The sequence below is a fragment of the Zea mays genome, chromosome 4, assembly GCF_902167145.1.
Source record: "Zea mays cultivar B73 chromosome 4, Zm-B73-REFERENCE-NAM-5.0, whole genome shotgun sequence".
NCBI classification, from domain to species: Eukaryota; Viridiplantae; Streptophyta; class Magnoliopsida; order Poales; family Poaceae; genus Zea; species Zea mays.
In genome coordinates this window covers 239570369-239641800 of record NC_050099.1, presented here as the reverse complement: position 1 = coordinate 239641800, position 71432 = coordinate 239570369, and the positions used below count along the sequence as shown (strand labels likewise).

At 49.1% G+C, this 71432-nt stretch overlaps 2 protein-coding genes and 1 long non-coding RNA gene across 7 annotated transcripts; all 3 read right to left on the bottom strand.

The window, feature by feature from the left end:
• Window positions 1-18346: 18346 nt before the first annotated feature.
• Window positions 18347-21929, bottom strand: LOC100303943 (uncharacterized). 4 transcript variants are annotated; one of them, XM_035966986.1, is made up of 4 exons: window positions 21085-21270; window positions 20860-20921; window positions 18754-18924; window positions 18347-18647 (listed from the first exon to the last, which is right to left on the bottom strand). In XM_035966986.1, exons 3-4 carry the CDS (start codon window positions 18886-18888, stop codon window positions 18597-18599), a joined length of 186 nt encoding a protein of 61 aa, XP_035822879.1. In that variant the 5' UTR covers window positions 18889-18924; window positions 20860-20921; window positions 21085-21270; the 3' UTR covers window positions 18347-18596. The 4 variants fall into 4 exon arrangements, with proteins under 4 accessions (XP_035822879.1, XP_035822878.1, NP_001318123.1 ...); XM_035966985.1 differs by having other exon boundaries at window positions 19733-21929; NM_001331194.1 differs by lacking the exon at window positions 20860-20921 and having other exon boundaries at window positions 21085-21207.
• A 5967-nt stretch (window positions 21930-27896) lies between these two features.
• Window positions 27897-28896, bottom strand: LOC100383030 (uncharacterized). 2 transcript variants are annotated; one of them, NR_157331.1, is made up of 2 exons: window positions 28819-28892; window positions 27897-28076 (listed from the first exon to the last, which is right to left on the bottom strand). It is a non-coding gene; the product is annotated as an uncharacterized lncRNA (long non-coding RNA). The 2 variants fall into 2 exon arrangements; NR_157330.1 differs by lacking the exon at window positions 27897-28076 and adding an exon at window positions 28341-28744 and having other exon boundaries at window positions 28819-28896.
• Window positions 28897-31139: 2243 nt separating this feature from the next.
• Window positions 31140-32932, bottom strand: LOC103654811 (syntaxin-124). Its single transcript, XM_008681636.2, has 2 exons — window positions 31957-32932; window positions 31140-31870 (listed from the first exon to the last, which is right to left on the bottom strand). Exons 1-2 carry the CDS (start codon window positions 32401-32403, stop codon window positions 31376-31378), a joined length of 942 nt encoding a protein of 313 aa, XP_008679858.1. The 5' UTR covers window positions 32404-32932; the 3' UTR covers window positions 31140-31375.
• Between the last annotated feature and the right edge of the window lie 38500 nt (window positions 32933-71432).

Sequence of the window (71432 nt, the reverse complement as noted above, 5' to 3'; positions counted from 1 at the left end):
TGGCGCTTTGGAGCCGTTGGTGCACCGGACACTGTCCGGTGCACACCGGACAGTCCGGTGCTCCCCTCCCGACCGTTGGCTCGGCCACGTGTACCACGCGGATCGCGCGACCGACCGTTGGCCCGACCGACCGTTGGCTCACCGGACAGTCCAGTGCACACCGGACAGTCCGGTGAATTTTAACCGTACGCCGTTAATCACTTCCCGAGAGCAGCAAGTTCGTCTGAGCGAGCCTGGCGCACCGGACACTGTCCGGTGCACCCAGACAGAGCTGACTTTGGCTGAACAAAGCTATCTTTTAATTCCTACTTGATTTTTCCTGTTTCCAGCACTTAGACATAATACATTAGTCTCTAAAACAATGTACTAAGTCTGAGAAACATACCTTTATACTTGGTTTGTACTTTGTCCACCATTTAACACTTAGGCACCTGTGTTGGACACTAAATCACCAAAAATACTTAGAAATGGCCCAAGGGCACATTTCCCTTTCAGTACCATTCATCCTCGAAGCCAGGGGGTTGCTCCACGTACACCTCCTCCTTGATTGGCCCGTTGAGGAAAGCGCTCTTTACATCCATTTGGAACAACCTGAAAGAATGGTGAGTAGCATAGGCTAACAATATGCGAATTGACTCTAGCCTAGCCATAGGAGCAAAAGTCTCCTCAAAGTCCAAACCTGCGACTTGGGCATAACCTTTTGCCACAAGTCTAGCCTTGTTCCTTGTCACCACCCCGTGCTCGTCTTGTTTGTTGCGGAACACCCACTTGGTTCCCACAACGTTTTGCTTGGGACGAGGCACCAGTGTCCAAACTTCATTTCTCTTTAAGTTGTTGAGCTCTTCCTGCATGGCCAACACCCAGTCCGGATCTAGCAAGGCCTCTTCTACCCTGAAAGGCTCAATATAAGAGACAAAAAGAGTAATGCTCACAAAAATTAACTAATCTAGAGCGAGTAGTTACTCCCTTGCTGATATCACCCAAAATTTGGTCGACGGGATGATTTCTTTGAATCGTCGCTCGAACTTAAGTTGGAGGTGCCGGTTGTGCTTCTTCCTCCATTACATGATCATCTTGTGCTCCCCCTTAATCACACGCCTCCTCTTGATGAACCTGTTCATCGTCTTGAGTTGGGGGATGCACCATTGTTGAGGAAGAGGGTTGATCTTGCTCCTTTTGTTCCTGTGGCCGCACATCTCCAATCGCCATGGTACGTATTGCGGCCGTTGGAACGTCTTCTTCATCTACATCATCAAAATCAACAACTTGCTCTCTTGGAGAGCCATTAGTCTCATCAAATACAACGTCGCTAGAGACTTCAACCAAACCCGATGATTTGTTGAAGACCCTATACGCCTTTGTATTTGAGTCATAACCTAACAAAAACCCTTCTACAGCTTTGGGAGCAAACTTAGAATGTCTACCTTTCTTTGTGAGAATATAACATTTGCTCCCAAATACACGAAAGTATGAAACATTGGGTTTGTTACCGGTTAGAAGCTCATACGAAGTCTTCTTGAGGAGGCGATGAAGGTACACCCGGTTTATGGCGTGGCAAGCCGTGTTCACAGCTTCCGACCAAAACCGCTCAGGCGTCTTGAATTCTCCAAGCATTGTCCTTGCCATGTCTATGAGCGTCCTGTTCTTCCTCTCTACCACACCATTTTGTTGTGGTGTGTAGGGAGCGGAGAAATCGTGCTTGATTCCTTCCTCCTCAAGGTACTCCTCCACTTGAAGGTTCTTGAACTCGGACCCGTTGTCGCTCCTTATCTTCTTCACCTTGAGCTCAAACTCATTTTGAGCTCTCCTTAGGAAGCGCTTGAGGGTCCCTTGGGTTTCAAATTTATCCTGCAAAAAGAATACCCAAGTGAAGCGGGAAAAATCATCAACTATAACAAGACCATACTTACTTCCTCCTAAGCTTAGGTAGGCGATGGGTCCGAAGAGGTCCATATGAAGTAACTCCAAAGGTCTTGATGTAGTCATCACATTTTCGATATGATGAGAGCTTCCCACCTGTTTACCTGCTTGACAAGCTGTACAAGGTCTATCTTTTTCGAAAGTAACATTTGTTAGACCTATCACGTGTTCTCCCTTTAGAAGCTTGTGAAGGTTCTTCATTCCTACATGTGCTAAACGGCGATGCCACAGCCAGCCCATGCTAGTCTTAGCAATTAAGCATGCATCTAGACTGGCCTCCTCTTTTGCAAAATCAACTAAATAAAGTTTGCCATCTAGTACACCCTTAAAAGCTAATGAACCATCACTTCTTCTAAAGACAGACACATCTACATTTGTGAATAAACAACTATATCCCATATTACAAAGTTGACTAACAGACAACGAGTTATATCCAAGCGACTCAACTAAAAACACATTGGAAATGGAGTGCTCGGATGAAATAGCAATCTTTCCTAACCCTTTCACCTTGCCTTGATTCCCGTCACCGAATATGATTGAGTCTTGGGAGTCTTTGTTCTTGACGTAGGAAGAGAACATCTTCTTCTCCCCCGTCATGTGGTTTGTGCATCCACTGTCGATAATCCTGCTTGATCCCCCGGATGCATAAACCTGCAAGGCAAATTTAGGCTTGGGTCTTAGGTACCAAACTCTTGTTGGGTCCTACAAGGTTAGTGACAATTGTCTTAGGGACCCAAATGCAAGTTTTATCTCCCTTGCATCTTGCCCCTAACTTCCTAGCAATCACCTTCTTATCCTTTCTACAAATAGTGAAGGAAGCATTGCAAGTATGAAAAATTGTAGAAGATTCATAGTTTACTTTCCTAGGAACAATGAACAACATTTCTTCTAGGCATAGCATTTTTCCTAGCCAAATTTCTATCATGCATAATAGAAGAACTAGAAGCAATCATGGCATGAGAATCAAAAGCATCATAGCTTCTATAAACATTTCTTCTAGGCATAGCATTTTTCCTAGCCAAATTTCTATCATGCATAATAGAAGAACTAGAAGCAATCATGGCATGAGAATCAAAAGCATCATAACTTCTATAAACATTCCTAGAATGTCTCCTATCATGATACATGAAAGCATGGTTCTTTTGAGCACTACTAGCCATAGGGGCCTTTCCTTTCTCCTTGGCGGAGATGGAAGCCTTATGGCTTGTTAAGTTCTTGACTTTCCTCTTGAAGCCAAGACCATCCTTAATTGAGGGGTGTCTACCAATCGTGTAGGCATCCCTTGCAAATTTTAGTTTGTCAAATTCACTCTTGCTAGTCTTAAGTTGGGCATTAAGACTAGCCACTTCATCATTCAAATTAGAAATTGAAACTAGATGTTCACTACAAGCATCAACATTAAAATCTTTACACCTATTGCAAATTACAACATGTTCTACACAAGATGTTGATTTATTAGCTATTTCTAACTTAGCATTCAAATCATCATTTATGCTCTTTAAGCTAGAAATAGAGTCATGGCATGTAGATAATTCACAAGGAAGCATTTCATTCCTTTTAATTTCTAAAGCAAGGGATTTTTGTGCCTCTACAAACTTATCATGTTCTTCATACAAAAGATCCTCTTGCTTTTCTAATAACCTATTCTTATCATTCAATGCATCAATTAATTCATTAATCTTATCAACCTTAGTTCTATCTAGGCCCTTGAATAAACATGAATAGTCTATTTCATCATCGCTAGATTCTTCATCACTTGAGGAAGCGTAAGTACTAGTATTATGAGTGCTTACCTTCTTTTCCCTTGCCATGAGGCAGGTGTGATGCTCGTTGGGGAAGAGGGCCGACTTGTTGAAGGCGGTGGCGGCGAGTCCTTCGTTGTCGGAGTCGGACGACGAACAATCCGAGTCACATTCCTTTCCAAGGTGTGCCTCGCCCTTAGCCTTCTTGTAAGCCTTCTTCTTTTCCCTCTTGTTCCCTTGTTCCTGGTCACTATCATTATCGGGACAATTAGCGATAAAATGACCAATCTTACCACATTTGAAGCATGAGTGCTTCCCCTTCGTCTTGGTCTTGTTGGGATGCTCCTTGCGACCCCTTAGCGCCGTCTTGAAACGCTTAATGATGAGGGCCATCTCTTCCTCATTGAGTCCCGCTGCCTCAACTTGTGCCACCTTGCTAGGTAGCACTTCCTTGCTCCTCGTTGCTTTGAGAGCAACGGTTTGAGGCTCGTGGATTGGGCCGTTCAACGCATCGTCAACATATCTTGCCTCCTTGATCATCATCCGCCCGCTTACAAACTTTCCAAGTATATCCTCGGGCGTCATCTTGGTGTACCTAGGATTCTCACGAATATTGTTCACAAGATGTGGATCAAGGACAGTAAAAGACCTTAGCATTAGGCGGACGACGTCGTGGTCCGTCCATCGCGTGCTTCCATAGCTCCTTATTTTGTTGACGAGGGTCTTGAGCCGGTTGTACGTTTGGGTTGGCTCCTCGCCCCTGATCATTGCGAATCTCCCAAGTTCGCCCTCCACCAACTCCATCTTGGTGAGCATGGTGATGTCGTTCCCCTCATGTGAGATTTTGAGGGTGTCCCAAATCTGCTTGGCATTATCCAAGCCGCTCACCTTATGGTATTCATCCCTGCACAATGAAGCTAGAAGAATAGTAGTAGCTTGTGCATTTTTGTGAATTTACTCATTAATGAACATGGGACTATTCGTACTATCAAAGTGCATTCCATTTTCTACTATTTCCCATATACTTGGATGGAGAGAGAACAAGTGGCTACGCATTTTGTGACTCCAAAATCCGTAGTCCTCTCCATCAAAGTGGGGGGGTTTACCGAGGGGAATGGAAAGCAAATGAGCATTGGAACTTCGCGGAATACGAGAATAATCAAAGGAAAAGTTTGAATTAATTGTCTTCTTTTTCTCGTAGTCGTTGTCGTCGTCCTTTTGGGAAGAGGAAGATTCGTCGCTGTCGTAGTAGACTATCTCCCTGATGCGCCTTGTTTTCTTCTTCCTCCCGTCTTTTCTTTTGTGGCCCGAGCCTGAGTCAGTAGGCTTGTCGTCCTTTGGATCATTGACAAAGGACTCCTTCTCCTTATCATTAACCACCATCCCCTTGCCCTTAGGATCCATCTCTTCGGGCGATTAGTCCCTTTCTTGAAGAGAACGACTCTGATACCAATTGAGAGCACCTAGAGGGGGGGTGAATAGGTGATCCTGTAAAAACTTAAAATTTAATGCCACAAAACTTGATTAGGAGTTAGCACATTAAAGCCAAGTGGCTAGAGAGGAGTTCTTGCACGATAACCACAAGAAGATCAACACAGATAGACACAATGGTTTATCCCGTGGTTCGGCCAAGTACAAAACTTGCCTACTCCATGTTGTGGCGTCCCAATGGACGAGGGTTGCAATCAACCCTTCTCAAGCGGTCCAAAGACCCACTTGAATACCACAGTGTTTTGCTTTGTTTACTATATCCCGCTCGCGAGGAATCTCCACAACTTGGAGCCTCTCGCCCTTACAATTTGAAGTTCACAAAGAAGCACAGAGTAAGGGAGGGATGAGCAACGCACACAAGACACAAAATCAGAGCGACAATACGCACACAAGTCACAACACGAGCTCTCAACACAACTCAAAGAGTTCTCTACTCAAATGGAGCTCTAGTTGCTATCGCAAAGAATCGAATGCGCGGAATTGAAGTCTTGGTGCTTAGGAATGCTTAGAGAATGCTTGGTGTCCTCCTCTATGCGCCCAAGGCAGCTAGGAGCCGTTGAGAGCATTCCAGGAAGACAATTCTTGCCTTCTGTCGCCTGGCGCACCGGACAGTCCGGTGCACCACCGGACACTGTCCGGTGCTGATTTCTTTCCTTCTTTGGCGAAGCCGACCGTTGGAGATTCAGAGCCGTTGGCGCACCGGACACTGTCCGGTGCACACCGGACAGTCCGGTGCCCCCTTCTGACCGTTGGCTCTGCCACGCGTCGCGCGCGGATTACGCGGCCGACCGTTGGCCGGGCCGACAGTTGGCTCACTGGACAGTCCGGTGCACACTGGACAGTCCGGTGAATTTTAGCCGTACGCCGCCGACGAAGTCCCGAGAGCGGCCTTTTTACCAGAGCCAGCCTAGCGCACCGGACACTGTCCGGTGCACCACCGGACAGTCCGGTGCACCAAGATCGAGCAGCCTTTTGGCTGTACACAGCCAACTTCTCCATAATTGTTTCTCCTGTTTCTAGCACTTAGACACAATGCATTAGTCTTCAAAACAATGTACTAAGTCTAGAAACATACCTTTAATCTTGATTTGCACTTCTTGAGTCCTTGGCACAATTTAACACTTAGGCACTTGTGTTGGACACTTAATCACCAAAATACTTAGAAATGGCCCAAGGGCACATTTCCCTTTCAGAAGTTCAAAAGACGTTCCTAAGGGGATGCAGAACTTACAGCGAAAAGTCAGCGCTGATACACCGAAAAATAAGCGGTGAAGCCGAAAAATAAACGATAAAGAGACTTCAGTCATTCCCAAGGGAATGAAGGCTATGGTTGTGGCTTCGTATGTGTGTGTTTGGAGATTCATTTGCACGACACATCACATCATACATTTGCATTCATAAACATTCATTTAGACATACATAGGATCATTATCATCATAACAATACAGACACAGGCGGATGCTTCGGCTCTAAAAATAAGGCTTCGGCAAAAAGAGAAAAAGTAGCACTTTCATGCTTCGTTGTGTACGAAAAGAAGGGAAGGTGTTTTTCGCCTTCGGCTCAAAAAATGCCAGCTTCGTTCACATCAAAGCACTTCATACATTGGTGGAAAGGTAAAAAATATATTACAAGGTATGGACAAAATTTACAGAGTAAAACCTAATTCTTAAATTACAATATTCTTTACAAAGGTTATTACAAGAGTTCTTGAGTTTTTTTCACAGCTATCCATTCAAGCTTCATCATTATCTATTAAGCTTCGGCTTTGTGCCCTTCAGCTTCGTCATCTTGCTCCTCAGCTTCGTCATCCTATACATATTCAGGTATTGTAAGGAAAATTCAAGTTTAAAGGAAAAGGTAGGCACAAGGTATGATTTTGTTACCGGCTTAAGATGACTTCGAGCTTCGTCACCAGCTATGCTTCGTCCACCCTTCGTCCATACTAGTTTTATAAATCTGTTTCCTATGCTTCGGGCAAGACTGGGAATATCAACCAGATCTGCTGGTGATAAACTAAAGTTGGGCCTATTGACAATCTTTCCATGTGTGCAACTTGATTTCAGGAAGGCGACAGCTGTGCCCCGAGAAGCTACCAGGGCACAGAAATCAACATGTCCGGCTATAATTTTATCAAGATCATCAACTTCACCCTCGATATGTTCGAAAGCCCCTGGCAGGTCTTCAGTCGAAGGACTAAATTTTTCACAGCTGGCTCCAACCAAATTGAAGATCTGCTTCAGCCGTTGTATACATCGGTTACTGAACTCCAGACATTTGTTTTGAAGCTTTGTCAATGATTTTTGCAGATTCGAACTTTTCTCGACCTCAGTCTTAAATTTGGCATTTAACTTCTGCTTCTCCTGTTCGAAGCTTTCTGACTTTGAGAGAAGCTCCGTATTTAACTTTGCAATTTTAGCTTCAGCTTCTGCCAATAAACCTTCTGTTGTCTGAAGCTCGAAATCCTTCTTTTCAAGAGCAGCTGCTTGATCTTTTAATTTGCTTTCTAAACCCTCAATTATAACTTCATGTTTTTTATCTTCAAGATCTTGTTGCATTCTCAAAGCTTTACTCAACAGCATACTCTGTGCACAAGCAACCTTCGTTAGAAAACACCTTCGTTGTTCAAAACAATAAAAAGTCAAAGAAAAGTTTTTACCTTGAAATTAGAATAGAATAAACTACCGACAAAGATGCTGTCGTCGGTAGCGGCTTATGTCAGTCTCAAGCTTCGGGAAACCAATACTCTTTGATAGAGTACTGATAACCTTCGCTCCGGTTGGTCTCGAACGTAGCCCAATTTTTCGTCGTCAACACCGCCGAAGAGTAGTGCCCCTGGTTGGTACCCGCAGGATATGGCGTATTCTCTCAACTCTTCTTTCTCAGCCCCCGACAATTCTTGCCCAATTAAGTTTTGAAAGTTAAAGTTTTCTTCTTCCGAAGCTTCTTCAGCTATTTCCTTCTCCTTCTCAGGTATTGTAGCCATGGTTTCTTCAGCGGCTGCAGCAGCTTCTTCTGTGGCCATATCCAGAAGTATCTTGTCAATGTTAGAAAGTGTGCTTTCTAAATGTTCATCTTCGGCTATGGCAGCTTCGGTAGCTGCAGCTTCAGTAGGTGCAGCTTCGACGGCTGTTGCACTCTCAACAGCTGGTGCCTTCGAAGCCGAAGCTATTGGTGGTGTCCCTTCAATAACTTCTGTCACTGTAACAAATCTTTGTTTTTTCGGCCCAGCTGCCTTCTTCGTTATCGAGGGCTCCTTTTCCTTCTGAAAAAGCTTCGTCAGATGCGGCCCCAGTGGACTTAGCTTGATAGGCAAAGATTCAGTCATTACCTTTAAGATTTCCTCCACGTCGGTGGCAGAAGGTGTTGCAGCAGTTTCTTCTTCTATATCAGTTGCCTTCTACTTCGGAGCTGCATCCTTTCTTTTCTTCGAAGCATCTGTCTTCGGCTCAGGCCTCAGCTTTCTCTTTTTCAGTTTTTCTTTATCATCTTTCACCAATTTAGCAGCTTCTTTATTCAGGACGCTAGCAACTCTCTTTCTCTTCTATCCTTCGGCACCTCGGTCCAGTCGCTCATAGTCAGGATACTCAAAGTTCAGAGCATCCATCACTCGGTTAACCTTCGCTTCGGACGAGTGCCGAAGGCTACAGTCATTAGTTGATCTTCTTTTTTAGAATAATTGCCAAAAATTTTGTTGCACATAACTTCAATTGTGTCTAACCATTCTTGGCAAGGTACTTTGAAATGTTTCTTGAATTTATAATAATAGGGCAACCGAACAAGTTCACCCATTTTCTTTTCTCCCTCGAGCTTCGGCATGTCCCACTCTTTCAAAGTTGGGAACACTCTAAAAGCCAAGAATTCTTGCACTAGATCCCTAGTGCCAATATGCTCCGCAATAACTCGAAATTCGCCCAGTGCAATTTGGCTTGGGCTCTTCGGTGTCATGTTGCACTGGGGCCTGGTTTCTCCGAAGATTAATTCTAGTGGACTTTGGACCAGCTTCTCCTTTTCTTCATCAACTTTGACGTAAAACCATTCAATCTTCCAGCCAGCTGGCCACTTGGTACGATAGCTGATAACTGGAAACTTCGTAATTTTGCGATAAGCAAAATTATAGCAGCCGAAGTTTTCATGCAGCCCATCTTCTCTAGCTTTTGTTTGATAATGAAGCTCAAGAACTCGGCAGAAGCCTTCGACAAATGGTTCTACCCCTGGCTTCGGAGGGCCCAGATGTAGACACTAAGCCTAACGATGGCGTTAGGAGTTAGTTGATGAAGATAAATCCCAAACTTCTTCAAAACATCACCAATCATCCCATTCAAAGGAAATCTTAATCCTGCTTTAAAGAAGCTTTTGAAGACTACCACCTCATCCTTTTTCTGACTTCGGAGTAATTTCCTCTCTGCCAAAACGAACCAGCTCCTTTTTTGCTTCACTGAAATAGCCTAACTTCATCAGCTTAGACATATCACCTTTGGTAATGGTGGATTTCCCAAACTCCAGGTGGCTGGGTTTAGATGGCACGACACTGTAATCATCTTCAGATTCAATTTCCTTAGCATCAACCTGCTCAGCTTTAGCGGCAGGTGCATCCTTCGATACTACCAGCCCTGACCGTTTCATCACTTCAGAGATTGGAGCGGTTTCGACACCTTCAACTTCCTCTCCATCGCGAGTAACCCTAGCTGTTGAGCGTACCCTAGCCATCTGTTGATTGAATTTCTTGTTTTTTGACGAAGTTAATTTTTTTTTAACTTTGTCGAAGCTCTTTCTTGTTACGAATCTTCAGCAAAATGAATAGCTTTGGTTGAGGATTCAGTAAGCAAGCTTCGGCTATGGTCAAATTTTTGGCAGCAAAACAGTGCAATAGCAATGAATGCTGTGGTAACTTCACACCTACCCATCTGTTTATATAGTGCCGTAGGTGGGAAGGTAAATCGTCAAGTCTTCCGCACCGGACGAACAGTCTCTCGCACCCACTGAATGGTGGGCCACAGAGCCCGAGAAGGTGAATCGCTAGGACGAGTGTAACCGATGCATGGGGGGCCACCTCGCGCTTGGATTATTTTAATCGTTTCTCGGCAACGAGATCAGGGAAGGTGTTTTTCGGATCTTCAGCATCCCGAAGCCTAGGAGACTTTTTCACGGATCAAGCTCGTTACGAAAAACGATCTAGCACCGCGAATGGGCTACTGTTGGGGGTATGCTTCGTTGCCCAAGATTCTGTAAGAAGAAACACCTTCGGCAGATCCTCTCAAAAGCAGTGTCGAAGCTGTAACCCATGAAGCTTCGGCATAGCGGCATATCTCAAGACGAAGGAGTGAACCGACTTAAAGATGAAATGACCAATCAACCCGTGGAAGCTTGTATTATGATTGTAGGCATTTGTAAAGGGCATGAATGTAATTTCTCACAGGATGCGTCCTGTGCCTATAAATAGATGAACAGTACCCCCGTACTGTTCACGCAATCTTGTAATCACTTGCACGCGACACTTGGATTATTGCCTTCTGTCAAGACGAAGGTATAAATGTGATTAAATGTTATGTTTTAATATTTAAGTTTGTATAATGAAATACATGAATAAGTTTATGTGTTTTAATATATTATTCCTTCATGTTTTATATTTTATATTTCGTCTTTTACTATTACACAACTCTAATCACGAAGGTATGACCTTCGTGATTTTTGCTCATGACCTTCGTCCGAAGTTCATTATATCCTTGGGGAGATAATGCTTCAACGGACGAAGGGCATTAACATTTAACATTTTATGTTGCCTTGTTCTTAATTCGAAGCATTTGAGAACAAGTCCCCAACAGTAACATTTATGCTTTTAAGTGCAAGTATCTTAAATTATCATTTTTATGTGGTCACATAAAAAAGTACTCCAAATGTTTTTAAATTATGTCACCATTCTTTGAAGAAATTCCTCTCATATGGTAGATTGCATATTCATCATTTCTATACTATGGCAAGCTACATGCTTTAATTTGTTGTAAGTATCTCATGGCATGCTTTACACTAACCATCCTATTATTGCCATGTTCTAGATATGAAGAGATATTCCAAGTTCTTAAAAGAATAAGGTGTCATGTAAGGAATCCAAATCCTTAGGACACTTATAAAGGGAATCTCTCTTTTTATCTAGAATCGTGAGACTAATATTTTTTTCTAAATAACCTAAGTAGTCTCACATGTAGAGAATAAGCTTCTCTATGGAGATGCGTAATTTGACATAAAAAGAAAAGTCAATCCAATGATCTATGTTGTTTTACCTCTTGCTTAAATTGGATATGATTCTTCTTCATCCATCGCTCTCCATGTTATGAATTAGATTTGTTCCCACAATCTTAAGGAATTAACTACGCTTGTCTTATAAGTTAAAACTGAGCATACATCATGGAATAATATAGTTCATATTATAAAGTTTCCGTGCTTTAGTAATCTACTTTCCATTCCTTGTCAAAAATGATTACAAAAAGGGAAACTAGTGCTTGTGTTACTAATGACATATCTCTTGAGCTTACTTATGAAAATCTACAAGAAAGTAAGTGCAAGCCACAAGCCTCAAGGGTTACTCTTCACCCAAAGGAAGAAAGGTAAAAGCAAAGGTATGGGAACTTATCTTCTTAATCAAATATAGTTCCCATCAATGGTTATTTACTCTAAATTATCATATTGATATGCTCTTAAGTTGTGATAATAAAATCAATATGAAGAAGTAAATTTCCTATGATTGATCAAAATGTTTTAAAGGTGCATATTCCTCTTTTATAATGATGTGCACTAATGTTAAGGATTTTACTTCATGTCTATGTGACTTGTGTATGATGAATTACTTACATTTCTTACCTAAAAGAAATCATCCTTCATCTTTTACTCCCTTGTGCTATTAACATCTCTCTTGAGTATTTCCAATAAGTTTGGAAGGAAAAAGAGACAACCTAAAAGGGAGGACACTCAAATGAAAGAGGAAGACATCAAGAACAACAAACACCTACGTGGACAATAAAGGTCTTCAAAACAATCAATGGTGTGGTTGTAAGCATTCTAAATCTTTTTCATTGTGAGAATACTAGGCATAAGTTCTTTATTGCAAATCTTATAAGCCTTGATCAAGATGAATAATGCTTCTCCCTATTTGTCTTTAAAAGTAAGTCCAATTCTTTCAAACATTGATGCATATCTTTAGGGGGAGCCTATTTCTATATCTTGATTATATTGAGACTAACACTTTATCTTAGTAATCTCATATAGTCTCAAGTGTGAGAATATGTTTCTCATGAAGTATGCTACTTCATTTCAACCCAACTTGGTAAAGTAATGTCACCTTTATCAAGGATTGTAACTTTCTCTGTTAAAGTAGCATATTTACTGGATTCTCCTAGTTTAAGCTTGTTTGATAATCTAATGCATATGTTGTTCTTTTAAACCGCATCTGTTATTTGTTTGATCATTGAATAACTTCAATTAACACTTATGTTTCTTAGTTCCTCATATAATTTCAATCGATATCTCTCTTGATATGCACTAAGTTAAAAGGAGAATTCATGATACATTTATGCAGTTTGTGATCTACTTGATATATAATAACAATGACTTAGAAAAGGATCACTAGTTGTAGAACCCTCTCTTGTGCAAAATATTTCCATACACTGTCTTGAATATAGGTCTTAAGTAACTAAGACTAAGGACACAGCACAATGAAGAGAGCATCTCTATGTGAAGGTACAAAAGGATAAAACTACTCCCTCTCATTTATACATGAACCTAAATCTTCCTTATCTATATATTCCTTTCATATCTTGTATAAAAGGAAGAGAAAGCATGTCTATGCATATCCCTGCTTCATACCTAGTTTAACCTCTCAAATTTCATTCCTGCATTTATGCATTTTTGTTAAAACTAGGTGAAGTGATTTTACTATCAAAGAGCTTAAAGCTTAACCTTGTAACGAGGATAAGCTACCTTTGTTTCAAAGGTGGAGGGTCCTTAAGTCTCCTTGAAATCCTTAAGGGTAATTGCTTAGAAATGTTCCCAACATGCTTTCATAAGTGCATTGTTTGTCGTGAGCATCACTCTTTTATTATGACACATTGCACTTCACAGTTTCTATGATACAAATATGTTCTCATTAACCTAATTATGTGCACTTGGCATTTAAGGCCAAAATTTGTATTCCTCTCAAGGCACATATTTAGGGGGAGCAATCTATATTATATAGAACTATTTATGCTTAATTGACATATCCTTTTAACCATGTCTCTTTCCTTTGGTACATTAGCATATTTCCTATCTCTCTTGTGCCAAGGCTAATACTAATATGTTTCCATGAGTATCTTGTGTATTAAGTCTTAGATTGAAAGGGAAATGGAGTATTCGGCAAAGACATCGCTTCCACTCTACACCATCAGTATTATCTATACTTTGTCGGTATTCCGGCATCTCTCAAAATTGGTATAATCTTCACTCATATTCATTTGTCCCACTAGGGGAGAAAGTAAAAAGGGCTCTAAAGACTCCATTTTTGGCGATTAATACCAAAGGGGGAGAGAGTATTAGCCCAAAGCAAAAGGACCGCACCACCATGCCAATTTCAAAAATTTTCGAAACAAGTTTAAGTTTTTGGATGTTCTTCAATTAGTATCTTTGAAATTAGTATTCCTTTAAGAAATTCTATCTCATTTGATATCTATAATTTAAGGAGGAGTTTTTCAAAAATTTGGTATCCAAAATATTTGATCTTCTTTCAAAAAGAAAAACCCTCTTGAACACTAAGAGGAGAATTTCTTCTAGGAGGAGTTTTGTTTAGTCAAAGGAAAACATTTGAAACAGGGGGAGAAAATTTCAAATCTTGAAAATGCTTCTCGAAATCTTATTCATATACCTTTTACTATTTGCAAAAAGACTTTGAAAAGAATTTCCAAAAGAATTTGCAAAAAACAAAACAAGTGGTGCAAGCGTGGTCCAAAATGTTAAATAAGAAGAAAGTGATTCATGCATATCCTATGAAAGTATAAATTGGTTTAATTCCAAGCAACCTTTGCACTTGCCTTATACAAACTAGTTCAATTATGCACTCATATATTTGCTTTGGTTTGTGTTGGCATCAATCACCAAAAAGGGAGAGATTGAAAGGGAAATAGGGTCAAACCTTTTCCTAAATAATTTTGTTGGTTGAATTGCCCAACATAAATAATTGGACTAACTAGTTTGCTCTAGATTATACATTCTACAGGTGCCAAAGGTTCAACACAAACCAATAAAAAGAATAAGTTAGGCTTCAAAAGAAAGGAGCAAAAAGGAAACGGAAGTGTGCCCTGGTTTGGCACACCGGACGGTGTCCGGTGCACCACCAGACAGTATCCGGTGCACCAGGGTGAATCAACTCAAACTTCTCAGCTTCGGGTTTCCCAGGCATAGCTCCGCTATAATTCACCGGACTATCCGGTGCACCTGCGGAGCAACGACTATCTGCGTGCAACGGTCGACTCTAACGGATGAACAGTGCAGCACAGTGTCGCGACAGAAGTCAGAGCAGAAGGTTAGAGGGGCACCGGACTGTCCGGTGTGGCACCAGACTGTCCGGTGTCGTATGAGGACAGAGCCTCCAACGGTCGACCAGCTCCAAGCCCTAACAACAGGGTGACGTGGCGGCGCACCGGACTGTCCGATGCGCCCATCGCCAGCAGCCTTCTCCAACGGCTATAATTTGGTTGGTGGTTATAAATACCACCCCATCCGGCCACTTCAAGGTGTGGGAGTCCAAGCAACATTCCAAGTCATATAGTTGACATATCCAAGCCCTCCCAACCACCTCTATTCATTGATCCATCCTATACACAAGATTTAGACCACTACAACCCACACAAGTGCCACAAAAGAGAGAGCAAGCAAAAGAAAGCTTCTCGTGTGAGTTTAACTCTAGTGCCTTGTGAGATTCATTGAGAGAAAGTGTGTGCTACATCTTGCGTTCATTTGTGTGTGGAGTTTTGACTCCCATTGAACTTCCTCCAAAGTTTTGGAGGCTTGTAAAGCTAGCAAGAGACACCTAAGTGTGTGGTGATCCTTGCGGGATCTTAAGTGATCCTTGAGAAGAAAAAGAGCTCGCCGATCTTGGGGGTCGGTAGAGAGAGGGAAAGGGTTGAAAGAGACCCGTCCTTAGTGGACTCCTCAACGGGGACTAGGCCTTCGAGGGCCGAACCTCGGTAAAAAAAATCACCTGTGTCTCTTGTGTTTATTGCTTGTGATTTGTTTGTTCTTTCCCTTTCTAAGTTCTCTTGCGCTACTCTTTGCTAATATTATTTTGAGTTGCTTCAAGTTACATTCACATTTAGAGAAACAACTCCTTGCAAGAAAGAACTTGTGTTTCTCTTCTTATCTAAGCTCTCTTGCATTATTCTCCACTAACATTTCTAGTAGTATTGTTATTGATTAAATTTCGCACTTTTTGAAAACAATACTCGTTGCAAGCAAAGAACTTAGTTTTATACTCCGATAATTGTGAATCTTGTTCTAACCACTAATCAAGGGATCTAGTTTGGATTTAGAATTATAATTTTCAGGTTTCGCCTATTCACCCCCCCTCTAGACGACTTTCATTATTCAAGAATTTTAGCCCTTCCAACCCCCTTCGATTTTTTGGCTCCTGAACTAGCCCTAAAGGGGAAGGGAATGTCGTGGTGGTGGTGTCCACACCCAATCACTTGTGGTGGTGACGACGGAAGTGTCAAAGTTGGACCGGCGGTCCGGCACCGACTCCTCCGAGGCGATGACACCCCGTTGGGTCCCAACTAGTGGTGGTGGTAGTGCATGTGGTGACGGCTAGGAGTTTTTTTACCTCTATTTCGTACTACATCCGTTATCGAATATTTGTCGCTCGCTAGTTTATTTTCGAACTAAACGACGACAATAAAAAAGAACGCAGGGAGTATTTAGGTTAATTCACTCCCCAACATATACCTTTGAAAACCGCACACTACACCAAAAATATAAGTTTCCTGCGGTTTCTTAACTTCCTACATCTTTTATAACAAATCGTAGGAAATTACCAACTTCCGAGAGGCTTACTGGTAGCTGTCAGTAACTCAACATATTATACGGTGTACTGATTTATGTGCTATAATATTTTTCCTTTTCCCTTCTTTGAAAGTTGATATTTGCACATCTCTTCTCTACTTTGCATTACCTATTCCTTTCATTTGGTATATATTAACCTGTTATATTTCCTGGTTTCATTTTTCAGTTCTGAACCTAGAACACTACGAAGATGCAAGGGCTTGCATTGCTGCATATGGATATTTGTTTTGCTTATTGTTTTATTTGGATCTAGATCACCGATGACTATGAATCATATGTAAATATACTTTTATCCTACCAAAAGTGTCTCGAACATATATTATATATGAAACTATGGATCAACTTCTTGTAATGCAGCTATTGATTTTTAATATATATTATTTTTGCTTATTTGCCATGTGTGTGGATGATTCCAGAAATATCAAATGTGTATTGTTCAGCATGTGGAGGTATAGACCATTACTCGTCGTTTTACCCCGATGGTGATCGACGATCGTGAGCTTCCATTTTATGTGTTGTGATACTAGAGACATTTCTTATGACTATGTATGAGATGTTGTGATATTGTCTCTTATTATGACTGAATGAGATGTGTCTTATGAATATGGATGAGACTTTTGTGATGTAATTGATGCGACAATGGATTTAATTGTTGTTATGTGATTGTGTGTGAGATGTTTTATGTGAAAATATGTTGTGTTATAGCTGTTGATATATTTGTGATGTTGTGGAATGTTGTGTAAAATGAAAATAAACAACATTTGTAATGCTGGTCAAATTAACTTCCTAGAGGTTTACTGGGTCTCTAGGAAGTTAGCCAGAGGCTACAGTAAGCCGTAGGAAGTTAGCCTAGAGGATACAGTAAGTCGTAGGAAGTTATCTGACTGACGACGCTACATAACTTAACGGCTTGAACCTACTAACTTCTGAGAGGGGCTGGTGGCTCGAGGAAGTTAGCTAACTTACTAGAGGGCTCTAGAAAGTTAAGCTAACTTTCAACAAAAAATTTCCGAGAACCAAACTTTTGACGGGATCGCTTTACTTCCGAGAGTTTCGCTAAAGTTTTAGAGTTTATGTCTAACTTTTATAGTTTAGGCTTTAGGAAGTTAACTATTTTGGTGTAGTGGTAGCTTATATGCCTATTGGAATGAACGGATGGGGTATGTTATGTATAATGCTAAAATACACGGCGATGACAGTTTTCCTCACGCTGCAAACTCTGCCATATATGTATGCTATGTATGGCCTTGTGCAAACTCTGAATGTCGAACCCAATCACAACAGAAGATAGACGCAAGCCGAAACCATGGTAACATTGATCGTTTTGGCAACAATTGACCATTTTGCACAGAATAATCACAGAAAGACAATAGAAAAAACAACATTTTTTTCTAGTGGTAAAGACACAGGCATATCTCCATCTCCATCTCCATACAAGAGGAAGAGTGGAAGAGAAACGAATGAAGTTTGGCGCGGGGGAACTCTCACGCTGAGGCCGGGAAGCAGAGCTCACAAAGCCTTCCTTCCCGTGATCTCTGCCGCCGGCCGGAGCAGACCGAAGCCAAGACGGCTCTAGTGAAGCGCGTACGTGGCCACCATGAGCAGGTAGGCGATGCCCCTGTCAACGGCCTGCCAGTCAATCCGCCGCCGCCACCACCTCCTCCATGGCCGACGACTTGCCAGCTGCTGCCATGCTTCTCTGACGCCCAGCAAAGGATCGACCGATCGAGCCTGGTGGTACAGCGTAACGCGCGCGAGGGGCAACGGAGGCTGAGAACGAAGTAAATTCGGCTCTCTGGTGTCGCTGGGAGAGGGAGGGCGTGCGGGGCATGGGGCGGTGCATATGTATAGGTGCGCCGTGCGCGCGTGCACGGAAGGGGCGGCGGCAATGGAAGCAAGACTTGGTGCCCCGTTCTTCCATGTGTACACAACGGCAAACGACCCCGCACGCAGGCCTAAGCCTGATAATGGGTCACAATCCGGCCCCAAGTGCAGGCCACAGCTACACTTGCGTATCCGCTCGTGAATCACCGTCGCATCCACGGAGCAGCCTGGATGGAAGTGGAACCAACCAACCACCTCCCGCCGCAGTGCCACCACAAGCCCGTACATTTTGAGTGTAGTGATTATTAGGCATTAGAAAAAACAAAATCAACGTACATATACCATGGTTACGCGTGACCAGTAGCGCCTAACGAAGCAAATACTATGCAGCCTCACATCTTTTGGTAGCAAAACAGAAAAGAACAACATAATATCGTTTTTGTTCTAGAACAAAAAAAAAAAGGTGCTGATGGCCGGTCCCTCACTACTCCCATGCCCAGCCTCCTCTCTTGCATGCAGTGTCCAGCCATTCGTAGCTCAGCTTTCTTGGCCGCCGCCGCCGGCGGCACCCTCCACAGGTGGAATGGTCTGCAAGAGCGGGGAAATGAATAGATGATCCGGTGTAGACATTGGGTCGAACAGGTGGTGTGCAGTGTGCAGTGTGGCGGGGGGTGCGAGGGCCGTCGGAACAAACCATGTCAGGCTTGTAGATGTTGTGGACGATGGAGGCGCCAACGAGGAGGGAGGCGACGATGACGACGGACGACCACGCGAGGGACGGGGTCCCCGTCGGCACCCGCCCGCCGCCGAACCTCTTGCCACCGGTCATCCTCCTGGGAGTCCGACGCCTGTACCAAATGGCCACCTACACCCTCAGAAGGAGTCAGGAGTCAGGACACCCAACCAACACCAAGCAAAGCATGACGTGTCAGGAAACATTTGTACTGTATTATTAAACAACAGGTGTATTTCTTTCCTCCGTCCCAACATTGCTTCCTACCAACTAGTTTTCCATGCTATTTTTTTTTCAAAAAAAAAACAAAGAAAACATCGCTTCCTTCCAGTTCAAATACCAAGACATCATACAAACCAACTCACCAAAATCTACTGTAAGGCTGGAGAATTTGTTGGCGCAGAGAGAGAGAGAGAGAGAGAGAGAGAGAGAGAAAAGCTCAAATTTGAAGACCGGGTTAGACGAGCAGTGGTGGAGTGGAGAGACTGGAGTTCCACCGGCGCACCGTGGGCATATCGCCATATCCCCATGACGGCATGGCCACAAGGTACAAGGGGCGGTGCTGGCCACTGCACCCATCTGCGACCTGCACGGGCGCACTGCACACAAGCACCTGAGGACAGGGCGAGGTGTCGAGCAAACGGCCACAGATTTGTGATGTGTCACACCGTAGTGGTGGAACCAAGAATTTGATCCAGATTACTCAGCTGAATTTACTATATGCACTTGAGTTTGAAGTGATATTATTGTCGTCGTGCTCCCCATACTTATGGTGCGTTTGGTTAGGGAGCCACCGGAGTGGAGCGGCTGCATTCTAGATTTGGAGAGTAAAGCTACTCCGTTCTATGTTTGGTAAGCAGGATGGAGCTGCTCCATTTTTTTGGTTGGGGAGTGTATTAGAGCAGAGCCATTCAGTTTTTTGTTTGGTTGAGGAATGTACCAGAGCAGAACCGCGACAACATCACTCGAGTGCTCGATTGGCCTTTCTGCTAAATGGAGCTGCTTTTGTTCAACATCACTCCACTCGCCAACAACAACATGTGCGCAGGAACAGTATGTGTTCATATCCATAGTACCAAAACATTGAAAACATGAGTTATATGCTCTGAAACATTTTAATAATACCAAAACATGAGTTCATATCCATAGTTCACCCAACCATAACTCATAACCATAGTTCATCACCAGCGATGTTCAAGTACACAAGCAAAATCACAACACATAACCATAGTTCATCAAACAACTACGATACATGAGTTCATATCACCATGACATACCAAGTTCAATTCATCAATAAAATAGTTTACAAAATCGGAAGAAGGATGCTCACTGCCATTGTTATGGAAAGAGTATAGTAGCACAGTTACCGGTTTCTTGTTGCATAGAATTCCGCCAAGCAGAGAGTAACATGAGACAACAATTGAAGAATTAAAAGTTTAAGAAACAAAACATGATTCTTGTTGCTCGTGCGTAGAATTCACATTCACAACAGTGCCATGAATGCCAGTGCTAGCTCTGCTGCTCGTGCGAGCACAAAGCAACAACAGAAAATTCCCAGATTCTTGCTGGGATTAAACTGATTCGCAGTAATCTTTTTACAGATTGCATTTGGATATATTCGAATAAAATGGCTTTTGTGCAATCGGGCGTTGGTAACCAGCTTGGATTTGTCTTGTTATCACAACTGAGCATGGTGACCATCCAAGTGGAGTGAAGATTCGTCCAAACAAGAATTATTAGTGTTTTCCTGACAGGACAGTACTTCTTTGGATGGTATTAAACCAAGAGACAAGACAACACTAATAAACAAGAATTATTAGTGTTTTCCTACAAGGCCAACCGTGTCTGTGGTGGCCGCCAACGCCTTGGGCGGTGCCGCCACGGCCGCGACGCTTGCCAACGGCATGGGCACCGCGTCGTCGTCCAACACGCAGCTGCCCCTGCCACAGCAACCCTATCGTCAACTAGTATCTATCGACGCGTCGCTGCTGTTGCTGCCTGATCAGACACTACGTCTCCACTACGACCAGATCCGGCGACGGACGGACACAGAGACGTGCACAATACCTAGCTGCCGGGTCTTTTCTGCCATTTCCCACTTCTCTTCAGATCCATCACTGTGAAGCTCCCTGCACCCAGCAGATCTGGTGAAGGGAGGAGAAGACAGAGCAGATCTGCTGACGGCGTGGAGGAAGGTGGCGATGGCAGAAGCACAAATAGTGGAGGAGGAAAGGGGCCGGTGGGGGAAGAGAAGAGGGGGCCTGGAAGGAGAAGAGGTGGTGGCAGATTCACCTGATTTGACGGATGACGGCGGACGGGCGGAGCTCCTCACGGCGGCGGTGGCTCAAGGATGCACTGCTCGCGTGAGAGAGAACGGAGGAGTAGAGAGAACGAGAGCGCTCAGGTCCGGTCGATTTGGCCGAGCGGGCTCGTTCCGGATATCAGCTGTACTGGGTGTGTGCCCGTTGCAACGGGAGTACGCTGAGATGAGCATCGACACATATCTGATCGGATCTTATATTTTCTTGGGGTCTGGAGAAAGTTTGCTCGGAAGCCAAACATGTTAAAAACTAAAGAGGGAGCAACCTAGTTGTGCCATGTCTCCCACTGCTTTGTTAGAAATAGAACCAAAATCAGATTTTGAAGAGCCAATATGTGACTTGTCAAAGATGCTGACAACCAATACAATAAGCGCACAAAGAAGATGTGCCTTCCTTGAGGTTCAACTACTAAAACTCAATTGGACCTCTCTAGAACTCAAGACAAGGGAAGACGATACGCAAACAAGCTTTGTGCCTTCCATCCCATCCTATGCAAAAGAAAATAACAGGACCAAAAGGAAAAGGGCAAAAAGTTGTTGGTGCTAGATGATGGGAGGTTGGTCCTTTATCTAGCACCAAAAGGGCTATTGTTCATTCTTGATCCAAGAACAAAATCATAGTTGGGAATTGGAAACAATAATCATGTTAATGTGAAAATCGATACGAAACAACACTTTGTGCAAAACAAGAGGCAAGGAAGGCGTCAGAGAGGTTGCTTGCAGTGACTCACATTTAGAAATTCTTAATTAGATGCGCTGGTATTCAGGACCTGCATATTATAGTAATATGAATAAATTAAACTATCGTCATTTTCTCCTGAACTAAAGAACAATACTTTTCATTTAGTTAATTTCTTCTGTCATCCTTTGTAGTCGCACGAGAAATGCAATAACCTTGACACATACAGCACGACACTAATAGCACTATTCCTAGCTAGTTGCCACTGGCATCATGAGGGTCCTATGATTTTTCGACGTCCATGAGCAGAGCTTCAAGGCTCCACCGCAGAGATAAGGGTCGGGATTGTCAATCAAGCGCCCCGAGCTGCTGGAGAGGAGAGCAGCCGCAGTCTACAGGTGCAGAGGTCCAACAATGGGAGAAAATGATGATCAGGATTCAGATGTTGGTCGGCCTAATCCAGATATATAATCTCTAGCCTAAAAAACAAGATTAGTTAGCATATAAATGTATTGCAACAAAGAACACTTTACTTAGTGTATTAGTGTTCTACTATGATACAAATCAAACTATCAATAGGGATAAAACAAATTCAATTACCAATAGGGATAAAACAAATTCTAGATCTGCATATTTGCACTGTTATAAAAAACAGTGGCTCCAATATCTGTTATGATGTCTCCAACAGTGGCTCCAATAATGGACAAGTTCTTCGAAAACTTCAATTATGATGTCTGCTTCTCTAAAGCATGCATATGCAAACAAATGCTATTATACGCTGAAACATAGATGTCTTGATTTTCCTATTTAAGCACAGCCACAAGATATAGTTCAGAGCAATCTAAATCTATTGAAAAACTAACCCTCTAAATTACAGTACCCATGTTAATAATAGGAAATGACAGCTAGATAAATTAGTACACCATTCGATGGAAATTAAATCCTCCTGATCAATCAGAGAAGAATTTAAAATCATACACATCCAGCCATCTTGACAATGACTAAATCAAGAGAAGGAATTGAAATTAGCATAATCCTTCCTAGTTTTTATGATAAGATTCCAGTATAGTACATAAAAATAAATAATTAACACAAATACTCTCACTGGTTGTAACACTCAGTTTTTTTTTTGTATTTTACATTTGTGTGAATCAAGATAACATATTTATGTCCTTGAGAACACAAACTCATGGAATCTACAGGTAACGGTCTCAATCACCTGTAATGCAAGCAATAAAACTGCTGCCAGACTATGTTCCATACTCTGTGGTAATTAGTAGCTTTTCTAAAAATGGTGATTTACAAATGGTTGAGTACCTGTTTAAAGAAATGATCACCTCAGGGATCCATGCTAATGTTTTTCTCTAATCTATCTTAATTGATACCTGTGCTGAAGCCGGAAAGGTCCAACAAGATGCATCATATTTTGGTTTAATAAAAAAGATGACTTATATGAGAGTGCTACAGTCTACAATTCTTTGATATATCTTGTTAAAACAGAGCCCGCTCCCTTTGCCTAATGAACAAGAGAGAAATGCAACATGCATAATTGATCAGGACAATCCTAGAGGTTAAAACTCTCTTAAGCTACCTATGCGACCATGCAAGGCAGCATGGAAAATAAAAGGTATACCTGAGAATAGTGTAAAGCCTGCCCAGGATGGTCAGGAAGCCTGATGTAGTTCACTTGCTTGACCCTCAGGTGAGCCGCTAGGAGTTCAATCTTCTGGGCAAATACAAGTTACAGGAAAGCTTCTCCTATTGCTTCTCCACCCGCAAAGCCATGGTTTTATTCTTGTAAATTCGTTTGACAATTATTGTGGTTGGTGAGAGATCAAAGTGTTAGATAATTCGTACATGTACATCGCAGCAACTCCAAATTGAAATTCCTCTTCATCCTTCTCCAATTCATTTCCCATTATAACCTATATTGTCGTGTACCTACGAAAATCAGAGTTTACACCAAAATAATGAGGCACACAACTCCCTAGCAAATTCACAAATCAACACAAAAAATCGCACGATCATAAGACAACAACGACATGCGTAGCCAGAATCTGTCGATGTACCTTTCTCCTTGAAGAACTCCCAGCGTCGGTGCTTGCAATGGCGCGCCCAGTCGGCGAGGCCACCTCCTCCAGCATCGTCGCCCCTAGACCCCGGCGCGTCATCGTCCCCCGCGATGACCTCAATCTGCAATTCCTGATTGGAGAAGTTGGCCTCGTTGAAGGCGAACTCAAAGTTGCCCCCGGTTGAGAAGTTCGGGTCCAAGCTCGACCACGGCACCAGCTTCCAAACGGGAGTGACGAGGAGGAGGTGGCGAAACCCGATGTAATGCGAAGGCGTGAAGGCGCGCGGACGTAGGCGCCACAGCCGGGCAGCTGACGGCAACGAGAACGGCTAGGATGGCGGGGCCTCGACAGCAACCTGCCCGTGGACGAGGCTCTGGTAGGCGGAGAGGGACAGGTAGTCCAGGCCCCAGTAGGCAAGGTCATTGTCGGAGGTGTTGCGGTACCAGTCGGCGGGCGTGAGGTGGAGTGTGAGCTCCATCCAGTGCCGCTGCGCCTCATAGTTGCCGAACTTGGGCGCCGCACCCTGACCGGAGTAGGGGCCCACGGAAACCAGCATGCGGATGAGGAGCGCAGCGAGCGAGATCAGAATGATCGTGGGGACTGCCGGCGCCGGTGGGTTCCACGGAAGCCGAACGGCGGCTACGGGCGGATCTGGAGCCGAGGTGCGGATTTTCCTCGTTTCGCCATCGGCAGCGTCGTGCGTCCCTGTAGATCTCAGAGATTGACACGCCGCCTGGCCCGACCGGGCGGTAGGGCGGGCGGTTCGCCATGGTCGCGGCTGGGTTTGCAGCGTGCGGGCGGGCGGATGGGCGTAGGGCGTGCGGGCGAGTGGTTCGCGGCGGCCGCGACGGGATTGCGACGTGCGGGCTGGATGGCGGGTGTAGAGGCGGGGGCAGTCTACAATAGGTTCTTAATAGTTGTAGAGATAATGGAATAGAGTCACTCCCCGAGCCGCTCTGCTCTTTCTTGCTGTATAACCAAACACTAGAAAATAGGAACAGAACCACTCTATTCCCTCTCACTCCTCAACCAAACGTACCCAGGCTCCGTTTGGAACCTTAGAGCTAATATTTAGTCAACAAATAAATTATTAGCTCGATTGAGCCAGTCAATGAACTAATTGTTAGCTGCGAGATAGCTAACAATTAGTTGCGGTGTTAGTTGATGGTGTTTGGAACCCAACAACTAATTTTTAGTAGCTAACTATCAGTTTTAGAGGTTCCAAATAGGGTCTTAAATGGTAAAAATAGCTAAAAGTATACATACATAAGGATTCGAACCAGGCTCTAAACCCACATTCACACCTACCTAACCAACATAACACACGTGTCTCTATGTTTTATACTCTATACTAATAATTGGAAGCCATTGTCTGCTGCCCATATTTAAACGGTAAAAAACTAAAATTTTGCACAAAACAGGATTCAAACCATAGTTATTAGCTCTAAATCTACATTCACATCCACCTAGCCAATAAACACACATAGTGTCTTTGTGTTTTATACTCTACACATATAAATAAAAATTGTAGCAACTTACAAGCAATTTGTTAGTGTATTCTTAAGAAAGTGCAGGGTGGGGAGTTGATGAGAATTGACAACCAAAAAGCTAATATTTGACATGTATAATGCCGCATAGTTCAAATTGCATTATATATATATATATATATATATATATATATATATATATATATATATATATATATATATATATATATATATATATATATATATATATATATATATATATATATATATATATAGGATATATATGATAACACATAATTGAGCATGAATTGAAATTTCTTAACGCATATTTGACTAAAGTAATTTGGAGACAAACTCTAATTCAGGCTAAGCGATTCACAAATTGCTGTCCGCCTGTCCCTAACAAACTGAATGTTTCAATTTGAACTTACAGAATGAGGGAAATTCGGACTCGCGTCTCGCTAATCGTTTCTGCGCTGGTGTTGCCGTCCGCCGGACGCGCGGCCCCGAGCGCCCCTGCCGCTGCTGGTGAGCTCTTGTCGGCGCCGACACGCTGCCGGATTGCAGTGGCGGCTCGCAGCTGGCAGCTGCCCTGCGCCCAGCGCCCTGCCCACCACAAGACGCTGCAGCGCCGCCTGCCCCTTATGTTGCGCGGTGCTGGCAGGTGCCCCCGTGCCGCTGCCGGCCGCCGCTACTTGCTCGCTTAGCGCTAGTTTGGCAACAAATGGATAAAAAATCTAGGGAATTAATCCACTAATAAGGGGATTTTAAATGACACCTCAATTCCCTAGTAGGATTTTTTCCACTCGGGTGTATTTCTCTAGACTACTAGTCCCAAGGGATCAAGGTTATTAAAACGACGAAACGTTGAAACGCTCATGGGTGAGTTTTAACTTTTAAACGGTTTAAACAAAGTTTAAACGTAGTTTTAAACAACATAGGGAAATTTCAATATATCATAATTTCAAGCAATTATATCAAGTCAAATACCAAACAACCAACATAAGTTCACATAATAATATTGTGCAAAATGACATGTCCACAACCACATCACCACAATAACACAAGTTCAACTAAAGCAACTAAAGTAGAATGCCATGTCCACAACCACAAGCACACAAGAGTTACTCAAACACTCAATAACCATCATCCAAATCATCTAAACCAACATCATCCTTGTCTTGCTCATCACCACGGCCACCACTATTGTTTGTTTCTTCTTCATCATCCATGTCAAGGTCGTCAAGCACAAAATTGTCATCGTCTTCATTCTCATCACCCTCATCAACAGCATCATCATCATCTTCATTCTCATCACCCTCATCAACATCATCTTCATCTTCATCATCCTCAAGAATCCGCCCACAAGATGTTTCTTCACCCTCAGAATTCCTCCTTTAATTTTCCTCGGGCAAAGGGCGCATTGGATCAACTCTCGCTTGCCAGGCTCTACATAATAGGCATACTTCCAGCCTGGATCATCAGATTTGGGTTTCCTTTTTGGATCTTTCAGTGGATCATATCCATCACTTCGTATTTGAGAGCCAGCTGCAGATGCTTCCGTGCTAAAATCAGCCATTTCTCCTCCAATCTATTCTGCAATAAGATGGTACTCACCACTCACCACTCACCACTCACCAGTCACCAGTCACCAGTGAATGCATATGTTCAGATGACAGCAGGAAGCACCTCACCTCAATCCTTCTTCCTTCAACAAATTAAGATGGTACTCACCACTCACCAGTCACCAGTGAAGCAGGGCTGGAGGGTTGGCTGTCTCTGTAGTGGCCGGCAGACAGCGGGAGCGGCCTGGAGCGCGGCCTGGAGCTGCTGGCGGCTGAGCGGCGGCCTGGCGCGGCCGAGCAGCGGCCTGGCGCGGCCAAGCGGCGGCCTGGAGCTGTGGCGGAGGAGCTGCGGCCTGGAGCGGCGGCGGAGGACGGGAGGAGCCGCGGCGGCCTGGAGGAGGCTGCACGGGGAGGAGCGACGGCCTGGAGCGGCCTGGGGGCAGAGAGGGTGGACTTGAGCGCGGTCTGGGGGCAGAGAACGGTGGACTTGAGCGCGGTCTGGTGCCCTAAACGTGAGCGCGACCAGGTTTGGTGAATTAGGCTGGGCCGCCGTAGAACGCCCGAAACGTGGCGTTTCACGCTAAACAACGTTTAAACGCCAAAACGTGGCGTTTAAACGTAGTTAAACGACGTTTTACGAAGAAAACTAAAACGTTTTATAGTTTCAGTTTTCTCCAGCGTTTTATAGTTTAAACGTCGTTTAAACGACGTTTAAACGTCGTTTTAATAAGCATGCAAGGGATCATTCAGTCCCAAGGGATCCAATACTAGACTACTAGTCTAGACTTGTGGTCTTCCACTAAGGAAACATGTAATTGATTTATAGAGTACAAACGAAAACAATAAGTGCATCTAGCCATGATAATTAAAGTCTGTTCATCAGAATGTGAGTGATGGCTTATAAAGTCTGTTCATCAGAGAATGCATCAGGTTTATATACCATGTTGCTGCAAAGTAAATCAGCAAGACCTGAACTAATGAACGTAGTCTTTCTGACTAATGAACAATAAATTCTAGGCCATACAATTGCCAGATTCAACAAAAATTCAAGTTATAACTTTGAATATTTTCTTCACATGATTAACGACGAACAATGTGATTAGAATGATCAGCACACATGTAACTAACAACACTCCACTTATGACAGCACTCCAATTATACCTGACAGCAGTCCAGTAAAAAAATGATCAGCACACATGTAAAAAATGATCAATATTTTCATCTCTGATTAAGCATCAAGCAAAGAATTTTCTTCTCTCAAAAAAAATGAAAATAAACTAACATCAGCTTTTTGGTTGCTCGAAGACACAGCTTAGGAAAGGTCCCAAATGTGTGCATTTTTGTGATTTTACAGAAAAGTAGTATTCCTGCTTTCGATCTTAGGGAGCACCAATACAACTTAAGAAAAAAGTGAGACTGTTTTGAAAGAAATATTTCAAGAAAAAACCAAATGATCCGATGAAAAAGGCTAGCTATCCACACTTTCTACACGGGATCCTTCCTAGTTTCCTAGAAACAATATATATCCAATCGATTTTATTACCAGAGTTAATTTTATGACGGTGCTTCCTATTGCTAGTAGCAAAGATAATTTTATGACGGTACTTCCCATTCGTACTCTCCTGACTCTCGATGCTAATATGCGCTAGCCTTGTTTCAGAGGCCTAAAAAAAATCTGAACTCCTGCTGCCCCGTGACTTAAGCCTGGCAGCCGCAAGCCTCCCAGGCGCAGAGGCCCATGCGGTAGCATAGGCACAGCGGCGGTTGCGAAGTGGGCGCGTCTGGCGAGAACAAACGAATCTGAGCGAGATCTACAAGGTGAGCGAGATCTGCAAGAATCCGAGCGAGGATAAACGAAGAAAACCTAGTAGCAGGGATATGAAGATGTGAGCAGAGCCCTTACCTGAGAAGGCGAAGCTGCTAGATCTGAGCTGATGATGATGACAAAGGAGACGGCCGCGTGCTCGGAAGAGTTGTGAACAGAGACAGGCGTAGGAGTATGTTATTTTAAGCTGATTTGCTGTACAGATACTCTGTCTGACCTTTTTATTATTGTACAGACTTATATTTTTTAACGAAGGGACAGAGCCCCCTATTTCATTAAAAAATAGGATAAGTGTCATTACAGACCACAACGATGGGATACAATCCATCACCAAAAGGAGCACCTAGTGGAACTAACCTCTACATTCTATCATACTGGATAAGCAAAGATCAGACTCCACTAGTATCAGTTCAAGTGAAACCACAGTTTTTAAGCCAAGCTTATATACAATGGCCACATGCCAAAAGCAGCAACCTAGCTAAAACACCCCAGATGAATCTAACCCACCAAAATAACATCCAAACACTTGAGCTGCAGTTAACACCCAACTAGCGCCAAAAGAAGTCTTCAACCAGCAATACGACGGTCCCTCGGACACCACCCAAAAGCCCTGCTCATCGTCTCACTTGCTATCCTTCTGATTAGCCGGCTTCCTAGGACCACCATCTTTTTTTCCTTCTCTCTCTAGCGAATAGCCCAAGAATCCAGCCAAAAGCAACAGAGAAATATTGTCTTAGCAGGGTCAAGTAGAATCTTCTCACCAAAAAACCAATAATTTCCGGTTCTCCAAATAGCCCAAAACATGGCACCACAACCAAAAATCAATAAGTTTGAAATTCTGTCTTTAGATTTATTCATCCATCTGTCACAAATTTCACCAATGTTTTTTGGAATGGAATCTAGATTTAGGGCAATTTGGACTACTCTCCACACAAATCTGGCAATAGAACATTTAAAGAACAAATGATCAATCGATTCCAGACCACCACAAAAACAGCACTCACTAGATCCCTTCCAATTTCTTTTTTCAAGTTATATTTTGTAAGAATTTTATTTCTTATCACCAACTAAAAGAAGACTTTAATTTTCTGTGGTAACTTAGATTTCCACAAAAAACTGTAGGGAACTTTCACCTGATCAATTGAAATTTTCTTATACAAAGAATTAACAGTGAAACCTTTGTTGCCCAAACACCAATTCATTTTATCTTCTTGATCTGTCAGAGTGTAATTAGTGCATAAAGCAACTAATTCATCATATAACACCTGAAGGCTACCCGTCATTCTTCTTCTGAAAGAAAGTGCTTCAAAATCTGATGACAAAACTTTATTAACCGTGACATCTTTATCCAGAGCCAAATCAAACAGAACAGGAAATTTCACAGCAAGAGGACCATCACCAATCCAGTAATTTTTCCAGAAACTGGTTCGACAACCATTACCAACAACAATCTTACAATATTTAAAGAAAACTTCTCTGAGACTTAAGAGCTTTTTCCAAAACTGAGAGTCACTCTGCCTTTGTTTAACGGAGATAAGGGGTTTTCCCTTAATATATTTTTCTGTAATAATACTTTGCCATAAACCATTTGAATTTTCCAAATTCCACAACCACTTTGTCAACAAGGCATCATTCATATAACCCAAATTCAAAACACCTAATCCTCCTAGACTTTTAGGAGAGCAAACTGCATTCCAGTTAACCAAATGCATTTTTTTTGTTTGAGAACCACCTTGCCATAAAAGTCTTTTCCTGAGCAAGTCCAAATTCCTAATAACAGATTTAGGAGCCGGATAGATTGATAACATATATAAAGGGATGTTAGAAAGACAATTATTCAGTAAAGTCAATCTGCCACCAAGCTCAGAAATCTACCTTTCCAACCAGCAAGTCTTTTATCCATTTTTTCTATCATTGGACACCAAAGAGACTTACTGATTTTCTTATTATCAATTGGGACTCCAAGATATTTCATCGGAAGATTTCCAACTGGACAAGTGAAAATATCAGCATATATATTAATACACTCTTTAGCTTCCCCTAAGTAGAAGATTTTACTTTTGTGAAAATTAATTTTCAGCCCCGACATATGTTCGAAAAGACAGAGGATAAATTTAAGATTTCTAGCACCTTCCAAACAATCTTGAATTAAAAAATAGTATCATCCGCATATTGGAGGCTGTACAGACTTATATATATATATATTATGTTGGTTGGATGGGTGTGAATGTAGATTTAGAGCTAACAACCATAATTCAAATCTTCACTTCTATATGTATTTTTACATTTTGAATATTGGCCAGATGGACGTGGATCTGGTACTGTTTATGTACACTAGAAATACTATATATTGTTAATTTTTTATATATTATATAGATGAAACTTGCTTAAATAAGATATTTAAGCTTTGTTTTGTGCAGGTAAGCATATCCCAAGTGCTGCTCATGTCCGGAAGAGCATTCTTCATGGTACAGCTGACCATGTTCTTAGAAAGCTGTCAGTTCGCTGCATACATTAAACGAATAAAAAAAACCAATCCCAAACCCCCAATGTAATCAACACTGCCTTCTCTAGCTACGACCAAGAAAACCTCCACCGCAATCCAACAACGCGATAATGCCGGCGAAACGACGATCTACCGTCTCAAGCTCAGGAGGTGGAAGTTGACGAGGACGGGGAGCACGATGACGACGACGAGCACGGCGCCGGCGACGACGGCGACGCACGCCCACTTGCGGCCGCTCCTCTGGTACTCCCGCGCCGCCTCGAGCTCGACAGCCCCGCGGAGCACGAAGGAGCTGGCACGCGCCACGTGGCTCTCGATGTCGTTCAGCTGGTGGCCCTGCGCCTCCACCAGCGCCGCCACGTCCAGGAACACCTGGTGCAGCTCCCTGAGGCTGCGCTCGACCTCCACCACCGCGCCGTGCCGCTCCTGGATCTCCGACACCGTGTCCAGCACCTGCCCGCGCCCTGCTGCCTGCTCCTGGATCGCCTTCCGCAGGAACGTCTCGCTCTGCCCCGACGAGATGAGCGCCTCGACCGTGCTGTCCGCCGCCTCCTCGCCGGTCACCGTGTAGTACCGCCGCGCCACCGTCTCCCTGTACTCCGCCGCCATGCGCGTCCGCAGGCTCTGCGTCCAGTTCAGAGATCCAAATAAATGCCTCGATCCGCGACCAAAGGAGAAGAGCGAGCCTGCAGCTACCTACTACTACGTACCTGGAAGTCGTCCGTGAGGTCCTTGAGCTTCTTGCCGAGTCCGGTGACGACGGAGGTGCGGGTGCGGTCGGTGGACGAGCCTGGCCCGCAGCCGGCGACCTTGCGGCTGGCGGCGCTGGCGCGGTCGAGCGCCTCCAGCCTGTCCTTCACGGCCTTGGCGCGGCGGAGCACCTCGTCGACGTCGGCGTCCATGCGGGCGCGGAGGGCCTTGACGGCGCGGGCGTCGTGCGCCGTCTTGCTCTCCTCGTGCGCCGACTGCAGCCGCCGGCACAGCGCCTCCATCCCGCGCAGGTCCTCCTTCACTCCCTCCACGTCCTCGAAGAACCCGTCCAGGCCCGCGCCCTCCGCCTCGCCGCCGCCGCCGCCGGCCTCCATGTCGTCCAGCACCACCTGCTGCTTCAGGTCGGCGTACTTCTTGAACGAGGCCGACGAGAAGAGGTCGTTCATCTCGGCAGTAGTCGAGATGATATCAATGTCGCGAGCGAGACGACGACGATCGCGCAGCTGGCCGGGCGCGAGCTTCGAGCTCCAATGGCCGCTATCTCTGATTGGTTGCCACCTGTGACACCGGCAGGCACCGAGCCACCAGCACCAATGCAGTAGCAAAGGCAACGAAAATGTCGCCAGTAAAGTAACAACCGGAGCGAGACGTCTTCTTTCTTGGCAATGGCAGAGCCGGAGAGTGAGGGAAGGATGCCAATTGGCGAGGGAAGAAAACGCCCGACACCAACGGTTCGTTCGATTCCTAAATCCCAGTACTAGAAATTAGGAAAGCTGGCATCCAGCAGACGAAATGGACGTGCCCACGCCGCGTCTCCTACTCTGTCCCCTCTCGGCTCCACGTCCAAGTTCCAACATGTGTGGCGTGCACGCTGCGCGCGGGTGCCTCGCGACCCCAATCATTTCACCAAGAACTTGGTTGCGTTGCACGCGCCAAAGTAGGTGCTTGGCGCACGGCCAATGTCTTGTTTTACTTGCACGCGCGAAAGTAAGGGTTGTTTGGTTCAATCCATTATATGAGGTAGTGTACCATGAGTTATTTCCATAAATTTGGTAGAATGAACTTATTTCTTGTATTATTATAATTATTGACCTACAGAGAATGAAATGATGATGAATCTACTCATTCCATTCCACAAACAAACAAGAAAGTGAGAAGTGACAAGATGATGAAATACCTTATTCTTTGGAACAAACACGCTATAAGTGTCTTGCGACCCAAATTCGTGGTTAAACGAGGACAAGATAAACAACAACGGGAAAAATCCTTAAGCACTAGTTTGGCAACACTATTTTTCTATGGGATTTCCAATTTCCCAAGGGAAAATGAACTAATTTCCCTTGAAAAAACGAAAAACCCTTGAAAAATAGGGTTTCCAAACTAGTCCTAAACAGAGTATAATCTTGGCCAAAACAGTAAGTGACATTTGAACGAGTAGGGTTTGGGTCATGGAATATGCGCCCTCGGGCCTCCCTCATCAAACACACAAGCAACACACAGCACACAAAAAAAAAAGATCAGTACACGAATCCCAAAAAACGTTGCAAAAGAATAGTTTTGGAAATATTTTATACAACAATACTAGGAATAACACATTTAGCCCACAAATCCGAAACCGGAGGGGGCGAAGATTTTGACTCGCGGATGCACCCGCACCCGCCCCGAAGTTTCGTGGTGTGTAGATATAAAAGTTTCTATTTCAACCTACGGGTGGCTTGCAACCGACCTAAAATTTGGTTTATTCTTTATTTCGTGCAAAAATGAATAAGATATAATAGTAATTATTTTAAATAGGTCACTTGGCTAATGATTAATGAAATATTTTGTTGCCGCTCAACGTAAAAATTAAGACTTAAATTCCGTACATATAACTCAACTATTGCTACTACTTAATTGTTAAATTATTGTTTAAAAGTTTATACTGATTAAAATCCGTGGGTGACCTTAAAACCCGACGGATTCATGTGCGAGTTTGGAATTGCACCTGTGGTTGCGATCGCGAGCTGGCAAGCAAATAGCTGCCGCGATGCTCCGCTGCCCCTGCTCCGCTGCCCCTGCAACCCACGCGCCATCATCCCTCGCACCCAACAACCTCCGCCATCCATGACCCACCATTGGCGGAGAGGATAGGCAATATGTCACCCCCCTGTTCTGCTAGCTACAGGTCCGTGTCCGCCTCTCTTCCCGAGTTTCTTGTTAGATGCGCTGTTTGTTTATTATTAGAGCTGACGGTTCCATTTCACTCAATAGTCTCTTCGCGGAAGGAGTTCATCCAAGCTCGGTGTGTGCAAGCCTGCAAGGTGAGACACTGATGATACTTATTGCTGTTGTTTTCTAGATGCATTGTCAGTTGATGCAAATTAATTATGCATGTCTGCTTGTATTAAGTGATTTGTTTTCTGTACTTACACAAATATTAATGTCGATGTGTAGCTTTATGTAGCCCTATGGCTGAAATATTCAACCATACAATTTAGTATACATGATGCTATTTATGGTGATGATTCTGCTTGTTTCACTTGGAGTGTTCTAGAATTAGTTGATGCTGTTGTGTATCCTTCACTTCTAGAACCAATCAAGGAAACTATTTTGAGGGTCCATAGTGTGAAGGTAGAATTTCAGTTATTCCCTAAAATTCAGTTTCTTCTCAGCCAGTTCTATATCTTTTAAATGCGCAGTTATGTGAATCTTCCTAGGTCAATCTTCTTAGAGATGCTTTGAAAGGACAATTTATTACTATACTCTCATATCTCAGTTGCCTTTTCAAGTTATGGGGGCATGGTTGGTCTACACTATCATCTCCACGGTGTAAATAGACTCGACTACTGAGGCTAGGCATCTCTTCCTTCAAGCAGACTGAATATTCTTTCAGCTAGCATCGCATTATTGTTCCTTCAATTGGACCTATCTTTTTTTTTGGAAAAATCTTCATTAGTAGTTCTGGTTTATAGTAGTTCAGTTAGGCCTCCTTATTCATTGCTCCTAGAGCAGCCGGTTCTCTGTTGGAGAACTCTGCCAAATAATGCAACGGATAGACAATGGGCAGACACTAAACTACAAATACAGGAGCAATCTCCAATTGGATAAACAAAGCACAAATTACCTGATCGTTGTATGCTCTGCCATCTTTCGAGATTGCAGCTGGGAAGACAGATTCCTTGTCACCCCTTGAGATATGGACATAGATGGTGGCAATCTACAACAGAAAGACAAGTAAACAAAACGAGTGAACTATCCCATAAGGCCATAACAGATGTAGTATATCGCTCCATCCTTGGAACCTGTTTCAACAGCTGCTTCGGCTTGAACTCATACTTCTCTGGATCCTTTACGGTCAAAGATTTCCTCTGGGGACCAGAAAGTTGCAAGAGGAAGTAATTAAGCATGCTCACGACCCTTTCCACCTGAAAAAGAATAAAGAATTATTCAAAATATTTACATAAAAGGGTCAGTCCAATAATGATTCCCATTTGGCTATCACAAGTAATATTTGTGTTACTGAGAAATAATAATTGTTCAGTACAAAAACCAAAATAGCTTTGGCAATGCTACAATAATGAAGTTTACAATAACACAGGACATCATAAAAAACGGAAACTAATATATGATTTAATGACCTTACCATTTCAGGGAGAAGGAAAGGTGCTGGAATTTGTTCCGAGGTAAATGCAAGCATCCCAACATCCTCATTGGCTAGCCTCATGTCAAATCGAACAATCTGGAAAGTGAAAATGTTCGGAAAAGGCCAATTGAAGTAGATACATGAATTGTAAGCACTGTTAAACAAGACTAACATTTTCCCATTGATGAAATACACGGAGCCGCTCCTCTCTTTCTTGAGCAGGTCTGCGCTCCCACTCAACAATGTTAGTCATTTCAGCCTCTATTTCTTTCAGTTCCAAAATTTTGTTCAAGCTCTCATCAAGAAGATAGATGCTATCATTGATGAGAAAGTTAAGAAAATTTAAGTATACACCCTTCTCCTCCTCTTTAGCTATCAGTCACAGAAAATGTGGAATATGTATCAGTAAAAAAGTGGGCGCAGAGAAAATGTTGTCCAGTAATATTCCCTCACTTGTCTCCATGCGTTTCAATGACTGGGGACATCCCATAAATACTCCAGAAGCTCAGCAATATTATGTCGAATATTAAACTTGTCAAAAAACTGCAGAAATAAAAACAATAAATTACACAAGTCTGACAAGATTTGAAGTTAACGGATTGGTTGATGGAAACTGTACTGATCGTTTCAGTTAGGCCTCCTTATTCATTGCTCCTAGAGCAGCCGGTTCTCTGTTGGAGAACTCTGCCAAATAGAAGTGATACTACTAAAATTCTGTGAAGTGAATATCTAAAATAAATTATGAGGTTGGGAGTTGAAAAGTATCTTTGCTTAATTCTGTAGTAGTAGTACGGTGCTCTCGTCTTGCGTTGTCAAACTTCAGTTACTAGCTGTATAATATTGGTAATTGCTGGCAATCGTGCGTGTTATACTGATCCTAGGGAACTCTTCTCTAAGTTGTCCACTTGTGTTTTTGATTATGTGACCAGCTGATCAGGGCACCGGCTGGGATAGACTTCAGACTTGATCTGCACCTGTACCTCCAGTTTCTCTTTGCATGTTATTGTTAATGGATGGACTCAACTAGCTCAATGAGAAAAGGTCTTGCCCTTGCGTGCGTTCCTACTGAATTTAGCTGACCATGTCTTTAGTGAAAAAGGTCAATTTTTAGTTGGTTGGTCATGTCCCAGGGAGAAGATCCTATCTTTATAAACTTGTAGATGCACTTCTCTAAGTTTACCATCGTCGGCTCAATAGATCGCACTGTGCATTCGTCTGGAATCACCACCTCATCGGCTTCAACCTCCTCCTATGGAGCTGCTTCCTCTTTTACTTGAACGGGCCTAAGTACACCTTCGCCTGTGGTAACATTCTTGCACAGCAATGTGCGCTCGCTAACATTTTCTTTGCACTTTTGAGCCAACGCCCGTTCTTTTTCGCCAGCGTAACAACCTGTACAGCAAGGAGTGGTTCAGAAACTGCCCCAAGGAATGTACACTGACTGAAAAAGGTACAGAGAAGGAAATGGGCGTTCAAAGACAGGAAGACATTTCAGAACAATAAAACATGATTCCACAGTTGCCATATCAACCATAATTCATAATCCAGGCGAAAGGAAGCAGACAATTCAATTCAAATGTTACTGGAGATAAAAGTTACGTAATTGTACTCTCACTTGACTAATTAAGTAACTGTAATCTCGTCATATTTTGTAATCCCACCTTCAATCATGACATATTTTTTTAGTGTTAAGAGTCAGGTGAAATACATTGACCCATTTTAGCTTCAAATCTAATCATCTCATCCCATAGACCCATACTCATTAATATCATTAAAGCAACCATTCAACTTGTAGGCTTTCTATGATTATGCTTTATTAGAGTACATTTGCTTTCTACAACATCCAAATCACATACATACACCGATATACAGCAGAAAAAGGGTGATACAATAAACTATCCTAAATAAGAACATCCGTACCTCAACATGAAGACGTTCTCTTTCCAAGGAAAGTTTTGCAACCAAGTCCATGATAGTCTTAGTTTTACTAGCAATGTCTTTTGCACTGGACACCTTTAGTTGGTTAGCTTCACGCAGTGAGTTTTCTAGCCTTTCTACTCGGCCTCTCAGAAATGACAGCTCTTCACAATATATGAATCCCAAAAACTACAAGTAAGAAGCATTGTATATAATATAGTTGACCAAACATTATTCTATATGGTTAATATCAGCTACTTCGTTCTACAAGCTATGGTCACGTGGGGGAATGATAGACGAATGGAATTTGATAGGGTGAGTGGAGTACGTTTGTTTAATGTTTAAACATACATTTCAGTTACATGATATAAATTTGACATTTTGTTCTCTTATGTCTTTGTGTGTAGGATGCAAAGATTCTTCGAGCGAACTTTGTGATTGATCTGTTAAGTTACGAGAATAATTCATGCCGCTATGTCATCCCTGCAGATATACAACAAAGACTTATCAATATCGCTAAAAAGATTAGATTAATGTACGGTTATCGACATATTTGCCTATTATTAAAAATTTTATATTGACTCTTTAAAAAAGTTTATGCGATATTGATAATGTTTGTCACATGGATTTTGTATATTATAGTGAATAGATGGTGAGAGACTATACACGAGACATGCAAATTAGCAAGATTCATATAAGCGCGGAACAATGTACTGATAGGGCACAAGGGTAACACATGCTCAGATCTTAACATGTTTGGCTTCCGAGCAAACTTTCTCTAGACCTACAAGAAAATATAAGATACGGTTATATATATGTCGATGTTCATCCCAGTGTACTCTCGTTGCAACGTACGGGCACACACCTAGTTATTCATGAATCGCGAAACTTCTGGTCGTCTTGGCAAGGATTATGGTATAATTGGGAACATATTCCAACAATAAGGATACAATTGCTCGTATAGTCGTATGGCCCTCGAGGATGTAATAAAAAAAAACAGTTGCCTAGCACAGTACTACTGTAGTAGTGTGCCGATGAGCCGGCAAGCAGGGCTCCAAGAGCGCGTCGCCTCGCTTCTCACCTCGCCGCCACTGCCGTGCTGCAGGCTGAATACGACGCAGCCAGCACAGCGACTCGCGGTGTAGACCATGACCATCCCAGCAGGTGATGCAGGGCGGTGACGATGCCGCTACCCGTCGGCTGTTGGTCCTGACTCCTGGCCGCCAAGCCGCATGCAGGGCGGTGACGATGCCGCTGGCCGTCGGCTGTTGGTCCAGCGTCGGCGTCCGCGCGCTACCACCGAGGTCGGTGGCAGCTGGAGCCTGGAGGCGAAACCGAGACATTTTCCAGCCGTACAGTATCAGAAAACAGACATAACAAATCATGATTTGAGCAACACTTCTTTCACAAGCTGCAGTAAAAAAAAGCACTTCGAGAGCGTTGAACACCAAAAGTGGTGGATGATCCGGCTCTGAGCCCGAACGGTCCGTGCTCTCGCGATCAGATTAATTTGGACGACTATCTTTATCTCATGTATGATTATCTATTTAATCACGTGGAATTTATTAGCTATCGTCTATGTACAGCCAATTGAAACCCCAAACACATTCAAATCAAATCAATTATTTTCTTTATCATTCCTACCTAAGAGAAGATGTAACATAGTGTAGTTATAGATTTCCGCATATCCACCTACCACCCATATTCGACTCTACGTCGTCTAGATTGTCTTAGTTGTCCTGCCGACTCTAAGACGACTATAGGATCTTAACTCCCTGGGGGCAAGATTTAGTTGTCCATTCAAGATACACTACCTCGTTTGTCTCTTAATTCCTAGTCGACTCCACGTGGTCTGAGGACGCCACGGGTGACATGTCGATCCGGAGCACCATAAGATCTCTCCTCAAGGGGCGAGATCTAGATTCCAGCGAGGAGGAAGACGGCCATGCGCCATCGCGGACCGTCCGGAACAGAGCGCGAACCGTCCGATGCGACACAGGGAAGGCGCAACCCCTACCGCGAGACTGTCTGACCCAGAGCCACGGATCGTCCATGCTGCCGCAGAGGGCCGTCAGGCGGTACACCCCTAGTGATTGGCGCTGCCAGATCGACAACAACACATTTTTTGGCATCTCTGCTAGGGAATAAGGTTGCAGATCTATAAAATCAGGTTTATATGGCTGATTCTAAATATCTCAACACTGCTTCTCTAAACAGCGACACAAGGCTTACTCATTTGTCGGCCACTAAGCATAAAAAATAGAAGATGACACGAAGAAGATGGATGAGGAGATCCAGTGACAACAAGATCAAGTGCTCAAGGTGGCGAAAAAGTGGTTCCTTTCGCACTTCAGGTTAGATTGCCACCAGAAGGTCATCCCGAAGAGGGAAATAAATGTCGATTATATGTCAGCCGTGCAGCAGCAGCTCCCCACAGTGTGTGATGCCAAGTCAGCCGATGATATTCATTCTATTAAAATTTCTTTTGATAATCGGATTAAAAGTATCACGGAGGATATAGAGAAAATGGCGCATGCATTAGGAAAATCTCACATGCCCAATTTTTTATCACATAAATTAGGCACCGAAACAATTGCGCCAAATACATCGACAACAAATGGGTTTCCTCAGCCATATTCTGGTATATCGGTGGACTCGTATCTAGCACGACTTTCACCACTATCTTTGCTAAATGGTGGGTCAACTCTGAGCACGGTCGAACTGTCCGCACACAATCTCAGTGAAAGTCGCCTAGAGGGGGGGTGAATAGGGCGAAACTGAAATTTACAAATATAAACACAACTACAAGCCGGGGTTAGCGTTAGTAATAAAGAAACGAGTCCGCGAGAGAGGGCGCAAAACAAATCCCAAGCGAATAAGCAAGTGAGACACGGAGATTTGTTTTACCGAGGTTCGGTTCTTGCAAACCTACTCCCCGTTGAGGAGGCCACAAAAGGCCGGGTCTCTTTCAACCCTTCCCTCTCTCAAACGATCCACGGATCGAGTGAGCTTTCTCTTCTCAATCACTTAGAACACAAAGTTCCCACAAGGATCACCACAAGTTTGGTGTCTCTTGCCTCAATTACAAGTGAGTTTGATCGCAATGAAAGAATCAAGAAGGAAGAAAGCAATCCAAGCGCAAGAGCTCGAAAGAACACAAGCAAATCTCTCTCTCTAATCACTATGGCGTTGTGTGGAGTTTGGAGAGGATTTGATCTCTTTGGTGTGTCTAGAATTGAATGCTAGAGCTCTTGTAGTAGTTGGGAAGTGGAAAACTTGGATACAATGAATGGTGGGGTGGTTGGGGTATTTATAGCCCCAACCACCAAAAGTGGCCGTTGGGAACCTGTCTGTTCGATGGCGCACCGGACAGTCCGGTGCACACCGGACAGTCCGGTGCCCCCTGCCACGTCATCACTGCCGTTGGATTCTAGCCGTTGGAGTTTCTGACTTGTGGGCCCGCCTGGATGTCCGGTGCACACCGGACATCTACTGTTCCTTGTCCGGTGCGCCAGAATGGGCGCGCCTGCCATCTGCGCGCGCAGAGCGCGCATTAAATGCGCGGCAGAGAGCCGTTGGCGCTGAGATGACCGTTGCTCCGGAGTCGCACCGGACAGTCCGGTGCACACCGGACAGTCCGGTGAATTATAGCGGACTAGCCGTTGGAGTTTCCCGAAGCTGGCGAGTTCCTGAGGCTGTTCATCCTTGGCGCACCGGACACTGTCCGGTGTACACCGGACAGTCCGGTGAATTATAGCGCGAGTGCCTCTACGAATTCCCGAAGGTGGCGAGTTCGAGTTGGAGTCCTCTGGTGCACCGGACACTGTCCGGTGTACACCGGACAGTCCGGTGCTCCCAGACCAGAGGGCCTTCGGTTCCCACTTTGCTCCTTTGTTGAATCCAAAACTTGGTCTTTTTATTGGCTGAGTGTGAACCTTTTACACCTGTATAATCTATACACTTGGGCAAACTAGTTAGTCCAAATGTTTATGTTGGCCAATTCAACCACCAAAATTAATTAGGGACTAGGTGTAAGCCTAATTCCCTTTCAATCTCCCCCTTTTTGGTGATTGATGCCAACACAAACCAAAGCAAATATAGAAGTGCATAATTGAACTAGTTTGCAACATGTAAGTGTAAAGGTTGCTTGGAATTGAGCCAATATAAATACTTACAAGATATGCATGGATTGTTTCTTTCTTATATAATATTTTGGACCACGTTTGCACCACGAGTTTTGTTTTTGCAAATTCTTTTGTAAATTCATTTCAAAGTTCTTTTGCAAATAGTCAAGGATAAATGAATAAGATTTTGCAAAGCATTTTTCAAGATTTGAAATTTTCTCCCCCTGTTTCAAATGCTTTTCCTTTGACTAAACAAAACTCCCCCTAAAAGAGATTCTCCTCTTAGTGTTCAAGAGGGTTTTGATATATCATTTTGAAATGCTACTTTCTCCCCCTTTTGAACACAATAGGAAACCAATTGAAAATATTCAACACTTAAGTTTTTGAAATAGGTGATGGTGCGGTCCTTTTGCTTTGGGCTCTTACTTTCTCCCCCTTTGGCATGAATCGCCAAAAACGGAATCATTAGAGCCCAAGAAGTGCTATCTTCCCCTTTGGTCATAAATAAACGAGTGGAGATTATACCAAAGGTGAAGTCCGGTCCTTTTGCTTTGGGCTCTTACTTTCTCCCCCAAAGACAAAATCCTTTTCTTGGTGCTCATGCTTTCTCCCCCATGAATGGAGAGTGACTTGGAGCGTTGGCGAGGTATGAGTTACGGAGTGGAAGCCTTTGTCTTCGCCGAAGACTCCAATTTCCTTTCAATACACCTATGACTTGGTTTGAAATAGACTTGAAAACACATTAGTCATAGCATATGAAAGGGATATGATCAAAGGTATACAAATGAGCTATGTGTGCAATCTAGCAAAAGAAATTGCGTGAATCAAGAATATTGAGCTCATGCCTAAGTTTGTTAAAAGATTGTTCATCAAGAGGCTTGGTAAAGATATCGGCTAATTGATCTTTAGTATTAATGTAAGAAATCTCGATATCTCCCTTTTGTTGGCGATCCCTAAGAAAATGATACCGAATGGCTATGTGCTTAGTGCGGCTATGCTCGACGGGATTGTCGGCCATTTTGATTGCACTCTCATTATCACATAGCAAAGGGACTTTGGTTAATTTGTAACCGTAGTCCCGCAGGGTTTGCCTCATCCAAAGCAATTGCGCGCAACAATGGCCTGCGGCAATATACTCGGCTTCGGCGGTGGAAAGAGCAACTGAATTTTGCTTCTTTGAAGCCCAAGACACCAAGGATCTTCCCAAGAACTGGCAAGTCCCCGATGTGCTCTTCCTATTGATTTTACACCCCGCCCAATCGGCATCCGAATATCCAATCAAATCAAATGTGGATCCCCTAGGATACCAAAGCCCAAACTTAGGAGTATAAGCTAAATATCTCAAGATTCGTTTCACGGCCGTAAGGTGAGCTTCCTTAGGGTCGGCTTGGAATCTTGCACACATGCATACGGAAAGCATAATATCCGGTCGAGATGCACAAAGATAAAGTAATGAACCTATCATCGACCGGTATACCTTTTGATCCACGGACTTACTTCCCGTGTCGAGGTCGAGATGCCCATTAGTTCCCATGGGTGTCTTGATGGGCTTGGCATCCTTCATCCCAAACTTGTTTAGAATGTCTTGAGTGTACTTCGTTTGGCTGATGAAGGTGCCCTCTTGGAGTTGCTTCACTTGAAATCCTAAGAAATACTTCAACTCCCCCATCATAGACATCTCGAATTTCTGTGTCATGATCCTACTAAACTCTTCACATGTAGACTCGTTAGTAGACCCAAATATAATATCATCAACATAGATTTGGCATACAAACAAGTCATTTTCAAGAGTTTTAGTAAAGAGTGTAGGATCGGCCTTTCCAACTTTGAAGCCATTAGCAATAAGAAAGTCTCTAAGGCATTCATACCATGCTCTTGGGGCTTGCTTGAGCCCATAAAGCGCCTTAGAGAGCTTATAGACATGGTTAGGATACTCACTGTCTTCAAAGCCGGGAGGTTGGTCAACATAGACCTCTTCCTTGATTGGTCCATTGAGGAAGGCACTTTTCACGTCCATTTGATAAAGCTTAAAGCCATGGTAAGTAGCATAGGCCAATAATATGCGAATTGACTCAAGCCTAGCTACGTGTGCATAGGTTTCACCAAAATCCAAACCTTCGACTTGGGAGTATCCCTTGGCCACAAGTCGAGCTTTGTTCCTTGTCACCACACCATGCTCATCTTGCTTGTTGCGGAAGACCCATTTGGTTCCTACAACATTTTGGTTAGGACGTGGAACTAAATGCCATACCTCATTCCTAGTGAAGTTGTTGAGCTCCTCTTGCATCGCCACCACCCAATCCGAATCTTGAAGTGCTTCCTCTATCCTGTGTGGCTCAATAGAGGAAACAAACGAGTAATGTTCACAAAAATGTGCAACACGAGATCTAGTGGTTACCCCCTTATGAATGTCGCCGAGGATGGTGTCAACGGGGTGATCTCGTTGAATTGCTTGGTGGACTCTTGGGTGTGGCGGTCTTTGCTCTTCATCCTCCTTGTTTTGATCATTTGCATCTCCCCCTTGATCTATGCCGTCATCTTGAGGTAGCTCATTGGATTGATCTTTTTCTTTATCAACTTGAGCTTCATCCTCATTTTGAGTCGGTGGAGATGCTTGCGTGGAGGAGGACGGTTGATCTTGTGCATTTGGAGGCTCTTCGGATTCTTTAGGACACACATCCCCAATGGACATGTTCCTTAGCGCGATGCAAGGAGCCTCTTCTTCACCTATCTCATCAAGATCAACTTGCTCTACTTGAGAGCCGTTAGTCTCATCAAACACAACGTCACATGAGACTTCAACTAGTCCAGTGGACTTGTTAAAGACCCTATATGCCCTTGTGTTTGAGTCATAACCAAGTAAAAAGCCTTCTACAGTCTTAGGAGCAAATTTAGATTTTCTACCTTTTTTAACAAGAATAAAGCATTTGCTACCAAAGACTCTAAAATATGAAATGTTGGGCTTTTTACCGATTAGGAGTTCATATGATGTCTTCTTGAGGATTCGGTGTAGATATAACCGGTTGATGGCGTAGCAAGCGGTGTTGACCGCCTCGGCCCAAAACCGATCCGAAGTCTTGTACTCATCAAGCATGGTCCTTGCCATGTCCAATAGAGTTTTATTCTTCCTTTCCACTACACCATTTTGTTGTGGCGTGTAGGGAGAAGAGAACTCATGCTTGATGCCCTCCTCCTCAAGGAAGCCTTCAATTTGAGAATTCTTGAACTCCGTCCCGTTGTCGCTTCTAATTTTCTTGACCCTTAGGCCGAACTCATTTTGAGCCCGTCTCAAGAATCCCTTTAAGGTCTCTTGGGTTTGAGATTTTTCCTGTAAAAAGAATACCCAAGTGAAGCGAGAATAATCATCCACAATAACTAGACAGTACTTACTCCCGCCGATGCTTATGTAAGCAATCGGGCCGAATAGGTCCATGTGTAGGAGCTCTAGTGGCCTGTCGGTCGTCATTATGTTCTTATGCGGATGATGAGTGCCAACTTGCTTCCCTGCTTGGCATGCACTACAAATCCTGTCTTTCTCAAAATGAACGTTGGTTAGTCCTAAAATGTGTTCTCCCTTTAGAAGCTTATGAAGATTCTTCATCCCAACATGTGCTAGTCGGCGATGCCAGAGCCAGCCCATGTTAGTCTTAGCAATTAAGCAGGTGTCGAGTTCAGCTCTATCAAAATCTACCAAGTATAGCTGACCCTCTAACACTCCCTTAAATGCTATTGAATCATCACTTCTTCTAAAGACAGTGACACCTACATCAGTGAATAGACAGTTGTAGCCCATTTGACATAATTGAGATACGGAAAGCAAATTGTAATCTAGAGAATCTACAAGAAAAACATTGGAAATAGAATGGTCAGGAGATATAGCAATTTTACCCAAACCTTTGACCAAACCTTGATTTCCATCCCCGAATGTGATCGCTCTTTGGGGATCTTGGTTTTTCTCATATGAGGAGAACATCTTCTTCTCCCCTGTCATGTGGTTTGTGCACCCGCTGTCGAGTATCCAACTTGAGCCCCCGGATGCATAAACCTACAAAACAAGTTTAGTTCTTGACTTTAGGTACCCAAATGGTTTTGGGTCCTTTGGCATTAGACACAAGAACTTTGGGTACCCAAACACAAGTCTTGGAGCCCTTGTGCTTGCCCCCAACATATTTGGCAACTACCTTGCCGGATTTGTTAGTCAAAACATAAGATGCATCAAAAGTTTTAAATGAAATGCTATGTTCATTTGATGCAATAGGAATTTTCTTCTTAGGCAACTTGGCACGGGTTGGTTGCTTAGAGCTAGATGTCTCACCCTTATACATAAAAGCATGATTAGAGCCAGAGTGAGTCTTCCTAGAGTGAATTCTCCTAATTTTGCTCTCGGGATAACCGTCAGGGTATAAAATGTAACCCTCGTTATCCTGAGGCATGGGAGCCTTGCCCTTAACAAAGTTGGACAATCTTTTAGGAGGGGCACTAAGTTTGACATCGTCTCCCCTTTGGAAGCCAATGCCATCCTTGATGCCCGGGCGTCTCCCATTATAAAGCATGCTACGAGCAAATTTAAATTTTTCATTTTCTAAGTTGTGCTCGGCAATTTTAGCATCTAGTTTTGCTATATGATCATTTTGTTTTTTAATTAGAGCCATATGATCATGAATAGCATTAACATCAACATCTCTACATCTAGTACAAATAGTGACATGCTCAATGGTAGATGTAGATGGTTTGCAAGAATTAAGTTCAACAATCTTAGCATGAAGGATATCATTTTTATCTCTGAGATCGGAAATTGTAACTTTGCAAACATCAAAATCTTTAGCCTTAGCAATTAAATTTTCATTTTCAATTCTAAGGCTAGCAAGAGAAATGTTTAATTCTTCAATCCTAGTAAGCAAATCATCATTATTATCTTTAGGATTGGGAATTGAAACATTACAAACATGTGAATCAACCTTAGCATTTAAACTAGCATTTTCATGTCTAAGGTTGTCAATCAACTCACGGCAAGTGCTTAGCTCACTAGATAACTTTTCACATTTCTCAATTTCAAGAGCATAAGCCTTTTTAACCTTAACATGCTTCTTATTTTCCTTAATAAGGAGGTCCTCTTGGGAATCCAAGAGATCATCCTTTTCATGAATAGCACTAACCAATTCATTTAATTTCTCCTTTTGAGCTATGTTAAGGTTGGCAAAAAGGGAACGCAAATTATCCTCCTCATCACTAGTATTATCATCACTAGAAGACTCATATTTAGTGGAGGAGTTAGATTTAACCTTCTTCCGCTTGCCGTCCTTTGCCATGAGGCACTTGTGGCCGACGTTGGGGAAGAGAAGTCCCTTGGTGACGGCGATGTTGGCGGCGTCCTCGTCGTCGGAGGAGTCGCTTGAGCTTTCGTCGGAATCCCACTCCCGACAAACATGGGCATCGCCGCCCTTCTTCTTGTAGTACCTCTTCTTTTCCTTTCTTCTCCCCTTCTTGTCGTCGCCTCGGTCACTGTCACTAGATATAGGACATTTAGCAATAAAATGACCGGGCTTACCACACTTGTAGCAAACCTTTTTGGAGCGGGACTTGTAGTCTTTCCCCCTCCTTTGCTTGAGGATTTGGTGGAAGCTTTTGATGACGAGCGCCATTTCCTCATTGTCGAGCTTGGAGGCGTCTATTGGTTGTCGACTTGGTGTAGCCTCCTCCTTCTTGTCCTCCGTCGCCTTGAATGCGACGGGTTGAGCCTCGGATGTAGATGGATCATCAAGCTCGTTGATCTTCCTCGAGCCTTCGATCATGCACTCAAAACTTACAAAATGCCCGATTACTTCCTCGGGGGTCATTTTAGTATATCTAGGATTACCACAGATTAATTGAACTTGAGTAGGGTTAAGGAAAATAAGAGATCTTAGAATAACCTTAACCATTTCATGGTCATCCCATTTTATGCTCCCGAGGTTGCGCACTTGGTTCACCAAGGTCTTGAGCCGGTTGTACATGTGTTGTGGCTCCTCCCCTTTGCGAAGCCGGAATCGACCGAGCTCCCCCTCGATCGTTTCCCGCTTGGTGATCTTGGTGAGCTCGTCTCCTTCGTGCGCGGTTTTGAGCACATCCCAAACCTCTTTGGCGCTCTTCAACCCTTGAACTTTGTTATACTCCTCTCTACTTAAAGAGGCGAGGAGTATTGTTGTTGCTTGAGAGTTGAAGTGCTCGATTTGGGCCACCTCATCCTCATCATAATTTTTATCCCCTACGGACGGTACCTGTGCACCAAACTCAACAACATCCCATATACTTTTGTGGAGTGAGGTTAGATGAAATCGCATTAAATCACTCCACCTAGCATAATCTTCACCATCAAAAGTTGGTGGTTTGCCTAATGGGACGGAAAGTAAAGGTGCATGTTTAGAAATGCGAGGGTAGTGTAGGGGGATCTTACTAAACTTCTTACGCTCTTGGCGTTTAGAAGTTACGGAGGGCGCGTCGGAGCCGGAGGTCGATGTTGATGAAGTGTCGGTCTCATAGTAGACCACTTTCCTCATCCTCTTTTGCTTGTCCCTACTCCGATGTGGCTTGTGGGAAGAAGATTTTTCCTTCTTCTCTTTGTGGTGAGAAGAAGATTTCTTCTCCTTCCCTTTGTTGGAGGAGATCTTCTTCTTCTCCCTCCTCTTGGTGCGGGACTCTTCCGATGAAGTGCTCCCTTGGCTTGTAGTGGGCTTTTCGCCGGTCTCCATCTCCTTCTTGGCGTGATCTCCCGACATCACTTCGAGCGGTTAGGCTCTAATGAAGCACCGGGCTCTGATACCAATTGAAAGTCGCCTAGAGGGGGGGGGGGGTGAATAGGGCGAAACTGAAATTTACAAATATAAACACAACTACAAGCCGGGGTTAGCGTTAGTAATAAAGAAACGAGTCCGCGAGAGAGGGCGCAAAACAAATCCCAAGCGAATAAGCAAGTGAGACACGGAGATTTGTTTTACCGAGGTTCGGTTCTTGCAAACCTACTCCCCGTTGAGGAGGCCACAAAAGGCCGGGTCTCTTTCAACCCTTCCCTCTCTCAAACGATCCACGGATCGAGTGAGCTTTCTCTTCTCAATCACTTGGAACACAAAGTTCCCACAAGGATCACCACAAGTTTGGTGTCTCTTGCCTCAATTACAAGTGAGTTTGATCGCAATGAAAGAATCAAGAAGGAAGAAAGCAATCCAAGCGCAAGAGCTCGAAAGAACACAAGCAAATCTCTCTCTCTAATCACTATGGCGTTGTGTGGAGTTTGGAGAGGATTTGATCTCTTTGGTGTGTCTAGAATTGAATGCTAGAGCTCTTGTAGTAGTTGGGAAGTGGAAAACTTGGATACAATGAATGGTGGGGTGGTTGGGGTATTTATAGCCCCAACCACCAAAAGTGGCCGTTGGGAACCTGTCTGTTCGATGGCGCACCGGACAGTCCGGTGCACACCGGACAGTCCGGTGCCCCCTGCCACGTCATCACTGCCGTTGGATTCTAGCCGTTGAAGTTTCTGACTTGTGGGCCCGCCTGGATGTCCGGTGCACACCGGACATCTACTGTTCCTTGTCCGGTGCGCCAGAATGGGCGCGCCTGCCATCTGCGCGCGCAGAGCGCGCATTAAATGCGCGGCAGAGAGCCGTTGGCGCTGAGATGACCGTTGCTCCGGAGTCGCACCGGACAGTCCGGTGCACACCGGACAGTCCGGTGAATTATAGCGGACTAGCCGTTGGAGTTTCCCGAAGCTGGCGAGTTCCTGAGGCTGTTCATCCTTGGCGCACCGGACACTGTCCGGTGTACACCGGACAGTCCGGTGAATTATAGCGCGAGTGCCTCTACGAATTCCCGAAGGTGGCGAGTTCGAGTTGGAGTCCTCTGGTGCACCGGACACTGTCCGGTGTACACCGGACAGTCCGGTGCTCCCAGACCAGAGGGCCTTCGGTTCCCACTTTGCTCCTTTGTTGAATCCAAAACTTGGTCTTTTTATTGGCTGAGTGTAAACCTTTTACACCTGTATAATCTATACACTTGGGCAAACTAGTTAGTCCAAATGTTTATATTGGCCAATTCAACCACCAAAATTAATTAGGGACTAGGTGTAAGCCTAATTCCCTTTCACTCAGACTATCCGGCCCTCCGCCAGACCGTCCGGCACCCTACGCCGGTGTCGGGTACCGTAATTAGGCTACCCCCAACACTCCTATACACGGCTGGTAACCACCATCAGCACAAGCTACAGAGACTGATGGGCACGATTCAGGTCAAAGTTTTGTCTACCCAAGGGAAGCGATCTCGCCTCGCCCGAACCCAGCCTCGGGCAGGAGCTGAAGTCCCGAACGAAGTTACGTCTCGCCCGAGGGCCTCCTCAGGCAGTGGGCACACCCTCGGCACGCCCGAGGCCTAGCTCGGGCAGGCTTCGTCGAGAAGCAACCTTGGCCAAATCGCCTCACCAACCGACCGTATCGCAGGCACATTCAATGCGAGGATCGCCTGACACCTTATCCTGACACACGTGCCTCAGTCGGCAAGGTCGAAGTGACTGCAGTCACTTTGCCCTTTCACTGACCGACCTGACAGGAAAACAACGTCGCTCGCCCCGCTCCGACTGCTGTGCCACCCGCTAGGGTGAGGCTGACAACAGCTAAGTTCAGCCTCAGGCGCAACAGGAAGCTCCGCCTCGCCTGACCTTGGGCCTCGGCCTCAGGAGGAGGTCTCCGCCTCGCCCGACCCCAGGGCTCGGCCTCAACCTCGGCCTCGAAAGGTGGTCTCCGCCTCGCCCGACCCCAGGGCTTGGCCCCCACCTCAGCCTCGGGAGGAATCGCGTCCTCGCCCGACCCCGGCCTCGGCCTCAGGAGGAGTCTCCGCCTCGCCCGACCTTGGCCTCAGACCGACCGCGCCACGGGGGATACATCATTAACCTACCCCTAGCTAGCTCAGGCTACGGGGGAACAAGACCGACGTCCCATCCAGGCTCGCCCCGGTAACAAGTAATGATGGCTCCCTGCGTGCGTCCATGACGACGGTGGTTCTCAGCCCCCTACGGAAGTAAGGAGACGTCAGCAAGATCCCAACAGCCCCGACAGCTGTGCTTCTACAGGGCTCAAGCGCTCCTCCGACGGCCACGATATCGCGTACACAGGGCTCTAGCACCTCTCCGACAGCCACGTTGGCATGTACACAGGGCTCAGGCACCTCTCTGCCGGACACGTTAGCGCATAGCTACACCCCCATTGTACACCTGGACCCTCTCCTTGCATCTATAAAAGGAAGGTCCAGGGCCTTCATGCAAAGAGGGTCGCGCGGGAGAACGGGCTGACGAACAGGCTCACTCTCTCTCGCGCGCGAACGCTTGTAACCCCTACTGCAAGCACACCCCCCTGGCGCGGGGTAACACGAGCCGCGTTTCTCCCCTTGTGTTCCATCTCGCGCCAACCCATCTGGGCTAGGACGCGCAGCGACAAATTTACTCGTCGGTCCAGGGACCCCCCGGGGTCGAAACACCAACAGTTGCCGCGCCAGGTAGGGGCCTGCTGCGTGTTGACGAACAACTTCCCGTTGAGTTCCAGATGGGTAGTCTCCAGCAACCTCTTCAACTCGGGACGCTGCTCCGTTTCGGGAGTCTCGAGTTCATGTCCCTCGACGGCAGCTACGACATGGTACTCCTTCCCCCGCAGCGCAACAGCGACAACGACAGTCGTCAGCTCGCCCGACGGCGGCGAACTCGACGACGTCTATCCCCCGTGGCGGAAGAGCAACATCCGGGTTTGCCCCGCCACCCTCCTCGCCGCAGGAGGAGGAGACGGGGCAACCGTGGCCAGGTAGGAGGCGGCACCTCATCGGCTGTCGAGCGAGTCGACGGCGTCGGCACCCCAGCGGGGGACATGTCGGGCGTTGTTCTCGCACCTGCGACAACGACAGATGTCGTTTCCCCGCAACATGCCAACCCCAAGCGGACAGATGACGCCAGCACACTCGCGAAGGGCTTGCTGGGTGTTAGCCTTGTACCTGATATAATGGTGCAGTCCGTCCCCGACGCGACTTCGCCACCGTCCATCAATCAAGAGGTACCGTCTGTTTTCCATCCTGTGCCTTTTAGATTCAGCTTCGATCCACCAAGCAACCCCGCTTCGGTGAGCGCTTTCGTAAAGGCATATCCTAACCTTCCGGGGTACCATATGTGGTCAACCTAGGACCGACTGACGGCCGTCTCGACCTACGGACCCCCAGATTCCGAGGAAGAAGACGAGACCGACTCTAGTTGGGATTTCTCCGGGCTCCGCGCTCCTAGTGCCATGCGAGACTTCATGACCGCATGTGACTACTGCCTCTCCGATTGCTCCGATGATGGCCACATCCTTGATGACGAGGGTTGTGGCCCAAGTCGCGAATGTTTCCACGTTGATCTAGGGGGTCACGACGAAGGCAACCACCTCGGTATGCCGGAGGATGATGATCCCCCTGGGCCTGCGCCTCGCGTTGACATCCTGCGGGAGCTAGCTGTGGTCCCAGTCCCCGCGGGAGGTCAGGACACATAGCTCGAGCAAATCCGCGAGATGTAGGCCAAGCTCGACGAGGAAGCAGGGCAACTTGTGCAGCTTCGACAAAGCATCGAGCAGGAGTGGGCAGGCCGAGCACTCGCCGGAGAAGCGCGTCATCAGGCCCGGGACGTCCAGCACCGTATCGTCGATGATGCCAGGGCAAGGCTGCCCCCGGCCTCCAGCGGGGTCGGCCAGAATCTGGCTGCAGCGACAATACTACTCCGAGCAATGCTGGAGTCATCCACCACCGAGGGGCGGCGTATCCAGGGAGAACTCAAGAATCTCCTGGAGGATGCCGCGGTCCGACGGGTCGAAAGCTCTGCCTCCCGAAGGCAAGGGTGTCCCCGGAGCATCGCGCAACGACTTCCCGACTCATGCGGGAGGCCTCGGTCCACACCGGGCGCACGCGGGACGCGACGCCTGCAGCCCCGGGTCGCCACGGCAACGAGCACCACCGCCGCGACCGTCGATTCCGACTTGACGAGAAGGTGCGCCGAGGCTACCACCCCAGGCGTGGGGGACGCTACGACAGCGAGGAGGATCGGAGCCCCTCGCCCGAACCACTAGGTCCGCAAGCCTTCAGCCGGGACATACGACGGGCATCGTTCCCAGCTCGGTTCCGGGCCCCGACTACCATCACCAAGTACTCAGGGGAAACAAGGCCGGAGTTGTGGCTTGCGGACTACCGGTTGGCCTGCCAGCTGGGAGGGACGGATGATGACAACCTCATCATCCGCAACCTCCCCCTGTTCCTCTCTGACGCCGCTCGGGCCTGGCTGGAGCATCTGCCTCCCGCGCAGATCTCCAACTAGGACGACCTGGTGAAGGCTTTCGCTGGAAACTTCCAGGGCACGTACGTGCGCCCTGGGAACTCTTGGGATCTCCGAAGCTGCCGCCAGCAGCTAGGGGAATCCCTGCGAGAATACATCCGGCGGTTTTTGAAGCAGCGCACCGAGCTGCTGTAACGCCCTGAATTTGGGGGTAGAATTTTTTCTTCTTTTCTCTCACCAAATTCGGGCGTTACTCTCTTTTCTCTTTCCTCGTTTGCTCCTTCTTCCCAATTTCAAACCAGTATAGCGACAGGTGTCCGTGTCATGGGTGTTGCATCATGCCGAAGCACATTTCTTTGTCTGATGTTGAGTGTTCGTCTCGTTCCGTTCCGGATTTCGGTTCGCAATTTAATTCCGTTTAGTGGTCGTGCTCGTCGTGGGTTTTCGATCCGCGAAGTGGCCCGGCCCAGCCCAACCTAGTCCAGCCCAGCCTAGCCGGCCCGGCCCGCCCCGGCCTGCGCGCCCCTGGCGCCCAAAACCCCCCCAGGCGCCCCCTTCCTCTCTCTCTCTCTCATTTGGATCTCCCGCGCAACAACCTCTCCTCTCCCTCTTCCACCTCTCTCTCCCCGTGGTGCCCTAGGGTTTGGAGACGGCGATCACCAGATTTTGGACCCCGAGGTGAGCTCCCCTCCCCTCCCCTTCTCTCTCTCTCTCTCCCTCTCCCTCCTCTTCCTCCCCCCCCGCGCGCGCCCTCCCTCTCCCCTGCCCGCGCCCGACCCCATCCCCGCCCCTACCCGGCGCGGCGGCGCCCCGGCCCCCCCGCTCGGCCCTCCTTGCTCGGCCCTCCCCGCTTGGCCTCCCCGGCGGCGCTCGGCCCCCGCTCGGCCCTCCCCGCGGCGGCGCTCGGCGCCCGCCCCCGGCCCGCCCGCTCGGCCCCTCCCCGCGGCGGCGCTCGGCCCCCCCGCTCGGCCCCGCCCCTTCCTCCCTGGCGGCGCTCGGCCCCCGCCCCGGCCTCCCTGGCGGCGCTCGGCCCCCGCCCGGCCTCCCTCGCGGCGGCGCTCGGCCCCCGCCCGGCCTCCCCTCGCGGCGGCGCCCGCCCTTGCCCCGGCCCCTGCGCGTGGCGCTCGCCCGCCCCGCCCCTCGGCTCGGCCGGCCATGGTGGCTCGACGCCCTCTCGCGGCGCCCACTCGCCCGCGCGCCCCCCCCGCCCCCGGCTCGGCCGCCCCCGGCCGGTTCAACCGCCCCGGCCCCGGCTCGGCCGCCCGTTCCCCGTCCCGGCCTCGCCCGACCGTATCTTCGCTCGCCCGCGCTCGCGGTGATTATTTGTTACTTAGCGTGTTGCGTCGCGCGCTTCGCCGCGCGACGGATTTGTCTAAAATTCAGATTCTATCCTGTGTTGCGTCGTGCGCTTCGTCGCGCGACGATCCATTTTGTTTCAGGTTGTTTAAGGTGTAACGCCGCGTGTGTATTCGCGCGACGTTCCACTTTGGACTCAGTTTAGTCGACGTATGCCGTCGTGCGCTTCGTCGCGCGACGCTTAACGTCTCCTCGTAACTAAGGCGAAGTGTCTCGTTGCGTGCTCGGTCGTGCGACGAGTCGTTAACTTTTTAATTTGTTTTAGAGAGCTTTGTCGCGCGTCTCGCCGCGCGACCATCCTTTTATTTATCTCCACCTGCTTACAATAATTAGACATGAAACATGACTTTACTTTACGCTAAACATAGTGTCTACATTAAATTTCCTTCTATTAAGCGAGTAGTTAATTTATAATCATGTAACGTGATCGTCTCTCGACTGTCTTTTCCTCTTTCTCTCTTAACCGTACTCGCGAGCCCGCGTGAAACGTCTGTTTACTTATTGCATTCTATTGTATGGTGTACTGTTCTTTGGTATTAAATATGTGGATGTATGTATGTTTGCGCTCGCATAGAGAATGATCCGGTTGAAGAGCCCGAGGAACTCGCAGGAGAAGCCCCTGAGCAGCAGTCGGTTGGTGGAGGCAAGTGTCCCTTGACCTATCTATGTCCTATTCATTCTTTAATTCACCTCCCGCTTTACACATTTATGCCTAAGGATTGACTAGCTTTTGTTATCCATATCCTTGTTTACCTATTTGGGTTGGATTATTACTGTTTAGTTTTATGCTATTGCTTAAACTCTAATCAATGAACATGATGAGAATATCTATGATACGCTGTTTTCCCCTTTCTTATGATGATGTTATACTTGTGGTCTTCAAGGGGGCTCGAGCGGTTTCTCGAGTGCCTCTCCGTAAGGACATGTTCTATGGATGACCGCCCGGGAAAAAAGTGCAACCATGAGGGTGGAATGGGATGCCCTTAGCTGAATAATTTGAGGATCCGGGGTGTAGTTCACTTAGCCGTCGTGCCGTCAATGGGGCTCGGTGTATGCGGCTCGCTCTGCCAAGTTTGGGTTCGCCCCTTGGGGAGGAGTGCGGTGCATTTAGGAAACCTAACGGGTGGCTACAGTCCCGAGGAATCTTTGTAAAGGCTACGTAGTGATGCCCTGCTAGGCCACCTAGGTAGTGGTCAATGGGGAGTAGCTCTCTCCGGGCAGAAAGGGAATCACGGCTTGTGGGTAAAGTGCACAACCTCTGCAGAGTGTTTGAAAACTGATATATCAGCCGTGCTCGCGGTTATGAGCGGCCAAGGGAGCTCCAGTGATTAGTGGTACTTGATCAGAGATACTTTGGTACAGGTGGTTATGAGATTGATGGTTCTGGTTATGACTATGGTACTGGTAAGTGGTATTCTTTCCGTTTGGAAAGGGTACATCGGGTTAATAACTTGGGTTAATGCTAAAATCTGGCTTTCTATTAGTAAATAATAATCTGACCAACTAAAAGCAACTGCTTGACTTATCCCCACATACAGCTAGTCCACTACAGCCAAACAGGATGCTTGCTGAGTATGTTGATGTGTACTCACCCTTGCTCTACACACCAAACCTCCCCATCCCCAGGTTGTCAGCATTGCAACCACTGCTCAGGCGAAGATGAAGCTGTGGAAGGAGACTTCCAGGAGTTCCAAGACTACGACGAGTTCTAGGTGTGGGTTAGCGGCAACCCCCAGTCGGCTGCCTGTGAAGGCCGCGGTTATCTACGTTTCTTTTCCGCACTTTGATTTATTGTAAGGACTATATGGACGTCTCAGACGTATGATGCAATCGACTATTTCCCTTATTAATACTGTCGGGGACCATAATTAGGGGTACCCTCAAGACGCCTAATTCTCAGCTAGTAACCCCCATCAGCATAAAGCTGCAAAGGCCTGATGGGTACGATTAAGTCAGGGATCAGTCCACACGAGTGACTCGATCACGCTTCACCCGAGCCTAGCCTCGGCCAAAGGCAGCCGACCTCGAGAGACTTCCGTCTCGCCCGAGGCCCCCTTTTTATGGCGGACACATCACCGGCTCGCCCGAGGCCTTGGCTTCGCTCAGAAGCAACCTTGACTAAATCGCCACACCGACTGACCAAATTGCAGGGGCATTTAACGCAAAGGTGGCCTGACACCTCTATCCTGACACACGCCCCCGGCAGAGCCGAAGTGACCGCCGTCACTCCACCGCTCCGCTGGCCAGTCTGACAGAAGGACAGCGCCGACTGCGCCACTCCGACTGCAGTGCCACTCGACAGAGTGAGTCTGACAGGCAGTCAGGCCTTGCCAAAGGCGCCACGGCGAACTCCGCTCCGCCCGACCCCAGGGCTCGGACTCGGGCTAAGACCCGGAAGACGGCGAACTCCGCTCCGCCCGACCCCAGGGCTCGGACTCGGGCTAAGACCCGGAAGACGGCGAACTCCGCTCCGCCCGACCCCAGGGCTCGGACTCGGGCTAAGACCCGGAAGACGGCGAACTCCGCTCCGCCCGACCCCAGGGCTCGGACTCGGGCTAAGACCCGGAAGACGACGAAACTCCGCCTCGCCCGACCCCAGGGCTCGGACTCCGCCCTGGCCTCGGCCGAACGACTTCCGCCTCGCCCGACCCCTTGGCTCGGGCTCGGCCACGGCAACAAAAGGCAGACTCAACCTCGGCTTCGGAGGAACCCCCATGTCGCCCTGCCTAGGGCACAGACCGCCACGTCGACAGGAGGCGCCATCATCATCCCACCCCGAATCGACTCGGGTCACGGAGAACAAGACCGGCGTCTCATCCGGCCAGCTCCGCCAGAGGGGCAATGATGGCGCTCCACAAGCTCTATGACGACGGCGGCCCCCAGCTCTCTTACGGAAGCAGGACAACGTCAGCAGGGACTCGACCGCTCCAACAGCTGTCCCTCCATCAGGCTCCGCCGCACCTCCGACAGCCACGACATCATGCCAGCAGGGTGCCCAGATCTCTCCGGCTGCCACATTGGCATGTACCTAGGGCGCTAGCTCTCCCTCCGCTAGACACGTAGCACTCTGCTACATCCCCATTGTACACCTGGATCCTCTCCTTACGACTATAAAAGGGAGGACCAGGGCCTTCTCAGAGAAGGTTGGCCGCGCAGGACCGAGGACGGGACAGGCGCTCTCTTGGGGCCGCTCGCTTCCCTCACCCGCGTGGACGCTTGTAACCCCCCTACTGCAAGCGCACCTGACCTGGGCGCGGGAAGAACACGAAGGCCGCGGGACTTCCACCCCTCTCACGCTCGACTCCGGCCACCTCGCCTCTCCCCCCTTCGCGCTCGCCCACGCGCTCGACCCATCCGGGCTGGGGCACGCAGCACACTCACTCGTCGGCTTAGGGACCCCCCTGTCTCGAAACACCGACAGTTGGCGCGCCAGGTAGGGGCCTGCTGCGTGCTGACGAACAGCTCCCCGTCAAGCTCCAGATGGGCAGTCTCCAGCAACCTCTCCGGCCCGGGACGGTGCTCCGTTTCGGGACTCTTGAGTTCATGTCCTTCGACGGCAGCTACGACCTGACACTTCTTCCACCGCCGCGCGACTACGACAATGGCGGCAGACAACCCGCCCGCCGGCGGCGGAATCGACGACGTCTTCCCCGCGTGGTGGAAGAGCAACATTCGGGCTCGCTCCGTTCTCTCCCCCGCCAGCGGAGGAGGAGGCGGGGCCGTCAAGGCCAGACGGGAGGCCGCGCTTCGTCGGCCGTCGAGCGAATCGACGCCCCCGACGCCCCGACGGAAGGCACGCCGGACGTTGACCTCGCGTTCGAGACGGAGGCAAGCGCCGTCCCCCCGCGGCACGCTGACCCTGAGCAAGAAGACGACGCCGGCGCGCTCGCGGAAAGCCTGCAGGACGTCGCCCTCGAACCAGAGATGACGGCGCAACCAGTCCCCGATGTGACTACGTCGCTCCTCGTCGACCAAAAGGTAACGACTAACTCCCATCTTGCGTCATTTCGACTCGGCCTCAACCCGCCAAACGACCTCGTTTTGGCGGGCGCTCTCATTGAGGCGAGTGCAACCCCACTGAGGTTCCGTATGCGGTCGCCTTGGGACCGACTGACGGACGTCTCGACCTACGGGCCCTCTGGGTCCGAGGAAGATGACGATCCCAGCATCGGTTGGGATTTCTCCGGACTTGGCAACCCCAGTGCCGTGCGGGACTTCATGACCGCATGTGACTACTGCCTATCCGACTGTTCCGATGGAAGCCGCAGCCTTGGAGACGAGAGCTGCGGCCCAAGCCGCGAATGTTTCCACATCGAGCTAGGGGATCCCACCGAAGGCAACCATCTTGGCATGCCGGAGGATGGTGATCTCCCTAGGCCGGTGCCTCGCGCCGACATCCCACGGGAGCTAGCTGTGGTCCCCGCTCCGGCGGGGGGTTACGACCCACAACTCGAGCAAGTCCGCGAGGCGCAGGCCAGGCTCAACGAGGGAACAGGAGCGCTTGAGCCGATCCGTCGGGACGTCGGACAGGCATGGGTGGGCCAACCCCTGGCCGGAGAAATACGTCATCTACCCCAAGGTCTCCAGCACCGCGTCGCCAACGATGTCAGGATCAGGCCGCCGCCCGCATCCAGCGGGGTCGGTCAGAACCTGGCAACTGCAGCAATGCCCATCCGCGCGATGCCGGAGCCGTCAACCACCGAGGGTCGGCGAATCCAGGGAGAACTCAAGAATTTCCTGGAAGGCGCTGCGGCCCGGCGGGCCGAGAGCACTGCATCCCGGAGGCAAGGATATCCCTCGGAACCTCATGCCACGACTTCCCGATTCATGCGGGAAGCCTCGGTCTACACCGGGCGCACGCGCAACACCGCGCCTGCGGCTCCGGGCCACCTCGGCAACGAGCACCATCGACGCGACCGTCGGGCTCACCTCGACGAAAGGGTGCGCCGAGGCTACCACCCCAGGCGTGGGGGGCGCTACGACAGCGGGGAGGATCGGAGTCCCTCGCCCGAACCACCCGGTCCGCAGGCCTTCAGTCGGGCCATCCGACGGGCGCCATTCCCGACCCGGTTCCGACCCCCGACTACTATCACGAAGTACTCGGGGGAAACGAGACCGGAACTGTGGCTCGCGGACTACCGCCTTGCCTGCCAACTGGGTGGAACGGACGACGACAACCTCATCATCCGCAACCTCCCCCTGTTCCTCTCCGACACTGCTCGCGCCTGGTTGGAGCACCTGCCTCCGGGGCAGATTTCCAACTGGGACGACTTGGTCCAAGCCTTCGCTGGCAATTTCCAGGGCACATACGTGCGCCCCGGGAATTCCTGGGACCTTCGAAGCTGCCGGCAACAGCCGGGGGAGTCGCTCCGGGACTACATCCGGCGATTCTCGAAGCAGCGCACCGAGCTGCCCAACATCACCGACTCGGATGTCATCGGCGCGTTCCTCGCTGGCACCACTTGCCGCGACCTGGTGAGCAAGCTGGGTCGCAAAACCCCCACCAGGGCGAGCGAGCTGATGGACATCGCCACCAAGTTCGCCTCTGGCCAAGAGGCGGTCGAGGCTATCTTCCGAAAGGACAAGCAGCCCCAGGGCCGCCCATCGGAAGAAGCTCCCGAGGCGTCTGCTCCGCGCGGCGCCAAGAAGAAAGGCAAGAAGAAGTCGCAATCGAAACGCGACGCCGCCGACGCGGACCTTGTCGCCGCCGCCGAGTATAAGAACCCTCGGAAGCCCCCCGGAGGTGCAAACCTCTTCGACAAGATGCTCAAGGAGACGTGCCCCTACCATTAGGGGCCCGTCAAGCACACCCTCGAGGAGTGCGTTATGCTTCGGCGTCATTTCCACAGGGCCGGGCCACCCGCCGAGGGTGGCAGGGCCCGTGACGACGACAAGAACGAAGATCACCCAGCGGGGGAGTTCCCCGAGGTCCGCGACTGCTTCATGATCTATGGAGGGCATGCGGCGAATACCTCGGCTCGGCACCGCAAGCAAGAGCGCCGGGAGGTCTGCTCAGCGAAGGTGGCGGCGCCAGTCTACCTAGACTGGTCCGACAAGCCCATCACTTTCGACCGGGCCGACCACCCCGACCATGTGCCGAGCCCGGGGAAATACCCGCTCGTCGTCGACCCCGTTGTCGGCGATGTCAGGCTCACCAATGTCCTGATGGACGGGGGCAGCTGCCTCAACATCATCTACGCCGAGACCCTCAAGCTCCTGCGCGTCGATCCGTCCTCCGTCCAAGCAGGCGCTGCGCCCTTCCACGGGATCATCCCTGGGAAGCGCGTCCAGCCCCTCGGGCGACTCGACCTCCCAGTCTGCTTCGGGACACCCTCCAACTTCCGAAGGGAGACCCTGACGTTCAAAGTGGTCGGGTTCCGAGGAACCTACCACGCCGTGCTAGGGAGGCCATGCTACGCGAAGTTCATGGCCGTCCCCAACTACACCTACCTGAAGCTCAAGATGCCGGGCCCCAACGGGGTCATCACCGTCGGCCCCACGTACAAACACGCGTTCGAATGCGACGTGGAGTGCGTGGAGTGCGCCGAGGCCCTCGCCGAGTCCGAGGCCCTCATCGCCGATCTGGAGAACCTCTCCAAGGAGGTGCCAGACGTGAAGCGCCATGCCGGCAACTTCGAGCCAGCGGAGACGGTCAAGGCCGTCCCCCTCGACCCCAGTGGCGACACCACCAAGCAGGCCCGGATCGGTTCCGGGCTCGATCCCAAATAGGAAGCAGTGCTCGTCGACTTTCTCCGCGCAAACGCCGACGTCTTTGCGCGGAGTCCCTCGGACGTGCCCGGCATACCGAGGGGTGTCGCCAAACACTCGCTGGATATTCGGGCCGGGGCCCGATCCGTCAGGCAGCCTCTGCGCCTCGATCATCAAGGAAGGGTCGGCCTCGCCATGGCGGAGCCCGACCCTCCCTCGGGGGCTAAAAAGGGGAACCCCTCTGCGTCAAGATCTTTTTAAATCAAAAAAGGGGGCCTCTTGCGTTCTCCCAGCTACGTTCTCCTGGCTATGTCAGAAGCCGGGTCTCGAGGAGCGAACGCGGGTACATGAAAATGGCAAGGCCGATTGAGCCGAGGAACTCCCGTACCTCCGGGTTAGGGATACCTCACTCATCACCTGCCACGAAGAATGGCCCAACTCGAGAAGCCACTCTATTATTGACGAGCTAGGACGAACATGCAGATGGAAAGAAAGGAGAGTACGACTCCATGCAAGAAAGACAAAAGTGTTCAGGCCTCAGCGGCCGTGGTGAGACACACGTTCAACAAGAAACTGTTCAAACGAGAATCAGGCGCCGCCTTGGGAAGGAGCCGCGCCTTCAGCTCCACCCCCGCCATCGGTGGGGTCCATCTCGGCCTCCGGTGACGTCGCAGGAGGAAGGACCTCCGCCTCAAAGGTGGTCGCCAGCACCGCGCTCCGGCCGGCGGCAACCGCGTCAAGCCGCTGCACCTCCGCCAGAGCAGCATCGTCTTCGTCAGGAAGACAGTACCCCTCACTAACCCGCTCCAGATCCACAACGTAGTGAGAAGCGAGCACGGCGAAGGCCCGCCTGACGCCGTGGTGTAGCGCTTCGCGGACTCTGCCGCGGGCGTGACCACCCAAGGCTCGAAGGCGGCTCTGAGGGGAGCTTCCTGAAGGGACGTCATCGGAGCCGAGGGCACGATAAAAGTCCGAGACGGCCTCGGACATGGCCGCGAGGTCCGCCTCCCTCTGCTCGGCGGCTCCGGCAAGCGCCTCAGCAAGCGCCTTGGCGGACTCATCAAGGGCGGACTCAAGCTCTGCAAGTAGCCAGGAGAAATACCTCAAGCACAAGCAAGGGAAACGGACAAGAAAAAGAACTAGGGAGGATCAAGACGTACTCCCGGCTCGGGCACGGTGCTCCGAGGCCGCGACTTGGGTCGCAGCTAAGTCAGCCGCGAGGGTCTCGGCTCGGCTTTCGGCCTCGGCAGCCCGGCCTTGAAGTCGGTTCCGTTCCTCGACGACCTGGGCGAGCTCCGATCGCTGCTGTTGCGCCTCCGCACGCGCCGCTGCCGCCTCGGCTCTCAGGTCGGCGCATAGCAGCTGGAGATCCGCCACCTTGGCATCTTGCTGAGAAAGGCGCGTGGTAGCCCCGGCGAGCGAAGACCTCAGGGATCGCAACGAGCCCCAGACATCAACCTCACGGCGGATGAACGACGACTTAGCGGCGCTCCGGTCCGTCAGATCCTGGGAAAAGGAAACAGGGCGTCACAGCGAGTATCACACAGAAGGAAAAAAGGTATGCCCGAAACCGCTACCTGGAGGATTTTGGGGACGTCTCTGCAGAAAACCTCCAGCGACGACCGGAGCGACCCCACCGTCGCCTCTGCGCACTCGCGGAGCTCACCCCAGGACTGGTCCTCCTGCTCATCATCGAGGACGAAGACGGGGTCCGAGGCCTCGCGGGTCCAGAATCGGAGCAACGGGCGCCGGGCCTCGGGGCTCCGCCGCACAGCGATGAGGCTGTCGCCCGGCTGGACGGATTGCGCGACCGCGCCCACCTCTTCTGGGGTCTTGGGCACCGACGCATCAGCCATCCCGGCGCTGGCGGCGGCTGGACACCCTTCGACAAGGACGGCGGCAACCTCGGCGGTGGCAGGCGCCGGCATGACCGGCACGACAGGCGATCTCAGAGCCGCGTGGGCGTCAGCCGCCTCCTCAACCACGATCGCCGCCTCGGCTGAAGAGCCGGCCTCGGGAGCCCGCTCCTCCGAGATTGGCGACGCCCGAGCCCCCGATGTCGGGGTACCCCACGAGAGGGTCGGCTGAATGGCGCTGGCCGCACAGTTCGGCGCCGTCTTGAGGGCCTTCCGGGGTGCCAGGTCGGTCTGGCCGTGACTTCGCTTGCTGGATAAAAAAGGAAGGGGATCACAACCGAAGCATACGAATGGGAGGCCAAGACGAAGACATTCCGAGGTACTCACCCACTCCGGGCCATGATCCACCGCGCCTGGGGAGAGCCTTCTTGGATCCCGGCTCTCGAAACGGCCACCGAGGTCCGCTTCGCCGGCGCTTGGGGCGCCTGGGAGGCAGGTTCCCCGGGCACGGCAGCGACGACCTGAGGGTCACTCCCATCCTCCACCAGCACAAGCGGCGACCTCTGGGGAACAGACGCCTTGGTCTGGACCTCCGGGACTACTTCAGCTCCTCCGGCGGAGGGGTCAGGTGGCCTCTCGGTTCGCCCCCGCGCCTCGAGTCGGGAGCCCGACGCCCCGACTTCGGGGGCTGACGGAGTCGGTTCGCTCGGGGGCTGGCTGGACGGCTCCTGGCCACACCCCAGGCCGAGGCTGAGGCCGAGACGGGCGGCCATGTCGTCGTCATCATCATCATCGTCGTCGTCATTGTCGTCGGGCGTCTCTGGCGACGGCTCCCTCGGGAGTCCGTCCCTCTCCTGCTGGCGGCGGCGCTTCTCCAAGGCGTCCCGAGCCCGCCTCCGCTCGCGGGCCCGGGCCTTCTCCGCGTCCTTCTTTTTCTTCTTCTCCTCCGCGGCGACCCGCCGCGCTGCACGGTCCACCGCGTCCTCCGGGACCCGTGGCAGGGAGGGTTTGTGACACCCCACATCCTAAAAGGAGGGGAGAAAGGAACCCGATCATAAGGACCCGGAGCAACCAGATATACGAAGAAGGGAGGAGCAAACGCTCACCAAAGTCACGCACCCCTGGTCGGGGCGCATCCGAAGCTGGGAGTATGCGTGGGGGTCCGGCTTCCCCATCGCAGCCGACACCCGCCATTGGAGGGCGTCGAAGGGGAGAGGATCAGGCGACATTCGTGAGCCCTCCCAGTCGGCTTCCGGGGTCATCTCCCAGAGCGACAGCCGCCGCTCCGCCAATGGGAGCACCCTCCGACGGTGGATGGCGGCGATCACTCCCGCGGCGGTAAGTCCTCCCTCCCCCAACTCCTTCAGGGCCTGGAGAAGGGGCTCGAGATTTTTCTGCCTCTCGTGCGGGGTCCCGTGGCGCCAGGCGTCGGTGGCAGCCGTAACTACTCGCTGGGAAAACGGTGGGAGCAACTCACCGTCATTCCGGAGGTAGAACCACCGGCGCTGCCACCCCTTGTTCGAAGACGCGAGAATGGCAGGAATGTACTGCAACGCCCGCGACTGCCTCAACAAGAGAATGCAGCCGCCGGCCCGCACCGCTGCACGGATCCTCCTCTCCCCCGTCGACAAGGCGAAAGGCTCGGCGAGAAAGAAGTAAGTCCACAAATCCCAATGAGGAGCGATCCCCAAGTACCCTTCGCATAACGCTACGAAAATAGCGGCCTGCGAGATGGAGTTGGGGGAGAGGTTGTGCAACTCCACCCCATAGTGGAATAGAATGGCCCGCATAAAGCGGCCCGTCGGCGCGCCAAATCCCCGCTCATGGAAGGAGACGAAGCTCACGACATACCCCGGCGGCGGGGACGGAGCGGCTCCGCCCACGGGAGGAATCCACTCTGGCCGCTGCTTGTCGGTGAGGGGGCGGAGCAAACCTTCGCCGACCAGCTCCTCCAGATCACTCGCCGTCACCGTGGAGAAGGGCCACGGATCGCGCGGGGGGATTATGGTCACTCGATCCGCCATCACCAAGATGGAGAAGATGGCGGCGCGGGGGGCAGGGAGGGCGGTTTCTCTCTCCTCCGACTAAAGTTTCCCGGGTTGCAAAAACCTAAAGGGAAAAGAAGGGAGCAGAGCGAAGAACCGTCACCGGACCCCCTCTCAAGTATATGAAGGCCAAGGCGAAACCGTTTCCAGCGCGCCGCCTGGACCGGACGCAGGATTCGAAAAGCGCGAAGCGGCACAGCCGTTCCTCGAAACGGCTCGCACACGCGTAACGGCCGCCCCGCCAACCACTCGCCCCGTCGCATTAACTCCGCGGCGGGACACGCGGCGCCTCTGGCAGGAGGAGCGCGCGATGCTTCACCTTCGCCGTAATAACCGCGTCAGAAAAGGTACGCCACGTCGTCCGATTTCGAATCCTTTTCCGTTTTCCTCTTTCTCTATCTCTTGCAACAGGGACCGGGAAAGGGGGATACCCCGAAAGGGATCCTTCCCCGTGAAGGAACCGGGCTCCGAGCCCCCCATTACTGATCAGGGGTTCGAAGGCTGGCCCCCCAAGGGTTCAACAGTCGCCTCAGGTCGCGTGGGCCCGACACCCACTACTGGTCAGGGGTTCGAAGGCCAGCCCCCCGAAGGGCTCCATGGCTGCCTCAGGCTACTCGGGCTCCGCGCCCATTACTGATCAGGGGTTCGAAGGCTGGCCCCCGAAGGGTTCACAGTCGCCTCAGACACCGAGCGAGGGATGACCAGGGGTACGTTCGATACATAACCAAGGCTCGGGCTGCGCTCCCGAGGTACCCTAGGACATTTCCGAGACCAGCGGGAACGATCTTGTAACGGAATCCCATCGGAGGGAGGCATCGAGCCCTCGGACCCCGTCGCCAGGGGACCGGGTCCGGCAAATCACCCGCAGGTACTTTTGGGCGTGCCTCTGGGCCCCTAGCCGACCCCCAACGAACGGGGCACGGACGTCCACTCGGATTACCCGCTTGCAGCTCACCGGAGACACCATGTTCGGTGCCCATCGAGGGTAACATGGCGCACTCCCCCCCTCCTCCTTGCGGAAAGGCGACGTAGGGGCGTATGTAAGAAGTCGAGTCTGTCCCTGATCTTCCTCTCGCCCTGTGCAGAGGCTCGGGGGCTGCTCTCGCAAAAACCGGCTCCGGCCAAATCGTTGACAGCGTCAACATACCAGCCCGAGAGCTTGGGCCCCGACCGTGCACCCGGGCTACGGCCAGTTCGCATGAGGGAACGACCAGACCAGCCGAAGCGTTAAGCGAAGTATTAAGACCTCGAAGGAGTGTAACCACTCCTCCAAGGCCTCGGGGGCTACACCCGGCGGGTGCGCTCGCGCGCACCCACCGGAACGAAATGCAACCGAGAAAGGCTGGTCCCCTTGCAAAAAAGTGCGACAAAAGCCTCCAAGCGAGTGCTAACACTCCCTTCGAGGCTCGGGGGCTACTGTCGGGGACCATAATTAGGGGTACCCTCAAGACGCCTAATTCTCAGCTGGTAACCCCCATCAGCATAAAGCTGCAAAGGCCTGATGGGTACGATTAAGTCAGGGATCAGTCCACACGAGTGACTCGATCACGCTTCACCCGAGCCTAGCCTCGGCCAAAGGCAGCCGACCTCGAGAGACTTCCGTCTCGCCCGAGGCCCCCTTTTTATGGCGGACACATCACCGGCTCGCCCGAGGCCTTGGCTTCGCTCAGAAGCAACCTTGACTAAATCGCCACACCGACTGACCAAATTGCAGGGGCATTTAACGCAAAGGTGGCCTGACACCTCTATCCTGACACACGCTCCCGGCAGAGCCGAAGTGACCGCCGTCACTCCACCGCTCCGCTGGCCAGTCTGACAGAAGGACAGCGCCGCCTGCGCCACTCCGACTGCAGTGCCACTCGACAGAGTGAGTCTGACAGGCAGTCAGGCCTTGCCAAAGGCGCCACGGCGAACTCCGCTCCGCCCGACCCCAGGGCTCGGACTCGGGCTAAGACCCGGAAGACGGCGAACTCCGCTCCGCCCGACCCCAGGGCTCGGACTCGGGCTAAGACCCGGAAGACGACGAACTCCGCTCCGCCCGACCCCAGGGCTCGGACTCGGGCTAAGACCCGGAAGACGGCGAACTCCGCTCCGCCCGACCCCAGGGCTCGGACTCGGGCTAAGACCCGGAAGACGGCGAACTCCGCTCCGCCCGACCCCAGGGCTCGGACTCGGGCTAAGACCCGGAAGACGACGAAACTCTGCCTCGCCCGACCCCAGGGCTCGGACTCCGCCCTGGCCTCGGCCGAACGACTTCCGCCTCGCTCGACCCCTTGGCTCGGGCTCGGCCACGGCAACAAAAGGCAGACTCAACCTCGGCTTCGGAGGAACCCCCACGTCGCCCTGCCTAGGGCACAGACCGCCACGTCGACAGGAGGCGCCATCATCATCCCACCCCGAATCGACTCGGGTCACGGAGAACAAGACCGGCGTCTCATCCGGCCAGCTCCGCCAGAGGGGCAATGATGGCGCTCCACAAGCTCTATGACGACGGCGGCCCCCAGCTCTCTTACGGAAGCAGGACAACGTCAGCAGGGACTCGACCGCTCCAACAGCTGTCCCTCCATCAGGCTCCGCCGCACCTCCGACAGCCACGACATCACGCCAGCAGGGTGCCCAGATCTCTCCGGCTGCCACATTGGCATGTACCTAGGGCGCTAGCTCTCCCTCCTCTAGACACGTAGCACTCTGCTACATCCCCATTGTACACCTGGATCCTCTCCTTACGACTATAAAAGGGAGGACCAGGGCCTTCTCAGAGAAGGTTGGCCACGCGGGACCGAGGACGGGACAGGCGCTCTCTTGGGGCCGCTCGCTTCCCTCACCCGCGTGGACGCTTGTAACCCCCCTACTGCAAGCGCACCTGACCTGGGCGCGGGACGAACACGAAGGCCGCGGGACTTCCACCCCTCTCACGCTCGACTCCGGCCACCTCGCCTCTCCCCCCTTCGCGCTCGCCCACGCGCTCGACCCATCTGGGCTGGGGCACGCAGCACACTCACTCGTCGGCTTAGGGACCCCCCTGTCTCGAAACGCCGACAAATACTATTTTGAGCACTGTGTGATGATGTCCATATTATGTAACTGTTGTGTACGTGAATAACTGATCCTGGCACGTATATGGTTCGCATTCGGTTTGCCTTCTAAAACCGGGTGTGACATAAGTGGTATCAAAGCCGTGCTGACTGTAGGACCGCTAACCTAGAATAGAATGGTCGTTCTAAGGACTATAGACCTCTGTCCCTGCCTTGACTTTGATATCTCTTCAAAAGTTGGTCATACCGACCAAACCTATGTTCTACTATATATTATACCTTGTCGAAAATCATGTTTTATTCTAATCCTTCATTTACTTATGATTCATTATTTGCTGGTCATATTAATTCTGTTCTCACCCTTTTGCTTGCGATGTCTTTTGTAGATGGCTCGACTTAGACACACTGCACGAAAGTCAGTCATCCCCTTCTTACCCTCCTGCCTTGCTGAGCGTCCGCTTCGCCGTCCCGTGGCCGGACAGTCCAGCCACTTGGAGAGACTACACCACCGCCTGCGTGAGGAGCAGGAACGTCGACGACAGGAGCAGCAGAGCTCTTCCTTCTCGCTCCACCAGGAGATAGAGTCTGTGAGGAGCTGCTCCCCTGTGCTTCCTCTGGAGGCGCCCCCTGCACCACCACTGGGCGCCCCAGCTTCTGGAGTAGCTGCTGGAGGAGACCCAGACGACGGAGGTGGCGACGACAGCTCGAGCCACGACACCGACTTCTCTGCTAACCCTGAGCCGGAAGGATGGGTTGCTCGACCCATCACTCGCGACGCTGCTCGCGGGTGTCACTTCCACGATGCGCTCGACACCCTGCTACGTCGGGCATTTAACCGGCATACTTGGTCTGTCGAGTATCGTTGTGTGGTCTACCAGCACAGTCGCGGGGTCTACCCGGACCGCTGGGAGGCGACTTGCTTGGTGCGCTGCCCGGAGAACAGTCTCCAGGGTGCGGAGGCCTGCTCAGAGCACTATTCTATCTCTGAGCGGGACTCATCTGAGGCAGCCATGCAAGATGCTGCACGGCGTGCACTTTCGCACTACTGCTCGGTTTTCGGTGGGGCAGCTGACGGTCTTGACCTGAAGTATTACCCCCGCCGTCCATCTGGCAACACAGGAGGCGTGATTGTCTCACCTGTCGGTGAGGGCAATCCTAGGTTGAGCAGCACAGTCAACTTAGCCGTCGTGCTAAACACGGAGCTGGACCATGCATTAGACGAGCTGAGTAGGGCTCGTGCTGAGATCGCCCTGCTGCGGGCTGAGCGCGCGGAACGTCGTCACCTGGATGGTGGTTCCCCCGCTCCCGTTGGGACTCAGCACCCGTACCGCTCACCTCAGCGTGGACACCAGTCTTATGGCAATCCCGCCTGCAAGACCAAGATAAATCTAGAACCATAGATCGTTAGAGTCGGATCTTGTAATTAATACGAAATATATACATAGAAGCTTCAGTCTTAGCGTTAGTCTCAGTCTTAGTTAGTCTTAGTTAGACAGGGTAGTTTGCTATATCCTGTGCATCTATGTTTGTCATGATGAACTATGTTTGGTTTGGATCTTTGTAATGACTGTTACCAGAGTGTGGGTATCCCCTGCATTTTGGTTTACCTATTATGTTAATGGAGTTAGTTATATAGTTGGGAGACCTTTTATTCCACTTTCCTTTCTATCTGAGAAGCTGTGTGGTCTGTGTTGGAGATCAGTGAAGATGCTCATCTGTTCAGTGCTGTTGAAGAATTCTATTCTCTTTTCTTATGCTGCAAGATTTGCCAGATCAGTTCTGATGTGTGGTTGCATTCTGCAGATGTCAGAGAACAGGCGCAGAGGAGGAAGGCGTGCTCAGCAGGAGCGAGCCGCTCAACAGGAGGAGGTGCCTCAGCAGGAGCACCTGCCGCCCCCGCCCCCGATGTCCATCGAGCAGATGTTTCTGATGCAGACTCAGGCAGTTCAAGCCATCGGTCAGACTTTGGCCGCCATTCAGCGGCAGCAGGCCCCACCTCAGCCTCAGATGCCTCAGATGCCCAGAGACAAGCGTGCTGAATTCATGAGGGGTCATCCACCAACGTTTGCTCATTCTTCTGACCCCATGGATGCTGAAGATTGGCTGCGCACTGTGGAGCGGGAGTTGCATACCGCTCAGTGCGATGACAGGGAGAAAGTCCTGTATGGTCCCCGTCTGTTGAGAGGAGCAGCCCAATCATGGTGGGAGTCTTACCTCGCCACCCATGCCCACCCTGACGCCATCACCTGGGAAGAGTTCAGAGGTAGCTTTCGTCAGTACCATGTTCCTGCAGGTCTGATGACAGTGAAGAAGGAGGAGTTCCTGGCCCTCAAGCAAGGGCCATCGTCTGTCAGTGAGTACCGAGACAGGTTTCTGCAATTGTCTCGCTATGCCCCTGAAGATGTCAACACCGACGCCAAGCGACAGTACCGTTTTCTGAGAGGCTTGGTTGACCCTCTGCAGTACCAACTGATGAACCACACCTTCCCGACATTCCAGCACCTGATTGACAGAGCAATCATGACAGAGAGGAAGCGTAAGGAGATGGAAGATCGTAAGCGCAAGATCAGTGGACCCCAACCTGGAAGCAGCAATCGCCCTCGTTTCTCAGGCAATCAACCTCAGCAGTTCAGGCAGAACCAGCGTCCACCTCAGCAGCATCAACAGTTTCAAAGGCAGTATCCTCAGCATCAGTACCAGAACCGTCAAAGCAATCAGTCAGGAGGTCAGTTTCAGAGGCAGAATCAGCAAGCACCTCGTCTTCCTGCCCCAACAAATCAGCAGAACAGTCAGGCAACACCAACTCAGGTTGGAAACAGAGCATGTTTCCACTGTGGAGAGCAAGGCCACTGGGTGATGCAATGTCCGAAGAAGGCAGCCCAGCAGCAGTCAGGCCCCAATGCCCCAGCAAAGCAGAATGTGCAAAGTTAAATGGAATCATCACTCTGAGGAAGAAGCAACCTGGGAGCGTGAAGATGATCTGATGGCCAAGTACCCTGAGCTCTTTGCTAGCCAACCCTGAATCTCGAGGGCGAGTATCTTTTAAGGGGGATAGGTTTGTAACGCCCTGAATTTGGGGGTAGAATTTTTTCTTCTTTTCTCTCACCAAATTCGGGCGTTACTCTCTTTTCTCTTTCCTCGTTTGCTCCTTCTTCCCAATTTCAAACCAGTATAGCGACAGGTGTCCGTGTCATGGGTGTTGCATCATGCCGAAGCACATTTCTTTGTCTGATGTTGAGTGTTCGTCTCGTTCCGTTCCGGATTTCGGTTCGCAATTTAATTCCGTTTAGTGGTCGTGCTCGTCGTGGGTTTTCGATCCGCGAAGTGGCCCGGCCCAGCCCAACCTAGTCCAGCCCAGCCGGCCCGGCCCGCCCCGGCCTGCGCGCCCCTGGCGCCCAAAACCCCCCCCCAGGCGCCCCCTTCCTCTATCTCTCTCTCATTTGGATCTCCCGCGCAACAACCTCTCCTCTCCCTCTTCCACCTCTCTCTCCCCGTGGTGCCCTA

What these genes read in the sequence shown, in the direction of transcription:
- LOC100303943 (XM_035966985.1), bottom strand. Translation starts at nt 18,888, where the DNA reads ATGACCGGTGGCAAGAGGTTCGGCGGCGGGCGGGTGCCGACGGGGACC. An exon ending in ACATCTACAAGCCTGACATG is followed by an intron (nt 18,648 to 18,753) that starts GTTTGTTCCGAC and finishes CCGCTCTTGCAG; the next exon opens with ACCATTCCACCTGTGGAGGG.
- LOC103654811 (XM_008681636.2), bottom strand. Translation starts at nt 32,403, where the DNA reads ATGAACGACCTCTTCTCGTCGGCCTCGTTCAAGAAGTACGCCGACCTG. An exon ending in ACCTCACGGACGACTTCCAG is followed by an intron (nt 31,871 to 31,956) that starts GTACGTAGTAGT and finishes AACTGGACGCAG; the next exon opens with AGCCTGCGGACGCGCATGGC.